The sequence below is a fragment of the Cetorhinus maximus genome, chromosome 9, assembly GCF_964194155.1.
Source record: "Cetorhinus maximus chromosome 9, sCetMax3.hap1.1, whole genome shotgun sequence".
NCBI classification, from domain to species: Eukaryota; Metazoa; Chordata; class Chondrichthyes; order Lamniformes; family Cetorhinidae; genus Cetorhinus; species Cetorhinus maximus.
Window position 1 is genome coordinate 117,740,719 of NC_135887.1, and position 72,089 is coordinate 117,812,807.

Here is a 72,089-nt window from a genome sequence, read left to right on the forward strand (position 1 = left end):
GTGATGCTGGATTTTGTTTTGCTGCACGTTAGAGGAGGTTACACTGTGCATATTATATTACTGCTGAAAGCTATTAATCAGATATGGAAATGATAATTGCTAAGTTTAAAATGATGTTTGTCCTCCTGCCTTACCAAGAGAGTAAAATAATATTTTTCAGCTTTTGTCCCGAGGCAGGTGGTCAAGTGATCTTGGATATCCACTTGTCAAATTGCTGTCCTGCTTTTTTTTTGTAAACAGAAAATGCTTGGAATTTAGACAATAAGAACATGACAGAATGCTTTTATTCAGCACAAGATAAAAATCAATGTTTGGGCAGTAGCATTCTTTCATTTGTGGTGCTTAGGGGAAGCTCAGGAAGATCAAGTATATTCATTGGATTCCCCCACTAATTACAGGCTTGTTCAGGCCTTAGGAAGAGAGTAAAGTACCACATTATTCCACCACTGCCAGGGGGCTCAAACCTGATCAGGTCAATGATTATTTCTTAACCCTTGTAACACATTTTATTATTGCATTCAGTTGGCAGTCTAGGGAGTAAACTTATTGACTTCTTATTCCTTGATGAATATTGTTAGGCAGTTATAAAGAGCATTCTGTGCAGGTGTTGAAGAGTGAAGCAACAGGCACTGCTTTGGCAATTTATTTGAAGCATGGATTTTTTTCTGTAACATTTACATAAGGATATTCTACAGGTACGCATTTGTGTTGGTGGTTATTTAAAGATATAACGACATGAGTTATATCATATTTTACACATCATCCGGAGCCGAGGAAAATTGAATTTTGCCGACATATACTTGCTGTAGGTATTTGATATCAATGGAAACTGACTACCAGATCTGACTTATAATATTGCGGAAGTTTAAAAGCTAGGAACTTCTTCAAGGTTTTTATCAACATGGTTAACTTCAGTAAAGTTTTCAGTAAAGCCTAAATGTTTGAAATTGACTTTTTATGCTGCGTTCATTGTATAAACATATAGAGCTGTCTTCTGGAGAGCATTTGAGTCCTGTATCGCAATGGTGAAGTATTAGTTGTGAAGAGGTAGCAATTTCAATTGATAAATTAATATCACTGAAGGAGAATGTTGGCTCAACTGTGCTATTTTTCTCCCCTATAGTGTGTTGGTACCACAATCTAAATTAAACCTAACAGTATCATGCAAGTTGTTTTAAAATAAGGTGAAGAAACTGAGAAAAAGATAGCCTAAGTGTCAGTGTGACTCAGTTGTGGGAACTCCTGCCTCTGAGTCGAAGGTTGTCAGTTTCCTTCCTCCAGGTTGTGAATAAGATACTTGGCTGATGCTTCAGTGCAAACTGAATACTGAGTGCTGTATTGCTACGGATGGTCTTTAGACTTAAGACATCAAACCAAGGCCGATTTCTGCTAGTCTTAGACATTCTGGTGAACCAAATGATCCCACGGCACTATTCAAAGCTGAGCAGGAACACGTCACATTCTCCTGACCAAAATTCCTTCCTCAACTAACATCAATAAAAGCAGATGAGTCGTTTGGTAGTACAGAACTTTTGTAATGTGTGAGGCTCTAATTAATTGTCATATCTTTCTTTCTGTGGCCATGCAATTCCAGTTTAACTTGGAACATTTTGTCACTGAAATCCTCAATGCATAAAAAGTGGACATCAATGAGGTAGAAGGGTGTTGTGAAATAGTTTGTAAATCATCAAGTACAGGGGATTAACAAGTTGCAAAGATTTTATTGAACTGCCCTAGATAGCTGGGACACATAATATGTTATGAATGACACTCTTGTAATTGACTCCTTATAGTACTGGTAAATGGTTAGCACTACTTGTCCAATATAAGCAGCTGTCTGTGATAAGCATGGTCAGTAAAAGTGGGGCAACTGTAACTCATTCTTTGACTCAATGTCCATTTCTTTCTGATTACACCTCTGAAGCATCTTAGGACTTCTTTTTGTATGTTAAAGGCATTTTGTAAACACAAGTTGTTGTTGTGGCTAGAACTGAGCATCACATCCAAGATTCTTCAAATGTTTTATATCTTTGATTTTCTCTGGAAGTCCAGTTGCCAAATATTTTTTGGGGAAACAGTCAAAAGCAGACTCATGGATCACTATCTTTCTCAGTTCACAGGATTTGAAAAACCTTAACATTGTAGAGCCTGAAGAGTTAATTCTAGGCAGATATACTTTTGGGAAGGAAGATGAAATTCCTGGGTGCAGTACAACCAAGTGTTTTTTTAATATATTCATTTATGGGATGTGAGCATCGTTGGCTAGGCCAACATTTATTTCCTATCCCTAATTGCCCTTGAGAATGTGGTGGTGAGCTGCCTTCTTAGGCAGCTACGATTTCCTTTATGGTGAATTTGTATCTCTCTTATGCCACTGGGGATGAGGAACAGGGAAGATTGATGGAGGACTCACCATGGGTCCCTCCCCTCTCCATCACAACCTACCACTTACAGTGCATTGAAAGAGGCCTGGGACTACGCCAACCGCTAGTTCTCTCAGCCAGGGAATAGAGTGTGGCACAAGGGACTTAAATGAGTGTATGTTATAAATATGAAATGACTTTAATTGCTGCATACACTGTTACACAGCATAAAGTTTTCTTACACATCTGTGAGCAAAGGTTTTAAAATGATTATGACTCTATCATTGATTAATTTAAGACCTGTTAGGGAACAAGATTGCAGTGATGCATTTTGTTGCCTTGACAGATTGTTCAATTGAGTTGCAGGAAGTGTCCTGCAGCTTCATTCACAGGGTCGGCTGCGACTCAGTCAGTAGCACTCTTGCCTCCGACACAGAAGGTTGTGGGTTCATGTTCCTCTCCTGAGACCTGAGCACGTACATTCAGGCTGGGACTCCAGTGCAGTACCGAAGGAGTCTTGCATTGTTGGATAAGAAGTTAAACTGAGGCCCCCTCAGATGGACTTAAAAGATCCCACAGCGCCATCCAAAGAAGAGCAGGGGAGTTCTGAGCATGTCTCAACCACGCCCATTTCATTGCTGTTTGTGGAAGCTTGTTGTGTGCAAAATGGCTGCCACATTTCCTACATTACAACAGTGACTACATTTCAAAAAGTACTTCATTGGTTGCAAAGCACTTTGGGGCATCCTGAGGATGTGAAAGGTGCTATAGAAATGCAAGTCTTCATTAAAATTGAAAGTATGGCAAAAGATCATTTTTTTCAAAAAAAGGCTAAATTAACATACCAAAGTTTACTATTGCTTTTGTAGTCCGAAGTCACAGGAAATAAAATGCTTGTATGCATTTTTCTTTGCATTTTGTATAATTTGTTATTCTGAGTCGTTCTTTGAAATAAAAATAGTAACACATTTTGAATTTTCTTTTCTTTCTCCCTCACCCTCCCCTTAATAGAGACTGCATTTGCCTCCAGACTTGTCAGACACAGTGAGCCGATCAAGCAAACAGGAACTGGCAGAGTCAGCCAAACTGCTGAGCACAGGATGTGGTGGTGCAGCCAGAGGCAAGAAGCACCTGGACTTTTAGTGACTTTTATTTAACCATTTCATTCTGAATTCTCATCATATGCAAAGTGTGATTACAAATCATTGGTGTATCCTTAAATGCAATAAATATTTTTGTCTAGATAATGAGCAAGAGTGTGAATCATTGAGCAAAAATAGAAATAAAGAGATGGTTAATCTTTTGGAATGAGGTTTTCATTGCATTCTATATTGGGACTTATGTTCTGTGATAATAAGTTGACCATATAATAGATTATGTACAGTATAATTCCCTGTTAACCTTTCATTATTTTCAAAAACAAATCAAAATTAGGCCATAAAAATGTTTATCTCTGTCATTGGATTAGAGAAAATAACCAAGGGAGCAAAGTTACATTTGTTGAATTTTTTTTTTACAGGAAATACGTAGCTTTTCCCTCCATTTTGAAGATGCAAAGTTTACCCATGTAGCAATGTAATTCATTCCATTTGGGAGGTTATGAGAAATGTGACAAGGCACAAATCATTCCAAGTTATTCTTCATGAAAAAACACTTTATTTAAAAAACTTAAGGTGTTTAGAAATATTTGTTTATAATGCTAAATTATAATGCAATAAACTGGATCCACTTTGAGCACTTGGATAACTTATACAAACTTTCTGTCTAACATTACATTAGAAAAAGATCAGTGTTCAAAATAACAAATTGCATCTTTATTGTACATTTCATAGGTATATCACAGTCAAAATTTGGCACAGAATCAAGTAAGGAGATGGTAAGAGAGGTGACCAAAAGCTTGGTCAAAGAGGTAGGTTTAAAGAAGCATCTTAATGGAGGAGAGAGAGGCCAAGAGGTTTAAAGAGGGAATTCTTGAGCTTGGGCTTAAGTAGCTTTAAAGGTTTGACTGCCAATGGTAGAACTAAAATAAAATCAAGACTGCGGAAGAGGCTAGAATTGGAGGAATGCCAAGATCTCAGAGGGTTGAAGGAATGCAGAAGGTGATGAACGTAAAGAAAGGTGAGGCCATGAAGCTATAAAGTAGTTACAAAAACAGAAAATGCTGGAAAAACTTAGCAGGTCTAACAGCATCTGTGAAGAAAGAAACAGAGTTAATGTTTCAAGTCTGTATGACCCTTCTTCAGAGCTGAAAAGAAGTGGAAATGTGATGAAATTTATACTGTTAAAGGGGGATGAGGCAGGTGGAGCTGGATGGAAGGCCAGCGATAGGTGGGGACAAAGGAGGGATTGACAAAGATGCCATGAACTGAAGAACAAAGGGAGTGTTAATGGTAGTGGTTAGCGCTAAAAAGGTGCTGATAGTGGCATAAAGGTGAGAAAGCAGAATGTGATAATTGCAGAACAAGGGTAGTATTGTGTGAAAGAACATCATGGAACAAATAACAGATGGCCCTGTAGCGGGTGGGGGGAGGGGGCCGTAATGGGGAAATAAAAGGATAGAAGGGAGGATAAAACCACAGATAAATGAATAAAAATTAAAATGGATAAAAAATAAAAATGAATGTAGAAAAAGGGGACTTAAAAAGGGGGGTGAGGATGGAGGAGAAAGTTCATGGTCTGAAGCTGTTAAACAGTGTTAAGTCCAGAAGGCTGTAAAGTGCCTAATCAGATGATGAGGCGCTGTTCCTCCAGTTTGCGTTGGGCTTCACTGGAACATTGCAGCAGGCCAAGGACGGACGTGTGGGCATGAGAGCAGGATGGCATGTTGAAATGGCAAGCGACCAGAAGGTCTGGGTCATGCTTGCGGACAAACCGGAGGTGTTCCGCAAAGTGGTCACCCAGTCTGTGTTTGGTGTCCCCGATGTAGAGCATACCACATTGGGAGCAGTGGATGCAGTAGACCAAATTGAAGGAGGTGCAAATGAAGCGCTGCTTCACCTGAAAGGAGTGTTTGGCCCTCGGACAGTGAGGAGGGAGGAGGCAAAGGGGCAGGTGTTGCACCTTCTGCAATTCAATCCCTCCTTTGTCCCCACCTATCGCTGGCCTTCTATCTAGCTCCACCTTCCCCACCCCCCTTTAACAGTATAAATTTCATCACATTTCCTCTTCTCTTCAGCTCTGAAGAAGGGTCACGCAGACTCGAAACATTAACTCTGTTTCTCTCTCCACAGATGCTGCTAGACCTGCTGAGTTTTTCCAACATTTTCCGTTTTTGTTTCAAATTTCCAGCATCTGCAGTATTTTGCTTTTATATTAAAATAGTTAAATGTCTTTTTAATGAGAAGACAAACAGTAGAAAACTCACTTGGAAATGAATTTCAAGATGAAGGCAGCAGGCAAGAGAATAAAAGTGAGGAATGACAGACTCCCAGACCTGAGAGTGGCAGATCAGGACAGAGAGGAATAGAATGTGTATAGGATAATCCCTGCTGATGCCTTCTTTATGGGGCTGGCATCTGCTTTGGACCTTCTGAAACCACATGTCATTGTGGTGGCAAACTCCTGCCCACAGCTGATGTCGCCATTTGCATTGGTTGTCAGGTAGAGTTTCCCACTTGTCATGATTGATGTTGAGTACTTCCATGTATCTCTTGACAGCATCCTTTGATCAGAGCTTGGGGCACCCTGCTGGTCTCTTGGCACGGGCTTCCTCCCCATAAAGAAAATGTATTTTTTAAAAACCCAGTTGGTTCACTAATGTACTTTCATGGAAGAAAACCTGCTGCCCTTACACGGTCTGCATTATGTATGATTCTAGACCTACAGCAATGTTATTGACTCTTAGCTGCTCTCTGAAGTAGCCTAGTAGGTCATTCAATTGTATAACCACCTTCTCAGGTTAATTAGGGATGGACAAGAAATACCACCCTGTATACAAAGAGCAGGACAAATCCAATCCAGCCAAATACCTCCCCATTAGCCTACTCTTTACCATCAACAAAGTGGTGCAAGGTGCCAGCAGTTTTATTAAGCCATACTAAACTCATCAATAACCTGTTTACTGATGCTCAGTTTGGATTTCACCATGAATACTTAGCTACAGGCCTCATTGCATCCAGACCGGGTAGGGTGGTAGTGACTGCCCATGACATCAAGGCAGCATCTGATTGTGTATCAAGGAGCCCTAGCAAAATTGAAGTTAGTGGAAATCTGGGAGGGGGAAACTTTCCACTGGCTGGAGTCATACCCAGCACAAAGGCTAATGGTTGTGGTTGTTTGTGATCAATCATCTCAGCTCCTGGACATCACCGCTGGAGTTCCTCAGGGTAGAGTCCTAGATCCAATATATTCAGCTGATTCAGCAATAACCTTTCCTCCACCATAAGATCAGAGTGGAGATGTTCACTGATGATCACAGTGTTCAGTTACATTTTGACTCCTCAAATAATGAAGCAGTCCGTACCCACAGGCAGCAAGACACAGACAACATTCAGGCTTGGGCTGTTAAGGGACAAGTCACATTCATAATACACAAGTGCTAAGTAAAGGCCACCTCCAACAAGAGAGAGTCTTCCCTTGATTTTCAACAGGGTTGCCATCACTGAATCCCTGAATATCAACATCTTGGGGGTCACCACTGATCAGAAACTTAACTGAACCAGGCACATAAATACCCTGGCTGCAAAATCAGGCCAGAATTTGGATATTCTGCGGCAAGTAACTCAACTCCTAATTTTTCAAAGCCTGTCCACCATCTACAAAGTCAGGAGTATAATGGAATGCTCTGCACTTGCCTGAATGAGTGGAGCTCCAACAACTCGAAGATTGACAACATCTAGGACAAAGCACTTCAGCCTTCTCAATATTTAATTGAAGGAAATTCCTGCTCATCCAGTACTATATATTGGATAAGCAGTCTGATCATTTAGCAACAGTGGAGGGTCAAGACAGATGGTGGTGAGATAGAGCAGGGTCTCGACAGCATACGTGTTTTTGGATGATGTCACTGAGGGGCAGCATGTAGATGAGAAATAGAAGGGGGCCAGAGGTAATGGTGTGGGAGTTGTGATTCTCTGGCTACGATTTGCTAATAAGAATGAAACTAGGTGAGACCAGTCCCATCCAGCTGGACAACGGTGGAGAAGTATTGGACCAGGATGGTGTGAACAACTGAGTCAAATGCTGCAGTTGGGCCACGAATGATGAGGAGGGATAGTTTACCTTTGTCACAATCACATAGGATGTCATTTGTGACTTTGATAAGAGTTATTTTGATACTGTGGTACGGGCAGAAACCTGATTGGAGGACTTCAAACATGGACTTCTAGAAAGATGGGCACGGATTTGGAAAGTGGCAACAGGTTCAGGGTCTTAGAGAGCAAAGAGGGGTTGGAGATGCAGTAGTAGTTTGCAAAGATGGTGGGGTCAAGAATGTTTTGAGGAGGGAGTGATGACAGCAGATTTAAAGGAAAGAGGGACAACAGCTGAAGAGGGAAAACCATTAACAATATCAGTTAGCATGGGAACTAGAAGGGGAAATTGGGTGGTGAGTTTAGTGCAAATAAGGTCAAGGAAGCAAGATATGATGAGCAAGTTGAGTGTGGAGATGGCATGAGGAGAGATAGCAAAGAAACTAGAGAAAAATGTGAGTTCAGGGCTAGAGCAGCATCGAGCTTTAGAGAAAGTTTGGCCTGTTGGAAGTGGGGGAGCCTGGCAGATGTATCTGATGGGAAGCTCATAATCTTAGCGGCAAAGAAGTCCTTGAGCCCCTCACACTTATTGCTGGAGGCGCAGGTAGAGGGGAAAGGGGATCATTACAATATGTCAGATATCAGTCCTATTATTTTTCTGATATTCATGCAATTCAATCAGACCTTACAGTAATAAAAATAAGAAATCCACACCAAATCTTAAGCAGATCAGCTTTTCATTTTTTACAATGTTTCTCATGTATTTTGTTTTATCATTTTGAACGAAATTGAGAGTTGAAATATTCATATGTTGACATAATCTAACTAGCCAAGTAGTATTGAATGACTACAACAACTTGCATAAACCGGTATATGACACCTTTAACATAGTAAAACGTTCCAAGGTGCATCAAAGGAGCCTTAGCAAACAGAATTTGTAGTTAATAGCTTGTTAATTCAGAATTGTATCACAAGTATATACATCAATATTTAAACAATCATTCAGGCTTCAATTAGTATTAAGCTATCCCATTTCAATGATTCCAGCTATCTATTCCTGGGCTAAATGTTACAACTTAAGCATGCACATTGTTCATTGCAAGTTTATGAATTCAATACTCTATTGAACCTTAGCTATCTTCAAATGCAGATGACATCATTTTCTAACAATAAAATGCTAAATGTTATGCCAACATCCTTTCATTGTAAGTCACCATATTTGTTATTAGCCGCACTCTGTGGCGGGATGGACATCACTGTCATTCAGAATCCTCTTCAGATTAGTGTGCTAGCTATAACTGTCATTTTTGCTAGCAACCCAAGTCAAAACTGTCCATCATTGCCTGTTATTAGCTGTTTCTGTGTGCCTAGCAGTACAGCATTACTCTTTATTTAACCAGAGATAATGCTTGTAATAAACTAATGCAGCTGTTGTATCTAAGTGCTATTTTAAGAATAGTTTTTTTTTTGTTTTAATTCAGCATTGAAACTATATTATTGCAACTCTTAAGAAATGGTAAGTTCATAGAATCATAGAAAATACAGCTCAGAAGGAGACAATCCAGTCTATTGTGCCTGTGCTGGCTCTTTGAAAGAGCTATCCAATGAGTGTCATTCCCCCGCCCTGCCCCTTAAGCTCTTAAAATGTTTCCCTTCAAGTATTTACCTGAATGTAAAAGTTTCAAAAAAAATAAAATACAGTCCACAAACCACATGTAAATATTCTTATATCAGTTAAGTGCACAATAAAAGAAAAATTTTGAACACAATGGCCAGAATTTTCCTGTTGGCGCGCGGCACCCACCCCTGCACACCGACACGTAAAATGACCCACGGTGACGTCGGGCAAGCATCCCAATGTCACCACGTGCCATCGTGATATTTAGGTGGGCAGGCGCGCGATATTCTCCAATGCGTGCCCGCCATTAATTAATCAAGTTAAGGCCCTTGAGGCAGCAATTGACTGCAATTTTTCAGGGCCCATGCGATCTACAGCAAGTCGCACAGGCACAACGGGCAGGCGGGTAGGAGACATTTGTATAAACCTCATCCACAGGCAGGATAAGGGGGGGTGAGTGGTGTCGCGAATGTAATCTTTCAGGTATTTAAGTATGAAAGTTACTTATACTTGCCCATGCGAGCAGGAATACTTCAAAACTCATACCAGCTGCTTGGACAGGAGTAAAAGCCTTCAGGTCAGGACTTTACAGTAAAGATCATTTTTGGGGCCTGCAGCTTTCAGGAAGCCTTCCCTTAGCCTGGGAATGGGAGTTGTGCTCTCCACTGGAGGCACCTCCTCTGAGTAGGAAGGGAGGACCATAAGGGGGAGGAGGCCAGGAGTCCACATTCAGCCTCCAGGGGAGCCACCTTTGGGAGGACAGGCGCAGGCACAAGGGGCGCAGGGCCAACAGGAAGTCCAAGGCGGAAGGGGCCGCAAAATACGCCACTGTCCTGATGACAGGGTATACAGGCGGTGAAGCAGCTACCTCAATATGCCTGAGGTGCAGTGCCAAAGGAGGCTCCATCTCTCAAGGGAGACAGTCACCTCCATTTGTCAGATGATAGGCCCTGAGATCTCTGCAAACTGTGCGGGTGGGCACCCCATGCCAGTGGTTCTAAAGGTCACTGCTGCCCTCAACTTCTGTGCCTCCGGCACTTTCCAGGGGCCGGTTGGTGATCTCTGCGGAGTCTCCTAATCAGCTGTCCACACTTGTGTCAAGCAGGTGACAGACATTTCGTTCAGGCGTGCATTGACTTTCATCCACTACCGCTGGGATGAGGCCAGCCAGACACAGCGAGCCAGAGGCTTCGCAGCAATTGATGGCTTCCCCTGCATCCAGGGTGCAATAGACTGCACACATATGGCCATCAAGGCGCCAGCGGGTGAGCCCAGTGCCTTCGTCAACAGGAAGGGATTCCACTCCTTGAACCTGCTGATAGTGTGTGATCACAAGCTGCAGATTCTGCAAGTCTGTGCAAGGTACCCAGGCAGCTCCCACAACGCTTACACACTCAGACACTCCCAGGTACCGAGGCTCTTCAGTGCTCCAGCACGGCTGAATGGATGGCTGCTGGGTGACAAGGGCTATCCCCCCAAATGGTGGTTCATGACGCCTCTCTGTCATCCAAGAACAGAGACTGAGCAGCAGTACAATAGGAGCCATGCCTCCACAAGGGCTGTGGTGGAGAGAACCATCCATCTTCTCAAGATGCACTTCAGATACCTGGACCACTCAAGGGGCGCACTCCAATATCCCCCAGATCATGTGTCGCTGATACTGGTTGCATGCTGTCCTCTTCACAATCTGGCGCTGGAAAGGGGTGACGCAGTGGACAAGGAAGACATAGACGCAGTTGCTCCAGATGTACACGATGAGCCCAGCAGTGAGTCCGAGGATGAGCACGCACAGGAGAACGCTGAGGGGATAGACGCTGACCCGGGCATACCCCAGGGAGGCAGGGACACCCGGGAAGCTTTAATCCAAAGAACCTTCAGCTAGCCCAACACAGACTTTCAACACACGCCAGGGCTGCGAGCTCCATACTCGATACCTGAGTGCTAAATCTGCCTGGATAGTAACATTAACTGAGGCCCTTGTCAATAAAGCTCAATGTCAAACAACTCACTCATAACATCATGGCTTCCTGTCCACTTGCAGAAGTAAAGAATCACCCTGAGGCATGGCAACATGTCAAACTTTATTGAGAGAACAAATGTAACTTCATAAACCAAAAAAAAAGTGTTGGACATCACTCCAAGTCTTCAATAAACTACTATGGGCCAACATAAAAGCACCAGTAAGAAACCTTTGGTGTGCCTAAGGTGCCTTAAATTTACGCTTACAGGGGCTACATATAGGATCTGTCCCCTCGCTGGCACTGGCATCTGAGACAGCCTGCTCACAGTGCTGTCCTGTTGGCCTCGATTACCTTGGCGGACGTCCTCTGTCCCGTGGATCCTTTGGCCCTTGGTGCCCAAACCATCTCCAACATGGGCAATGACCAGCTGAGATCAATGCTGCTGTGAGGGCTTGCAAGTCTGAGCGCAACCCCAGGAGGCCCTGATTGTTCCCCTGGAGGATTCTCTCCACAAGAGAAGCCACTCTCTCCATGGAGGAAGCATGGCGCTCGGCTATGAGGTTCAATGCATCAGTGATGCTTCACGTGGACTGCTCAAGCATGGGCATCATGCCACGCATTGCCTCATGTGTCTCCGCCAAATCATCCCGCATACCCTGCTGCACTTTCAGCATTTGCTGCCTCACGGACAGCTCCAGAGCCACCGACAAAGCATTTACCTGGTCCCCAGCAGCCCTCTGACTGCCAACGCCCTGTCTCTGCCCACACCTCAAGCGAGAGTGAAGTGCCTTCACCGCCGTGCCCCAGGACACTAGCCGAAGATCTAATTCCCACCGAGGTGCTAGTATCTGCGCTGGTACCTGCCTGGCAGAGATGGTGTGATGCTGGTGAGTGGATTTCCTCTGGGCCCTCAGGGGTGAGAGGTGGGCCCTCTGCCTCCTCCTCCCAGCCCTGCTCCAGTGATGCTGAAAGGAAGAACAAGGACATTTGATTAGTTACAGTGCAAACAATGTCAATTTGCATGCCACTCCCCCAGATCATTATGCGCTCATCCTCCCATAATCAATGGTCAACCCATGTTGCTAACTTCAATCACTGAGTATTCAGCAGTGCAATGGCTTTTGGGACACACATGGTGACCTGAGTGCTTGCCAAACATACCTCCCTGTGGCACCCCAGCCTCACTGCCACCGGTGGACCTGGGGGCATGGCACCTCTCCAGATCCATGGCCTGCTGCTCATAAGGTGCCAGGATCGCCAACTGGGCCTGGCCTCCGCCAGTTCGCATCCGCTCTGCGGAACTGTGCGCAATCTTCTCCTGAAAAGGAGAGAGGAGCATTGATTAGTTCACCCTGTACCTGGATTCCCATCACATCCCTGCCAACCCAACCAGAGTGGGACATTGCAGGACTCCAGTTCTTTGTCACCCTGCAGCTGCCGCACACTCACCCAAACAAGCCAGGGCGGACCCCTACCATTGGCCAAATGCTGCCTCCTTCACATGTGGCACCACAAGGTGTTCCTTTGCTAAGCAAGGAGGCACTAGCACGTGGAGCGCAAAGACCAGCAGATGGATTGGTGCCCCGCCACCTGGAAGCTCCCCTCCCAGCATGTTAGCACCCTGACTTTGACATGCTTCCCAGTTCCAGCACTCTGCCTCGGATCAGATCCTTGACTTTCACCCCCATTCTATACGCTGGGTGTCAGTGTCACACATGGTACTGATGCAAAATCCATCCTAGCTCAATCCTCTCAGGGTGAACTAGGCATGGGCAATATCTGCTGGCACACTCAGCGAGGAATACTTGCCGTGAAGGATTCAATGCCATTATTGTACTCAGAACTGCAGGGGTTGGGGGGCGGGGGTGGTGTTGGTGCTGGGGGGAAAAGGGTGACGGCTGCATTAAGTGACCTGAGCCAACATGGTACTCACCCTTCCCAAGCGCAGGAGGTCATTGAATCTTTGGCGGCACTGGAACCATGTGCGCTGCACCACATCATGGGAGCTCACAATCTTGGCCACCTCCTCCCACACACGTTTGGTCAGGTGGGGAGACCTCCGCATCCCGTACCTCGGAAGCAGGACCTCCCGCCGCGCTGCCACCTCCTCCAGAAGGGCAGCTAGGCACTCGTCAGAGAAACGAAGGGCACACTGCCCCGCTTCCCTACCCTCCGGCCTGGCCTGCCCCGATGGCCTACCCTCCGGCCTGGCCTGCCCCGCTGGCCTACCCTCCGGCCTGGCCTGCCCCGACGGCCTACCCTCTGGCCTGGCCTGCCCTGATGGCCTACCCTCCGGCCCGGCCTGCCCCGATGGTCTACCCTACGGCCCGGCCTGCCCCGATGGTCTACCCTACGGCCCGGCCTGCGCCGATGGCCTACCCTACGGCCCGGCCTGCCCCGATGGCCTACCCTCCGGCCCGGCCTGCCCCGATGGCCTACCCTCCGGCCTGGCCTGCCCCGATGGCCTACCCTCTGGCCTGGCCTGCCCCGATGGTCTACCCTCCGGCCTGGCCTGCCCCGATAGCCTACCCTCCGGACTTGCATGATGCACATTACTCCTCTGCTGTGCTCTTCTCCCAGCCTTTGTGAGCAGCCTTGCAAAGGCTGCCAGGCCTTCATTTAAGCAGGCCGCTGTGTCGCCATTGGACCCGGCTGTCTGCGCATACCGCCGCCACCCAAACATTTCCCCTATCTTCAGGAGTCGTGAAACACACTGGGCGGGCCCACCCACATACAATGGTGGCGCGGACCCGACCGTGGGTGGCAATCAGGTCTGCGCCCACCCCCGACATGGGAAAAATTCTCCCCCATAAAAAATAACATCAAACAATAATGTAAATTAAAGATTACAAAAATGTTTGCACCAATCACTAAAACATTAATTGAAGAAACCAGTTCCAGTCCTTTGTGTTTTAGGTGAGAAATAATCACAGAATCACACAGTGCTGAAGAGGCCTTTCGGCCCATCGAGTCTGCACCGACACGTGAGAAACACCTGACCTACCTACCTAACCCCATATTTACCAACACTTGGCCCATAGCCTTGAATGTTATGACGTGCCAAGTGCTCATCCAGGTACTTTTTAAAGGATGTGAGGCAACCCGCCTCCACCACCCTCCCAGGCAGTGCATTCCAGACCATCACCAACCTCTGGGTCAAAAAGTTTTTCCTCACATCCCCCCCTAAACCTCCTGCCCTTCACCTTGAACTTATGCCCCCTTGTGACTGACCCTTCAACTAAGGGGAGCAGCTGCTCCCTATCCATCCTGTCCCTGCCCCTCATAATCTGGTACACCTCGATCAGGTCGCCCCTCAATCTTTTCTGCTCCAACGAAAATAATCCAAGTCTATCCAACCTCTCTTCATAACTTAAATGTTTCATCCCAGGCAACATCATGGTGAATCTCCTCTGCACCCCCTCCAGTGCAATCACATCCTTCCTATAATGTGGCGACCAGAACTGCACACAGTACTCCAGCTGTGGCCTCACCAAGGTTCTATACAACTCCAATAATATTTCTAGGATTGTGAGAATGCTCCATATTTTAGTAGATAATACTGTAAAAATTGATTTGCTTTATCTACAGAAAGTTTGTTTATGCAAAACAATCCTTATAACAAATTTTGCATAGTTTGTATATCTTAAAGCACAGTGTAACTTTGATATCTCTATATTTAAAGCTCAGCTATGGATTGCTTCCAACTGACAAGATGACCTGAAATACAAAGTTGGGCAAGTAGATTCTAATCATTTCGGTAATGAATTAAATAATCAGAATTCAGGTAGGGTCTTTCTAAATTAACGGAATTCTCCTGTCCTTACTACATATACATATATATAGATTATGTACATATATATATATATAAACAATTCATATCAGGTTCCCATTTCAAAGCATCAGAAGTGATTATGATTCTAAATAGTTTTGTCATAGAGAAGCTCAGAATTTGTACAGCATCGAGGCTAGGTCGGTTTAAAAATAAAATGACTGTAAAGCACATAGACTGACAAGCATTCTCTTATCTTCCAACTATTTTTATCACATGTGTGACACAAGACAAAGGCTATATTGTTAAACTAGTACAGAGAAGGAAGCATCAGGAGAAATACAATTAGGAGTATCATTGTTTTTACATATAAATGATGCATTAATGAGGAAGTGATAAAATTTAAAGTTTACATGTTAAACTGGACAAAAATGTTGTATAAAGGCACAAACCAGTATTAGATAGCACAGATGGGAACCTTGTTGAAAACATTAATCTATTATTATTGATTACTGAACCAGGGATTGCGCAAGTAACATGATACCTTGTCTGTAAGAAGATCAAATTGAGGACAGACTCCAGGAAGTATTTTTTACAAGTTAATCAACAGCTGGCAAGGGTTGATGGGCAGGGTGGTTAAGGCAATAGCACTGAACTTATTTAGGAAACAATTGAATACTGATTTGTAAAGGGAAGATGGCTGGTATTCTTGTGCACCCCCCACTTTTTTTGCTTCACCATTAGTGACTGTGCCTTCAGCTGCCTAGGCCCAAGCTCTGGAATTCCCTCCATAAAAGTCTCTGCCTTTCTGTTCTGCTTTAAGATGCTCCTTAAAACAAACCTTAAACGCAAATGCAAATAGTTGGCGTATTCTGGAGGGATAAGATCGAGTGTGCCAAAGGGCTTCTTCATCTGGCGAGATGAGGTGAAATGTCTTTTTAGAAGTGTTCAGTGATGGTCTGACGCTCACATTAACATTCCTGCCATGTTTGGCTTTCCTCAAGTCAGTAGCTTGCAATATGGATAATAAGGTTAGAAAAAAAGGTTGTAAGTGCCATATTATTTGCTATCCTTTTAAAACGAATATGACAATGTTGTAATTATATAACACAGATGCTTTTTCAGGGAAATGAGCCGAGAAAAAGCACAACCAACAGTTGAGGTGCCACATTTTTATTGAGAGAAACACAAATGCAGTTTGTCATATGACCTTTTGTAAAGAAAAGTTAGTGCGACAAAAGCTTTGCTATAGCAAACCTAACCACCTGTCTTGGGGACATAGTAAAATTTATTGCTGCCTCCAATGTGTATTTAATACATTTTACACTGCTCCCTAGCAACCAGCTCACCAGATAGATAAAGCACACTTTTTTTATTTTATTTAATGGCAATAGTCTCCAAATTCTCCTCAAGACAGCACTTAGCATCCAAACAGGCAAATACGAGTTTTAGGAGTTGATAATTTTAAAACTTTCCATTGAATTTTACAACCATTCCATTTATTGGATATAGTCCGAACAGAAAATTATATCCGCCATTTTCCATAGTTTAAATTTGTTACACTAGTTTCACCTTTGACATATTTCAGAATCTTATTGTTAATTAAGGCTAAAGAGGAAATTCAGCATTGTAGGAGTGACGTACTCGTTTTCTGTGCTTGTGGTACTCAGTTCCAATCTAGCTAACTTGCCATAGGATGATAGATTTGGTCACTTATCAGCAGTTCTAACTGGAGAAAGAGACATTCCCCTCCCCAATCCTTCGAAGTGACAGAATCCTTGCTTACTCATATTACTGTTGAATGATGGATTTCCCTTTGTGTCTAGTCTGCAGAAGTCAAGTGGGGTGCTTATCAATAGGGGTTGATGTATTTTAGCTGTGGCTCTGTTGGTAGTACTTTTGCCTTTGACTCACAAGGTTCTGGCTCAAGTCCCACTCCAGAGCTTGAGTGCAAAAATCAATGCTCCAGTGCAGCACTAAGGAAGTTCTATACTGTTGGAGGTGCTGTCTTTCTGATGAAATGTAAAACCAAGGCCCCATATGCCTGCTCGGGTGGATGTAAAAGATCTCATGGCACTCTTTTGAAACAAAAGCAGAGAAGTTATCGTGGTGTCCTGGCCAATGTTTATCCCTCAATCAACATCACAAAATACAGTCATTTTCACATTGCTGTTTGTGGGGGTTTGCTGAGTGCAAATTAGCTGCCATAGTTCCACATTACAACAGTGACTGCACTTATAAAAGTACTTTATTAGTAAAGCACGTTAAGGTTTCTGGTGGTCATGAAAAGTGCTATATAAATGCAAGTCTTTCTTTATTTCCCTACTAATATTTAAATCAGATACTTTCAGTTGTCTGTGCCAAATAACGCATTCTGTATATTGAATCAAACTGCACAAGACCAGCCAACAACCATTATGCTTGACATTCAAACTGTTTCAACAAAAGATTAGTCAGGTCGTTTCAAGTTAAAACTTTCATGTATACAGCAGTGTAAAATTATCCGATGGTAGGGATGTTTTGTAAACAAAATGCAACAAATAAATATCAGTAACTTAAAAGTAAAGATGCATGAGCGAACTGCACTGGATTTGATCTGCTCTTAAACTAATTAACTAAGACCAAAATTGATGTTTTGAAATTATTCCCAATCAATTCATTGAGGAATATATTCACCTGTTACATAATGCATCTGTGATAATGTAATCTTAACAACTTGAATCGTGTAAAAGCAAAACTCTTTATTGTTACACATGAAATATTAACCTATTTTTTTTTTCAGATGCTTACCACCATAGGAACAGGAATAGCCCATTCAGCCCTTTATGCCAGCACCACCCCTCAATTAGATTGTGGCTGATCTGTATTTTAACTCCACCTACCCTCTTAGTTATGTAACCCCCTAATTCCCTTGCCTAACAAAAATCTATCAATCTCAGTTTTGAAATTTTCAGTTGACCCCCAGCATCAACCTGTTGTGCATTTTAACCATTTTCTATTTCTATTATGTAAGAATAATTATCTTTAAATTGAAAATAAATAGCAACTACTTGTTCCGTGACAAAGTAGCTCTTTCCTACTTTTCAACAGTAATCTGTCCATGCTGTCAACATTTATCAACATTTAAAGCATTAACCTGTCCTGATTTAATATTCTCCCTTCTTAATTTCCCAAGAATGCTAATAACAAGTGACATTGTGATACTGAAATTAAATAATGCTTGTCTGGAGAATATCACTGGATTAAATAATGCTTGTCTGGAGAACATCACTCAGTCACTTCATCATACAGCTCCAATGGGCTGCAGCTATCCGTCTGCAAGGTTTACCTTCATACTAAATGTAATGCACCCACTACTCAAAACACAAAGTAGGAACTCTAATCAAGCACTTTATCCTGATATTGTAACGGTTAACTTAAGTTTCTTGATAACTACAGCTAGGAAACTGCACTGCCTTTTGTAATAAATTATTTTTGGTCAGGCATCGTAAAAACAACCCAAATGCATCATAGGAACAGAAGTTAAATTTTGGGTTATATTCTCTCTAACTAATTTTGGGGACATAGTGCGAGATATTGCCAAATTAAGATGAGAAACAAGATAAAAATCAAAAAAAGTTTTGTCTGAATTTGCAGTGAACATGTAAAGAAAGTGAATATGATGGCAGTATTTCCTCAGATATGTGTGGATATGTTTCAGGGAAAGATAAAGATTTATTCTCCCTGGTCATGTAACCAATAGAATTTAAGTTTATATAGATAAATATAGATGTGATAGATAAAATATTTGAAGCATCTGTCTAGTTCAATTCAAGACAGCTGAAAGAAGATTTTCTTCCTGTGTTGCGAAAACTTAGTTCATAATTCACATGTTTTGAAATATAACTTTTAAGAATATAACTTGTAGGTTGATAGTTAAAGTGTTAGCTGTACATTAAATAGAAACACCTGATTGAGAGACTGATAGCAACCCTGACATGAGTGCAATTCAATAGACCTGGGGTCAGTTCAAATTGTTTGTTTAATGAGGTCATACTTAGAAGAGAGAGGACACATCTTTAGACCTCTTGGTAGAGCCAAGGTGTCTATTGTTATCTCAATAAAAGAAGCCAAAAGCAGATTTGTTAACATGGGGGTTTCTTTGTGGACCTAGGGAGTCTGGAGAGAGGGCAGTTACACTCATTAGAAGTAAAAATTATTCATATGGGTTACAGAATTAAAAAGTTGTGTTGAAAGTAAAATAATTCATTTACATTTCTGTTTGAGCACATCCCAAAGCATGCCACGTTGTCATAGAGATGGGCCATGGGGGTAGAAGGTTCTTTTGTTTAAGCTATCTGGGTATTTGCTCAGAAAGAAGTTTTTCTTTGGTGTGGACTGCAACCCACTGGATTGTGAGAACCAACAGCCTGCACTTTAAGCAGAGAAAATACTAACATAATCATTCACCGCATGGAATGCGGGTGGAGCTCGAGCTCAGTTTTGATTTACTGAAGGAAAAAGCAGCTGCAAGATTTGCCTAGTTTGCAGCTAGAGGAAGAAATCTGCAGTGATTCTCACAGAACCTTGTGGCAGAAAGCAGTCAGCAGAGGTAGCTTGGAAGCTGTGAGAAGGCAGTTGGGTATCTGCAGGCATACAAAACAAGGAGCTTGGGCATCCACAGTCATGAGGTATTAAGTAAAAGTTGGAGGGTCGCTTATCCAAGCTAATAGAAGGATCCCCATAAAATATAACCTCAGAGAATAGCTGGAACATTGAGGAGATTTCGAGCGAATTGTGGAGGGCTGTGGCTTACCCTATGGGTTGGTCCCTAAAGAAATGAAAAAATCTTCTAGATTCTTGGAATGTATATGGGAACTCTTGGGGGTGAAGTAAAAGGTAGAACTTAGTTCATAGCATAACTAGTTATAAACTATAGTGTTATCTTAATATTGCTTGCTTTGGTCATTTTTTTATATACAGTAAAGCTTTTTTCTGTTTAAAAAGTGAAATCTTGTGGTTAATTACTGGGTGTTTGGATTTCTCTTTAAACATTAATGATCTCTAACAGGATTGTAATACCTGTTCTTGAAACTCAGAACAAGGTGTAGTAAAATCGTATAACTGTTAGATTTTGTTAAGTTCCAATGGCTGCTTGACAATAAAGACAGAGACCAAGACTGACTCCTTCAAACACATTTTTATTCCAGTGTATAAAACTTGACCCAGGACTTGTATCACCTGTTTTACCTTTTTATACATACCAAGTGGATACTTAGCTTGTTAACTAATAATTAACATTTAAACTCCTTGAGAGTTAACTGTTTCCTTCCCCAACAGATTTTACAACATCAACTGAGGACATTTGGCCTATTATGTTTGTGCTGGTTCTGTGCTAGTGAAATCCTAAACTAATCCTACTGCCTTAAATTCTCACCTTGAAATAAAAGTAATCACTAACATTGAGCTAATAGAGTGATTAATTTGGCATCTTAAATTTTGCAGGCTTATTTCTACCTAAATTACCTTTTAACAATTTGATTGGCAATTGATTTATTTGCTATGAATCAAATTACCTCAAATGAATTTGAAAAAAGGTCAAGGTACTTAAGTTTGAATATTGTTCACCTGAATTATAGATGAAGATTAAGATGAAGAGGAATAAAAACCAAAGAAAAAAATTATTTTAAAAAATGACTTGATGAAACTTACCCAGAAATGGTCACTAGCATTTTTTGTATTATTTTGCATCATTTAAAATGGATTGAAACTTTGACACTCCAGTTAACCTGCTACTGCTTGAAAGGTATACCATTTGCTATCAAGAACCAAGGTCACATGCATCATCTCAAAGTATATCATTGCTACCCTGAACTCTGACAAGTACCTGCTGTCACCTTGAAAACTGAAGTTTAATGCTAGTTTCAGTGGAACCCAGGTAAGAGAAAATGTCTTTGGACACAAGAACAGGAATAAACCATTTGGCTCATTACTTTCTTGGCATCTTTTTAATTACAATCCTCTCATTCTTCATATCTCTTAATTACCAAGTAAGCATCCAGATCAATTTTAAGCACATTGATAGACTCTGCATCTATGATGTTATGGGACAGAATGAATTCCACATTGTCACAAAATTCTGTGGGAAGATTTTTTTCCCAATGCATTTTGACACTTAGCTTGGATTGTCAATGATGTTTTTAATATGATTCTGAAAAGGAGCTAGAAATGGTCACTAGAATTTTTGTAGTTGTTTTATGTGATCATCTAACTCACCTATTCTTCAGCATCCATATAAGCATTTAAGCTATTGTTGCTGGCTTGTCCCATACCTATTAATAAATACAAAACCATCTCCAAATATAAGGGATGCACTATATTTTTGTAACCAAGAAATTTAAGACAAAAACATCTCAGCAGTAACTTGCATTTATAGCACCTTTAGCGTACAATAACAAAAACTTACATTTATACAGCACTTTTAACATAGTATGAATGTCCAAAGTGCAACACAGGAGCGTTATAGGCCAGAATTTAACACCGAGCCACATAAAGAGATATTAGAGTTGTGACTGAAAGCTTAGCCAAAGACATAGCTGTTAAGGAACATTTTCAAGGAGGAGAGGGGGGTGGAGATGGGGAGAGGTGTAAGGAAGGATTTCCAGAGCTTCAGAACTAGACAGTTAAGGATACAGCCATCAATATGGAGCAAAGGCACTTTACAGAGGCGTACGAAAAAGCAGTAGCAAAATGGTTCAGATGGAAAAAAGAAATTGTGTTTCAGCCACATTACTTTATAATTGATTTTTTAAAATCTTACATTTGCACATATCTTATCATAATTTTCCTAATGTACATCCTGCCTCCACATGTATAGTGAACGCTACCTTTGTGGAGGCACTGGCTTAAAAATGGGGACTGAATTATGTCTGTACAACCTAATCTAATTATTTACATTCCCACTCCAACCATACTTCACCTGAAGTTTACCCTTGGCCTTAGCTCCCATAAGCAATTAATGGGTGATCATGTAGTGTCTAATATTAAGCCTTTCTTGCACCTTCTCCCCATGCACTTTCATCTATGTTCTGAAATGTATTTGGTGACAATGCAAAAGCTGGGAACAGTCGGATAAAGCTTGCTATTATGAATATAAAATGAATTAAGCTTCAACATCATCCAATTATGATAATTGTCACACATTTCTACCAACCAAGGCATAATAGCAGCATTATGGAGAATAACCTTCGAAACTGGGGTTTAATACTGGTTAAAATGTGCCCTTTTCGATATTAAAGGGTTTATCCTTGGTACAATTCAACTCTGGTGCCCACATACCAATCCTTAGAGTGATACAATATTAGAATATTGTTGGATAACATTCTAAAGTTTGTTAGCATAATAAATATCGCTATATAGTAGGGAAAATAGCCGTAAACCAAATATCCAAGTTAAAGGGTAGCTTGTCCCTTATTCCAATTGTTCAGCATTTAAGCCAATTTTTTACGTCGTATCGTGAATATAAATTTCACATTTTGTTTGAAACCCTTTGTTCCAAATGTTATTTGTATAATTTTAGTGGAATTCACTCCGAATCATAATTCGCAAATGAACTATTATCTAGGTTGTACCAAACTGTATGTGAAATTAAAGAATAAACATTGCTGCTTAAATAAAATTTGTTTTTTTAACATCTTATACGAGGCGAAATGAGGTGTTGGAGAGCAGAGGACCAATTTAATCACCCTTTGTCTGAATATTGATCCTTATAGTGCGCATTTAATTTTAATTTCCGTATGAAAATATATAATCGTTCCTTTGGTTTTCAAATAGTACCTAACAGGTTCAAGTACCATCTGATCAAAGAATTTGATGCTGAGACCACTAAGTTGCCTGTGGTGTTTGAATGGCCTTCCTTTCTGTTTGTCTATCTCTCTGTTTCTCTCCACAGTCCAATTGTGCTTGTGTTCTCTTGCTTTAACTTCAAAACAACCTAGTATTTCGGTCGCTTTAATCCAGTGGATGTCAGTGCCGTTAAGTTTTTCTTAAAATTTAAGATACGAAGTTCCTTGCATGCGATGTGTTTCTGAAAATAATAGTTACCTATGAATTCTCCCCAAGTGTACTGGGTAATATTTATCCCTCCCCATGTCGCTGAAAGAGGTTATCTGGCCGTTATCTTGTAGCTGTTTCTGGGTTCCTTGCTGTGGGACTACACTTCAAAAGCACTCCATTAGCTGGAAAGCGCTTTGGGATGCTACGTAAATTCAAGTCTTTGTTTTTGTATTGAAGGCAGCATCGACTGCTTGTAAGGAACACTCAACAATTAATGCAGTTCAACAATGGGGCAGAACTCTGCTCCCCCGGAGGTGTTTTTTTTTTAAATGGTGGGCGAGCGGATTATTTACCTTTTTCTGAATTTAAAACGTCTCATTAAAAGGTATCAAGAGCTCCATCCGCCCCAACACGGACATTTTTGAAATGCAATTTGCTCTGGCTGAAGTTTCACTATTAATTGGAGTGAAACTGAAGTGGAAGAGGGATTGACCTAATGCTTGTTTTTTTTTACTGTCTGTATCATTTATTGAATTATGGTGCTGCATTGTTTAAATCACAGCCAATAAAAATGAAGGGGCACTTCACTTCTACAATACAGATTACAAAAAGTTAAACTGAAATCTACCAAGATTTAAAAAACTGGAGTAAGTGTCATTAGTGCGCTGACGTGTCTCCACTGTGTACACTCTTAAACCACTTAGCATTCACGCGAAACTGGCAGTATTTCTGCACTCTCGTTTCCTAGCCACATTCTACCATCATACTTTTAATATAGGATGTGGTATCAAGAAATGAAGAGCGTACTCGCGAGAGTTCAAAACAGGCAGAATTGAAGATTAAGTGCCCTTGTAGATTCAAGGTCCAACCTGACAACTAGACTCCCTCCTCCTCCTCCAAGAAACCCTATTCCGTTTGGACCCAATTAAGTCTTCGCTCTGGATCTTTAAATGCTTCATACTTCCAATACAGCCAAAATGTAAATGCATGCCAAGGAACAATCGTATGTCAACAGCAGCACCATGATGCAGTAATTATATAACATGAACTAACCTGGGGAGCAAAATGGTATCTATCAGGATCAGTAGTTGTGCTTGTATTGGTATTCAAGGGGTTCTATGAATTTTAAAATGGCCTGTTTCCTAATGTTCAATAGGCCCTTTTGTATAAACTAAGTATAATCTGATCGAAAGCGGGCCACAGAAAGGTGACATTCAGTTGCCGGAGAGCTTCCTGTTCAAGGAAGAATCAAACTTATTACAGGTCGAAAAGAAAACTGGAATTGCTGGAGACAGACAGGTTGGGTAGCATCTGTTGCAAGAGAAGCGAGTTAATGATTCAGCTGATGATCTTTCTGAAAAGTTAAAAAGCTGTTCCTCCACAGACTCTGCCTGACCAGCTGAGCGCTTCCAACATTTTCTGTTTTTATTTCGGATTTCTATTTTCCGCAATATTTTGGATTTTTTTTTAAATTAAAGGTCGAGGCGTGTTTAAGCCTAACACCTTCAATCGGACAGGAATTTTTAGATTTGCAAACACTTAGGGATTAGTTTTCTTCTGTGTAATTTGACCCAATTAATGGAGGCTCCATTATGATATAGAAACAGAGTAAAGGAATAAGCCTTGGCTGGACTGTACTAATTTGGAGCTTAAGTACAGGTGCTTGGACAGTGCTTGGAGAAGCAAGCTTTGTCTAAGTGAGGATGGGGGCATCCAATTTGTCCTAAAATATGCTGTTTTAAAAAAATGCTTATAAAATGCGCAGGGCGCTCAAACTTGAGCACTTTTTGAACTTTATTTGCACTGATTTGAGTTATACTGCTCCTGGTGCAAAATCAAATTGGTGCAAGATGCTCTGTTGGATGGATTTTCATAGCACTTGGTTTCTGTACATCCAAGAATCAGAACAACACCGGACTCCTGAACTACACTGGCTCTTCCACAGAACTTCCGAACTGTTTTGCATGCCTAAAAGCATGGCGGTAGAATTGTGCCTTAATCTGTAATAACCCCACTAATTTCGCCTCTGTTTCTTTGCTGAGTAAATTATGACCGACATGTACCATCTATTATAAGCAAAAGTTTTCCCTGATAAAAAATTTTAAATTTACTCGACACAAATTCCTATTGATGCCTTCCAGTTCTGGAACAGGAGTAAGCCATTCAGCCCCTCGAGTCTGTCCCTCCATTTAATTAGATCATGGCTGACCTGTATCTTAATTAAATCTACCCGTCTTCGTTCTCTCACGCTTAATACCTCTGCCTAACAGGAATCTATCGATCTCAGTTTTGAAATTTTCAGCTGAATTAGCCTCAATGGCTTTTTTGGCGAAAGGAGGTTTCAGATATCTTTACATCCTTGGAAATAATAACTAGATTTACTTAATTGCAAACGTGAGCATTGATACTTACCTGCCCTCTCCCTCAGAGTTTTGGTTCATTATTTACAGGTAAATGAAGAGTAAGAAGGGAAAACTTTTTTTTATATATATAAGTTTGAAGCTTTAGTGCTTGTTCCGCCTATTTTCCTTCGTTTAAATAACTTGGCTCTGTTTCTATCCAATATTATGTGGGATATTGAAGCAACAGCAAGCGACTCGACCTCAGGCTACAAGAATAGATGAATTTAGCTAATGCGTAAAGAACGACATTATTCGTCATTGATAATTTAGGGGTGTCACCCTTCAATCGACATTTTAATACTTGTACAAAATATGTACATTTTTACAAGTTTGCTTTGTTTCTGCTAGTAGCTGTATTCTGTGTAAACAACAAAAAAAATTACAGTGTTTAAGCCAGAACTTAAAAAATGCTACTGCATCTATAACGTGAATATCACCAGTTACATTTATCAATTCACCCATCCAAGAATGATTAAAAGTCTAATGTTGACATGTAAGATCATTTTAGGAACTCCATAATACGTCCATTAACATAGCGTTTATTTTACTTCTTCACTTAAAAATTAAGTCGCTTAAACAGGTAAAGGTAGTTTTTTTTGAAAGTAAGCGATTGGTTCACCATAAATTCCCTCTGAATTTATTGACAAAAAGAAATTAACACAATACTGTGTTTAAAAACAGGCAGGTAGTAACTGAAAAGTATGCTTTGGTATATCTTGACTGAAGCTTTGATATGCAATCGAACATAACCGAAACACTTAATGTTTTAAAACTCTTGATAACCAGTTTAATTTTGTATGAAACATCGTTTTACTTTCACGAGAAATAAAAGTTTGAACGTGACAGCTACCTATATACAAATATCAGAACAATTAGCTTGCACGGAGTAAACGAAGAAAAATAAGAGAGTTGTTGGCTATAATGATGCATGGGTGGATATAAATCATCTCTAGCGTATTCGGGTGAATATAAATGAAATTAACTTTATTATAGAAATCATTCTGGGAGATTTCTAGGGAAGACAAATACTTACATTTCGACATAACAAATTGGATTATATCGATGACACAATCTACCTTTATCTACCAAATTGTCCATTTCCTTGAAGTTCTGTTACCTTTGCACATAAACTTATCTGTCAACGACCTTGGGCGAACCCAAACAGATACAGCTCGCTTATACACAACTAAATTGGCTTCCCTTCCCCCACCCCCACCCCCTCCCCCCGACCCCTCCCACCCCCAAAATAAAATTTAGAGTCATGTAATGGTACGAGTTGGTAACATCAAAGTCCATAAAATCTAGAAATGTAGCGGTAGATGCACTCGATATTGGCCTAACTGGTGGCCGCTATGTTGACCATGACGTCTTGTAATCATTCCATGACCAAAGTGTGTCAAATATCCATCGAGTCTAGTTGTTCTTGGTTTAAACATACAGAAATGCCCATTTACAAGTAATACACCGAGTGAAGAATTTCAGTGGGGGAGGGGGGAAAGAACGTTTTGTTCCGTTGACTTCACACGCCTGGCACCACACAAAGTCCACGTGAGTCTTCTCAAAGTGAGTGTAACGGGCGCAGTCCCAGAACAAAGATACCTTCAGAGTCTCCTCTCAGGAACAAATACTGCTGGGCATCCGACTCTCCAATGTCTCTTTCCGCTCTCCCTTTTACTGCAATCGGGGCCAGTACTGAGACATGTCCGGTTCGCTTCCTGGCACTTGAACAGGTACAGACACTCCAGGGGAAATAAGTCCTGGGAAATCAAATCAAAACCATCATTAAAAAACACACCTACAAAAAAAAAATCATCTTAACCTAACTGCTTTTATTTTGCACGCGATGATTGTTATTTTTCAATCTAATTTTACATCAATAACAATGATGTTGTTCAATGAGATAAATTTGAAATCCTACAAAACAAAATCAGAAGAAAAACAGAAGTATTTATTTATTGCCGGTGAGTGACAATTCCCCAAACAATTTTTAAAAAAAACTTGTTTATTATATGACTTGAGTGCTCCGGTCCTCAGAGGCTTTGGGGATCTTTAATAATGTTTGCTACACTTGTGTTAAAGTTCTGCTATTTTAAGCAGCAGACTCACAACTGACTCCGGCTATTGCAGTTTATTTTGACTCGTCGTTTGACCAGGAATACAGAAACCAAGCAGTCCTGCCTCCCCCCCCCTCGCCTTAACCTCAAGTGCTTATGAAACACATTTTGAGAACTGATGATCCAATTGTCACATTTTGTTCATAAAACGAATTTTTTTTGCAATCCCCAAATTCAAACGACCGCTTAATAAGTTCACAAATGCGTCAAGCACGAAATCTATTAATATTCATTGATGATTAAATATTAATACTTGTTTATGCGTGTTTTTCAAAAAATATTCATTAAGGGAAAAAACTGAGATTTTAAATGGGTTGTAATAAGTGGTTAATAGGAATAATCTTCTTAACAGGGATTGGATCAGTGAGAACTGGGGTGTGCAAAATATTAGTTCACACAAGTGGCCCACTCAAATATGACTGGCGCCGGTATATAAGGCGCTGAAGAATTTTCGATGGGTCTTCTCAGTAGTCTTACCTGTGGATGTGGCCCCCGAGGTGCCCATGGACTGGGGGTTCATATGTGACTGCATATGAGGCGGCGTGTACGTGTCATAACTGCGTCCATTAACTGACGGGCTGTTGGGCAGCATACAGGAGTAAGACGGCGTTTGGCTGGACACTGGCGACTTTTCGAAAAACAAATGGAAAACACAAGATCCGTTTGTGCATGCCGTAGAGAAAGCATTTAATGGCTGTTGATTCTGTTTGCTCTGCTCCATACTTACTTGCATAGACAGGTTGTTTGCCATGCTGAAACTGGGCATCGGTGGCAGTGCGCTGTAAGTGTTTGTAAGGGATGTGTCTGCCCGACCCAGCATTGCACCTGTGGCAAAAGAGGAAACTGGAAACAGAAGAAGCGATACTACGTTAGAGGCAATAATTTGGGACATTGTATCATAATGACAAACCTGTGCATGGATGTAATTTGATTTCACACTGATGGTTTGGTCATTTGGCCATTCCCCGCCAATCGGTTGTCTCTACACCTCCCCCACTGAATGTGGCCAATCCCAGATACATGAGAATGGCCATTCAATCCCTCGAGCCTGTTTTGCCATTCAATCAAATTATGACTGACCTGCTACTTAACTCGGTTTACCAGTCTTTGTCCCAAAACTCGTAATACCCTTACCTAGCAAAGATCTAACAACTTATCAATTTCAATTTTAAAATTGTCAATTGCCCCCCAACCTAGAGCGTGGATGGCTTTCAGGGGATGAATTCCAGATTTCCACGACCCTTTGTGTCAAATCACCCCTGAATTGCCTTGTTCGAATTTTAAGGCTTTATCCTTTTGTTTTGAACATCCCCACCAGGGGAAATAGCGCCTCTCTGTCTGCCATACCAACTGCTTCCATCGTCTTCGTGCTGAAATTTGAACCCATAGTTTCCGTTCCTCCAGTGCTTGACCACCTTTCAGCCACCGGGGCTCTGTGGTTTAACGTGGGGTCTGTCACAGCTTGGTCAGCCTGACCTCACCATCTAAGTGCACCCCAACTGGTGCAGTTGGGCAGTGGTGTGGTCGCAGGAAACGATGGACGATGCTTGTCATCTCCTGACCAGCGATTTTGAAACACCGCCGGATTGGGGAATCACCCGGTTCAACATAGATTAGTAATGCGACTAGGCACTTATCTGACCTGTGGAATTCAGTGTTATAATACCCAAAGGATTTAGCTATTGAACTACGTTGTGGTGGTGGTGGTGGTGGGGGGTGGGGGGAGGGGGGCGGGGGGTTAGTGGCTGGGGAATTGTGGGCAGTGGTTGATCGACTCTCTGACGCATTGACAGTGACACGGTGGATTTAAGCAACATAATTAATTGCATAGAATTTCATTATTCAATATTTATTAATAATCCATCTTCTCCACGTTACACGACCTGATTGTCCGTTCATATTGTCACCCAGACGCAACTGAAGCCAATTACCTTGATAAAAATAAATAAAAATGCCTCTTTTATCAGATAGTCTCTATATTAAGGTAACCCCATCAGTCGCTGTTAAAACAAACTGGGAAAATTCCGGCTGCAAAGGAATGCATCCTATTAGCCCTGACCCAATTAAGACTTCAATTCCACGTAGAACATATTTCTATTCTGATGATGCCCTCGGGGGTCTGGGGACAAATGGGCCTCAAAAGCAGATAACGTTTTTACATGTTCTCTTATTGTAATCACTGCACTTTTCGGTTCTCGGGAAATCATAATTACTAAGTCTCAACACTCAATTTATTACAAATGTGTACATGTCATTCTGTTCATGACGGACATTCAACCTTCACATTAAACGTGCGTTGATTTGCCAATTAATAAAACATTAGCGACAATATATCTGGAAAAAATGCTGGTGGTGTTGAACTTTCCTTCTCTCTTAACTCATTTCTTGCTTTAATGATTTTGCACTACTCTTTCCGGGTTTGTTTTGTAATTGAGTGATTGATCATGTGCTTGTTCCAGTAAGCACCGCTCCCCACCACCACCACCACCACCCCCTCCCCCCCCTCCCCCCACCAGGCCCACCACCCGCCCCCCTCCTCCTCCCCACCCACCCCCTCCTGCCCCACCAACCCAGAGGCAGTTTTGACCGTATTTCTGTTGTGCAATTTGGAATAACCCATGGATATAACCTGGCACATTGTCCTCACCGGGAGTCGTGGGCTGTGGAATGGGTTGATAAACACTGGTGCTGAAGCTGCTGCTGATGGGGATATGACTCGGGGTGTTGCTGGCTTGTCGTCTTTGATTCCTCAGCTTTTCCTCCCGCCTCCATTTTGCTCTTCTGTTGGAAAACCAAACCTGCAAAAAAAAAAGTGGAGTGGGAGACAGGGATAGGTGAATTCATGGCAAACTCGAGGAAAGAAAAGAAAGATTTGCTTTACATAGAGCCTTTCATCATCTCACGGCGTCCCAAAGCCTTTGTAGCCAATGAAGTGTTTATTGAAGTTTAGTCGCTGTTGTAATATAGGAAAAGCGGCAGCCAATTTCCGCACAGAAACCTCCCACACACAGCAAGGTGATGATGAGCAGATAATCTGCTTTGTGGTGTTGGTTTAGGTATAAATATTGGCCAGAACATCGGGATAACCGCCCTGCTCTTCTTTGAAATAGTGCAGGGGGATCTCTTTACAACTGCCTGAAAGGCATTTAAGTTTAAGGTCTCATCCGCAAGACAGCACCTCTGACAGTGTAGCACTTCCTCAGACTGCACTGGAATTTTGGACTCAAATCCGGAGCAGGGCGTGGATCACTTGACTCAGGCCTGACTGCGACCAACTGAGCCACAGCTGACAGAACCAATGTAGCGCTTTTGAAGCGTAGTCACTATCCTAATTTTTTCTTTATTCCTTCACCAGTCATAGGCGTCAGTGGCAAGGCCAGCATTTGTTACCTATCCCTATACTTACTAACTTGCTAGACTATTCAGAGTGTAGTTAAAATTCAGCCACATTGCTATTGCCTTGGCGGGATTTGAACCATTCCAGAGTATTAGCTTGGGCCAATTAATTACTAACCAAGCGACATTACGACTACAGCATCATCGCTGCTGCTACATTGTAATGTAGGAAACACCAATTTGCACACAACATCCCACAAATAGCAATATGATACTTACCATATAATTTTTTTTTGTGATAGTGTTTGAGGGTAATTATTGATCAGGACACCTGGCAAAACTCCCCTACTTATCTTTGAAATAATACCATGGAATATTTTACATCCACCAGAGGGGTCAGACGGGGCTTCGGTTTATTATTGCATCCAACAGATGGTACCGCAGACACTGCACTCACTGCTGCACTGAAGTATGGGCCTAACTTTTGTGCTCAAGTCACTTGTGGACGATTTGAATCCATAGCATTCAGTCTCAGAGTGACTCAACTCCTCTGAATGTGATTTGTGGCACGGTTGCTCTTGCTTTTGAGTCACAAGTTTATAGATTCAAGTACCACTCCAGAGACCTGAACACAAAGATGCAAGACGTCCCATGACACTATTTTGAAGAAGATCAGTGGAGCTACCCCCAGTGTCCTGGCCAATATTTATCCCTCAAGCAACACGACAAAAACAGATAATCTGGTCATTATTTCACTACTGTCTGCCAGACTTTGCTGTGTGCAATTGGCTGCAGTGTTTCCAACATTACAACAACGACTGACTTCAAAAGTGCTACATTGGCTGTAAAGTACTTTGGGACGTCCTGTGATCATGAGAGGTGTTATCTATGGGAAATGCAAGGTTTTGCATCGGCGACTGTACTACCAACTGAGCTGCGCCTGCCTCAAATGCAACAAAACGAAAAGAATATAAAAATCGGTGGAAAGCATTGTGCTTGAAACAATAAAGTAAAAGCAGGGTGTTTCTATGTTTACAAATTTGAGGTCGGATTTCTGCCTTTGCAATATACCTTAATAGGCATTCCAGCTTTGGACGGTATGGGATTGATTGAAATTTCCACTCTATATTCTGGCTCAAGCAGAGAGAAATTCCATTCCTTTGCGCAAATCACCGACAGAAATTGACACGCAGTTCAAAAGTTATTGAAGTCTTAGCCTCAAAAAGTTACCAAATAAAGTCTCGCATTCATCTACCTTATCACCTTGTCTCAGAAACATTCCAAAGAGCTTCAAGTGTTCTTTTTTTTTTCGCAATGCAGCCAGGTTGAGTCACATTCAGAAACACGGCATTGGTTTACCTGTATCCTAGCTTCCGGGAGATCTATTTTGGCCGCTAATCGTTCTCTGGCAAACACGTCAGGATAATGAGTTCTTTCGAATTCTGGAAGAAGAAAGTTCTTTTGTTTGTTTACGGATCTTAACCAAATAAGAAATAGAGAGCTTTTCCAGCAGCTGGAATGCAAGAAGGTGGCATTTCTCTCGTGTCCTTTCTCTTACTTCACTATCTCAGCCTCGCGCACCCATCCTTGCCCTTTCTCGTCCCCTTCCATGCACCCGCCCCTACTCCCTCCCTCCCAATCGCTGGTCCAGTTATTGTTACCTTTCTCCAGGGCCTCGATCTGCTCCTGGGTGAAAGATGTTCTGTTTCTCTGCAGTTTCCTTTTGAGCTGGAGTCTCATTTGTGCTTCGTCTGAATCGTCGCTGTTTGAGTTGATGGAGTTTGTATTTTCACCACCTCCTTCCTGTTGCTGACAGCCATCTGGAGTAATAGCGGAGGAAGCAACAACAAATTAAAGGCATTCGGCTTCTTATACCGACTATAGCGCGAGGTCAATGGGAATGTTAGCCTCAATAACGACTCACAACATAAGTAGCAAATTCTTTCGTAAGTGTGCTCGAATTTCTCAAATGGTTTATATCGAACTAGGCCCAGCCATCTTCAGCTGCTACATCAATGACCTTCCTTCCAACATAAGGTCAGAAGTTCGCTGATGATTGCACAACGTTCAGCACCATTCGCGACTCCTCAGATACTGGAGCAGTCCATGTCCAAATGCAGCAAGACCTGGACAACATCCAGGCTTGGAATGACAAGTAACATTTGCGCCACACAAGTGCCAGGCAATGACCATCTCCAACAAGAGAGAATTTAACCATTTCCCCATGACATTCAATGGCATTACCATCACTGAATCGCCTACTATCAACATCCTGGGGGTTACCATTGACCAGAAACTGAACTTGACCAGTCATATAAATACTGTGGCTACAAGAGCAGGTCAGAGGCTAGGAAGCCTGCAGTGAGTAACTCACTTCCTGACTCCCCAAAGCCTGTACACCATCTACAAGGCACAGGTCAGGAGTGTGATGGAATACTCTCCACTTGCCTGGATGAGTGCAGCTCCAACAACACTCAAGTAGCTTGACACCATCCAGGACAAAGCAGCCTGCTTGATTGGCACCACATCCACAAACATTCACTCTCTCTACCACTGATGCATAGTAGCAGCAGTGTGTACCATCTACAAGATGAACTGCAGGAATTCACCAGGACTCCTTAGGCAGCACCTTCCAAACCCATGGCTGCTACCATCTAGAAGGACAAGGGCAACAGATACATGGGAACACCACCACCTGGAAGTTGCCTTCCAAGCCACTCATCATCCTGACTTGGAAAGATATCGCTGTTCTTTCACTGTCACTGGGTCAAAATCCTGGAACTCCATCCCTAACAGCACTGTGAGTGCAACTACACAACATGGACTGCAGTGGTTCAAGATGACAGCTCACCACCACCTTCCCAAGGGCAACTATGGCTGGGCAATAAATGCCAGCCTAGCCAGCGACACCCACATCCTGTAAATAAATAAAAAAACTGAGTAGCCTGTTCAAGATACAACCGTCCAACCTTAATAGACAATCTTTTCTCCTGTGGTTCCTTGGGTCTACGTTTAAATGTTCAAAAATATCAAAATATTTCAATTTCTTGAAATAATTCATCCCCATTAATTGATTTTGTTATTTCTTTTAATTGTATTTGATTATAATAACCCCCAACACAGGCATTTCTCTCTACCAGCATGGTCTAGTTGGGCCGAATGGCATGTTTCTCTGTGATATATCTATACCATTTTCAGCTAACTAACAAACAAATCGCTGATTGAATTTTCCTTAATGAAAATGACCTGAAATTGAAAGAAAGTAAAGGGTAAATGAAACTTCAATCATCCACAAAGAATACGCCATGTTTCTCGGGCACCAGTATCTTTGTATCAGCGAGTAAACCAGGCGGTATTCTCGCGGGTCAAGAAGCCACCTGATTGCTGAAGTCAGGTGTGAAACCACTTGAAGCAGATAGGTTCGCACCACTTTGTTTGGCACTGGGTGTAGTATCACTGCACATTCAGTGCAAAGTCACCCTTCAAAAATAGCCAAACCATATTGGGCCTTCTAATAGCTAACTAAATTTGGCATAAAATCCTCGTTGATGTTGGGAGGAAGCTGATCTGCATTACATTAAGCGTTCGTGCTGGTTTACTGTTGATCTCAATGGGGGAGGGATAACCACCAATCCAACTCCGTTCTGACCATTGCGTTGTTCAGATACGATGCAAGCAACGACTTGAAAGTGCATCTATAGTCGAAGCGTGAGGCTAGAATTTCCTCTTCACTCCTAGTTATTCCTGGTAATTGGTCTGCTATTCTTATCCAAAGTTTCCTGCCAAGTTACTGTCTAACTTTTTAGGCTGTACATTCCAGAAGTTCGAACTCCAGAATTTCTCCATTCGTTGATTTAACTAGAAGCTCATAATCTTGGCCTCTAGTTGCTAAGCACGGGTGCAATTATATCATCAGTAATAACAGCCTATAATTTTCTTATATTTAGAAGAAACCACTGTTCACTACTTGTGATACATAAGTACTTAAAAAAAAGGAACAGAATTTGTGACGACTGCTGTAATAAATTCAGAGCTGATGCCTTAACACTTTGGTTAACCGAGGCAGACCCGATTCTCCAGATACATGTCTGCTACCAACAGGGCAAAGCTATATCGAATGGCTAAACAGAAGACTAACTGTCAGCACGCACTCCACATTATTAAACTCTTGCAACAATGCAAGTACAATCCTGTAAACATCTGTCAATATTACTGTTCGGTGACATTTTTTGCAAGGTTTATGAGATAACAATTTTCATATGATTCATGGTTGGTCGAATCCTTTTAAAGCGCGATTCGGGTTGAAACCCAACGAGAATTATTGTATCATGTGTCCCTCGAATCAATGGTTTACGATATTCACCCGATTTCTTTATCCAGAATGTTGTAAATTACTATAAGTGATCTAGTTTTATCCTGCTCCTGTTTAAAACGTGGCTCATTCGGAATTTACAGAAATCTGTTTGTCAGCTGTATTGTACCACTCTGAAGATTAAGGAATTTCCCTTAAAATGGAGATTTTTGTCCATCTTTCTAATCACCATATGGGCGTTTTTTTTTCATGTCTATTGCAGTGGCCGCCAACACTTGAATAGCCTTTCAGGCGTACAATGCCAGTAGAGGACGGAAACTATTAAAGTCCCAGGCCAGAAGGTTGGCAAATTTTCGTGGGCAGAATTTTGAGAATACAATCGCTGGTTATCGCGGGAAGACAACAAAAGGATTCTCTTCAGGCAGGCAGTGCTCCACATTGTCGCACAACGATCACAGTCAACAGACTTTTCAGTGAAGTATGTTAACCTTTGTGCGACGCTATCATTAATCACTGTCCCTGTGAGTTGGACTGTTCAACGCCATTTAGGCTTAAACATTCTGTAGGAGGAGAATGGGCCAAAGCATTTGGAGGGGCAGTGTGAATGGGACTCTATGCAATGACCTGTTTATTCAACGTAAAAAGAAAATCTCACTCAGCTAAGATTAGAAAATAAAATCTTCACACGCACTGCTGTTGCACTGTTTCCCCTTTAGAACGTTTTTTTTGCCGTGTTATGACCACTTTCGCTGCACCTAATTACAGAGCTAATCTATGGCATGTTGTGGCTTTTGACGGCGTCAACTAATATCTGTAGTTAAATTTGTTTCCATCTTTTCACGTGTTTGCTCTCCAGTGTATATACCCTTTCGGTGAATTTGGAGCCCATACGTGTTTCCCCTCCATCATCCAAGATCCGATTTAAATGATTTCATCACCAATTCTTCCCTTTGCCTGTTGAATTGACTACAAGAATTCAGACGCAGTTCTGTTCTTCAAACGAATTTCTAACCACTTTCCCCAAATGGCCGATTCCCTATACCTCGTTCGTGGAGCATTCGCTGTTCTTAAACCATGCCATGTCTAACATTCCCAATCGCTTCTTTTCCTTTCATTTCTAACCGCAATCGGACTATCAGTTCTGTTCGGTATAAACGAACATTGTCGATTTGCAATCGGGAATGAAGGAGAATTCTTCCCCCAAAAAAAAACTGCCATTAAACGAAAGAACCTTTCAGTACAAATTGAACACGATAACGAATCTTGCGTCTTTATACTATATTTAACAACGCCATAAGTACGTGTACAGTTCAGTTCTGAAGCATTCCTTTTTTTAATATTATATTTGAATACAGGTGAACGGGGACCTAGCAATATTGTCAATCGCTTCAGATATAATTATTCCTGGTTGTCTTTGATATAAAGGGTGTACAGGAATTTAAAACACACACACACACACACACAAACCAAACGACAGACAATTAAGTTATCTTTCTTTTATGTCTATTTTAGGGGAGGGCGGTTTGAAATCTCCTAAAGAACCAATTGAATACCCCGGTCCCTGGTGCTGTTACTCCTAATCCGTAAAAAGAAGGATAAATGTGTGTCCTATTATCCCACAGCCAGACCAACTGACGCTGGGGTTAGGATTTGTTTTCTACAATAAGGCGCTGGGAAATAAAATCATTCCTTAGTTTCTTAGTGTCTTAATCATTCACGCGGAAAACAAGCAAGGAGATAGCAAACGAATTGCGGCACTTTTCAGCGTTGGAGCTCAGATGAGAAACGCTTTGCCCTTCACCATAAACCTTCTGAAAGGGAAAGTGTCTAAATCCTATAGAAGGCTTTAGCCATATAAGAGAGAAAAAAGATAGAGAGAAAAAAAACTGTCACAGCGATCCTTAAAACCCTAATTCGCTGGAGAATGCCCCACTCCCCTGATTGAAGGGTAGGGCTGATAGAGATGTCTCTCTTAGACTATTGTCAGGTTTGATACTGGTATTATTTTTTCCACAGCTGTCTGACATGAATCAGCTTGAAACCATATTCTCCCTATGAGACCTAACCCTGACTTGTGCATCGAGTAATGGACTTTTAAAAATCTGCTCAAACATCGCGGCACGAGGTTGGGGGTGGGAGTGGGGGTGGGGGTGGTTGGGAAGAATTAAGACGCTGTATGGATATTGGGAAAAGATTCCCGCTAATCATTTGGGGGCTATATCTGTTCAATGCCGTTTTATTGGTCAAAAACACAAAGGCTGTAGACCAGTTAGATAGAGTTCGTTCGGACTTAGATTTTAAAGCAATTATTGCCTCCTTGTGTTATTCCTTATGTTTTAAAAGAGATATAGAATTAAGTCAGAGTTTCTACTATTTTCATTAATATCAAGTTGCATGATTTATTTAGCCAATTGGAATAAAGCTTTAAGGAATGCTCCTGAACTAATTGTGGCTTATTTTAAAAGTTCGTTGGCGTTTTATTTACGGAAATTTGCAGCGAAAAAAAGCCCTTTAATGCATTTTATTTTTACTGCCTGGGTCTTAACGGGCTCTGCATTACTGATTGGCACAGCGTCAGTCATTCAAACATCATAGATTTTATTTCCACCCAAGTGTTATATTAATTCGGATAACTTCAAAATGCAGGCAGTCAGCTGCTCAGAGGGGCAATGTACAATATATTTAATAAATATGCTTGAGAAAATGAAACGACGTTACTTTTCGTATTTTTCATTGGCTAAAATATTTACAAGTTTGTACACTTCGATTATTTCAGTGTCATTGTGACGCAGGTAATGGGTCAGATTATAACTTTCGGCGTCAGCTTTCTCAGACCATTTAACAGAGGCAATTACTGTTTGGGGAATGTGCGATTACACGTTTGCTATCGCTGTTACAATCACACAATGCATCAGGAAAGTCAATGGTCAAAATTGATAATGAGATTAAGATTGAGATTTTTAAAATTGTATGACTTTAGGTTCTCTACAACCCCGCCTAAATGATACCTTATGTTTCGATTTAGAAATGACTTCAAAACAGGTGATATAATGTTATTTCTGCTTAAAACTGTCCAGTTGCAATGCAGCTATCACTGGTAACACAGTCCCTCTGTTTCATGCTAAAAAAAAATTACAACATTTCGTGAATCCGATAAAACAAAGACTCGCACTAACACTGCGCCTTTCCCGGCCACAGGATGTCCCAAAGCTCTTTATGGCCAATGAAGTGCTTTAGAAGTGTGGTCCACTGTTACAATGTTGGACACGTGGCAGCCAATTTGCGCACAGTAAGATCCCACAAACAGCAATGTGATAATAACGGGATAATCTGTTTGGAACGATGCTGATTGTAACAGGATATTGCATAAGAGTTAGTGTTCAAGATAGAGCTATCAAGAAACACATCTGAAAAGGAAACATTTACAGGGCTATGGAGAAACAGTAGGAGAATGGGACCAGTCGGATTTCTCGTTCAAAGAGCACAGAGCCAGGCAGGATGGGCTGAATGGCGTCCTTCTGTGCTGTTTGATTCTATGGTTCTAACTATGTTGTGCCTGCAAAAAAAAAATGTTGTTCTGAATTTTATTTGGATCCCAAACAGTATACAGTATTTTGTGTGGCTCGAATTGACAGTCGCTCATTAAGGCCTGTCAGAGACTGTGCATTTATTAAACAACAATCATGGGTCCGAATGTAGAGCAGTCAAACTCGACATGATTCCGCCCGCGGCCTACACGGTCCTAACCACTCAAAGCAACTGTCAAGAACATCCCACCTCCACCAACATCATTACCGTATAATTGCAGTAAACAAGTTTGGATTTCCCCTGCTATCCCTAGGGATTCCAATCTACACAATTCACCTAAAATATCTAGACAGCCTTAACAGTCACTTCGAGTTAAGAGCCAAACAAAACAGGCCCAAACCAGGCTCAAAAACACAGCGTGAAATGAAATGACATATCGAAATGATTTTTGTCCGTTATTTAGATATTGACCAATAGAATAATTGCAGCTTGGCACGTCTCTTGCATCGAGAAATTATGGTAACTTAAAACATAATTTTTAATCCCCTTATCCAGCAATATATTCAAATTACACCAGAGCAGTAACTCCTGTATTCCCACATTTAATTCTTTCGGTTATACATTAAGTATAATGCATTCACAAGATTAAAAAATACAAGCTTTTGAAATAAAAATGTATTGGGTGTAAGTCTCAGTTATTTAGTTAATATTGGTGCCTCCCTACCCCCTACATTCAATATATAGGACTATTCAAGTCATCGAGAAAGGTATGACTTTACTTTTACATTGCCACACGGCTATCCAGTCTCTCAGCAATGGTTGCATTCCCAGGTTTGTTTGTACTCTTACTGTGATGAGTGGAGAGTTAAAGTTGTTTAGAAGTTTGGACTTTTAAAGCGCCCTTGTGTTCCAATACACTCGTTGTTAGTTGTGTCGATGGCTTCATTAAGAGTGCTATAACAAGCTGCGGATATCTTACAGAAAGCAATGCGCTGCTGTGTATCTTTCTTGTGCCCTTCTTATATTGTTTGCTTCTCAGAAAGCTGACATGTCTAATTGGCAAGTGGTGCGATATGGTGTCCAGGGGTCTCATGTGTAACATTTCTACAGCTGTCTCCTAGAACTAGACGCTTATTCATGTTGCTTAATGAGAAACAAAACGCTCTCTAATGAGCAATTACATAGCGACAGAATTGTTCCCATAACAAATTCTTGCGTGTGGCTGAAACATCCTTTGTACAATATATTCCGCACACTGTTGCTGATTCTGCGAACAAAAAGCAGGTTGTGGACGGGACACCTCCTCCCTCGGCTGATGACTGTCACGGACAGGCTCACTAATGACACACAGGATACAGAAAATGATTCACTTGTCGGTCTCTCTACACCAACCACCACCCCCCACCCACCCCCCCATCCCCATCCCCATCCCCAGCCAGTAACATCACATCCAATTACACTGCAAATTATCTCGCTGCTATCGCGATAATAAACATGAGCTAACCTTAAACATGAACGACGTCAGCTCCTCGGTTGACTTCAAGTGAAGGAAGTTATATATAATAATGCAAGGTCTCAGAACCACGTCCACTTGTATTCTTGCAACATTGGAATATAGTTTACAAAAAAGGTCTATTATTATATCAAGCATTTTTTTTAACTAGATAGGAATATACATTTATTTCCAAAGTGACTGACCCGGGCATTATTTGTTCTGAGTTGTATGGCTTTCGTGCTGTCAACGTAGTGGTTGTGTAGTTAACAGAAAGGGTTACTTTAAATAGATTAATATGCACCAGGCCCCCTTTCTCTTGCGCTCTCTAACCATACTTGCGACCTCCTCTACCTTCAGCCAAAGTGTTCAAGCTAAAAGTCATTGACCAATGATCAAAATATATTTTTCAAGAAAAAAAATGCTTTCTGCACACTTCCCCGGACTTCCCAACTGAGTGTTTCACTGCGCAGTTTAACTGGTTTACATTCACTGATGACTAAAGGCCGCGCCTATTTACAGCAATCATGAGTTGTTGTGACTCACATTCTGCGCTGCCGCATAGTTCAAGCTTGATTTTAATTGCAGGTGATGTTTTTTTTCCCCCCATTGATATATAAAAAGATGGAACTTAAGATACTCATGTAATTAACTAGATCTTTCATGATTAAGCTTCATTCTAAATTTGGAGGTATGTACAGTGGATTATATAGTCATATTTAACAATCTGGGCAGTGGAAGCAATGGTTTATCCAATTGAATGAAAGGCAGTTTGAACAGTGGCCTTACACCCGCTCTGTTTGTGGATGTTCCGGAGGAATGTTACAATCACGCACATGAACCTCCACAGTTCTTGTCTGAACTGGAAGGATGCGACAGGGCAGCATGAGTGAGATGGTTTGAACAATTCGCCTAAAACGAATCGATTGTTAAAATGCTGAGCACCTGGGGGCGGGCTTTCCGTTAAGGGCGAAATACAAATGCAAGGTGTTGTTGGTCTTCATAGCCTTACAGTTCCTACCGCTTATAGCGGGCACGTTGGTGACTTGCCCGCTATACGCGTTGGACGGTTTCAATGTTCAAACATTTTAACACGAAATAAACCTTGACACGGGCAAAATACATTCCTTCATGCATTGCCTTGCATAGCGCCTTTAATTCATCTCTACTGCTCGATGTTCTGACTTCCTCCTCTCACAGTGATTGTCTGCAACAGTTTTGCTGCTTTTTAGATATTAGAATGAACATGATTACGCAATTGTCGAATGCAATACATTGGCCTCATGAACGAAAAAACAGCAGAGGATAAGTTAGCGGAGGAATCTGGACGCCGCTGATCCTTGACAGTTAGAGCAGGTGACCAACAAATAGCAAAGATACAAATGACCCATTTTTTAAAAAAAAAGCTTATTGGATAAAGTATACCTGAACTGCTTGGTTGATCTTTATCCTTTCATTGACTGAGAGATATTCACCTTAACCCAGTGTGGGCCACTTGCTGAACAACTGCCCGAAATAGCCGTATATCTGAGTATCTAACTACACATCCAGGAAAGCTGTAGATTGGATTTGTCGGCCAGTGAACGGCTGGCCCTTGTAAATGTAGCCACGCAGTATCCCTTACCTTGGTTGGGTTGCCCTGGCACCGAACTGCCCGGATACCAGCCTGGCCGGGTACCCCATGCACCTGTCTGACCGTTCAGCATCCTTAGCTTATCATACATCCCATCTGCTCCCATCTGTTGCTTTTCGCTAGCCAGGTTGCGAAGGACTCGGTTAATCGATGACACCTGAAAGCCAATTAGCCATTCTTCTTAAATACCTTTCCGCTCTTTAAATGAACAATTTGAATGTTGAAATTCACAAATGTGCGCAATTAGTCCACGCAGTTGTCTAACTGAAATAAAATCTAACTAAATACACAAGAATTATAATCATCTAATCGATAGTAATTTGATCTCTGAAATTTATTTCGCATGACAATTCAGTCTCTATACCAATATACGGTGCATATACGTAAAGATTTGACAAGTTTGCGTTCATCTGCATTTATATCAATAAACAGCACAAAATAAAATTAATCGCAAATGTAAATAATCACGCTTAATTAATATATATATATAAATTGGCACAACCTTAGGACTGGATCTGCACCAACTGATTTCGTGCGTTGCACTAAGTTAAATGGTGAACGCTTACATCAATCATTACCGAATTCAAGAGTAACGGTAAAAATAATCACTGCAATCAGGATTACCAAATCTTCACATTGTCGCTGGGTTTAAATAGTCCCACTTCCTATCGTTGTATTTTATCTATCGAATAAGATGGCAAGATTTCTTTAAATTCCATTTTTAGTGGCCAGGATAAATGAGTTAAAATCCGCAGGAAATGTTAATTTGATGAACAATCGATGTCTGAGGGAGATAGTTTTTTGTCTCCATCGCTGCGGTTTCTTGATAATGAAATCACACATATGGTTTTTTTTGTGTGAAAAAAATGTTTGAGCAAATAGGGCGTTCTTTCTGTGTGCAGTTGTTAGTGACAATAAATAAAACCTTCCCTCCGTTAAAAGTTAATTAAATGTTTTACTCACACTTGGTATATTGTCGTTAGTACAGACCCCCTCAGAGAGCAATCTGTCTCGAATTTCCCATGCAAAAATCGACGGGCACTCGCGTTTATACTGAGCGATTTTGGACACAACTTCAGGAGTTGCTACCCTTGGTTTACTCCCTCCGATTGCCCTGGGTCTGATGGATCCAGTTTCATAATACCTGCCCAGGATTTTACTGACACAGCCGTTGGAAACCTATAATAATAAAAAAAAATAAAGCAATTCTATCAAAAAAAAGGTTTTACAAATAAAATGGCTCTTTTTGTTTGATAATATGTATTTATATAGGTATATAAATATAGTTAAACAATGTTGAGCTTACTTTTCGATTATCCACTACTTGGACTTTTGCATCAGCATGGGTCTACAATACAAAAATATACCTTAAATGGCAATGGGAAACGTACCAATATTGCATCGATTCAAAGAGAATTTCTGGCGCGTGCCAAAGTTATTTAAAAAAAAGTTTCAAACTTAATTTTTTTTGCATCAACATTGGGTCTACAATACAAAAATAAACCCTTAAATGGCAGGGGGAAATCTTACCATTTCTCAATCATTTCAAGATAATTTCTTGCTTTTTTTTTTGCCAATTTTGAAAGAAATTACTTTGAAGGTACGAATGCAATTTTCAGGAAGCATTTTTGGATTGTAGAAAACCCCTTCTAGAAAATGATTCAATAAGCTGATTGCATATGCAACTGTAACACTGACATCTTGCATGCGTTTTTTTTTGGTCAATTTGGAATGATATAAAGATAGACTTATTAACTGAGATATTGTTACCTGGAGGATCCTTGAAATATCGCAGGGTCTGGCTCCACTGTGAGCAAGTTCCACTATTTTTTGTCTGGTCGAATCGGGCAATGGTCGACCATTAACAAACACACCGCCGAGCTGGTTCACTCCACTGTGACCTAGGGACAAAGTAACAGCGAACATATTCAGCGGCCGAGACGAGGAGGTACGGTCAGTGAAGTCCGCTGCTCACAGTGCCCGACGTTAATCCCGCCGGCGATCCCAATTGTAAAACACGCACACACAAAAAAAAACCTGACCCATGAACGCGCTCTCTAGCTCGCAAAACCAATCAAACCGGAATAGCTTACGAGCAACGAGCAGCGTCGGTGCGCCCACAAATTACCAAACCGAAATAAGTGCAATAAACCACTCGAGCCAGACACTGCATGAAAGCAAAGAAAGCCAACAGAAACAACATTTTTGCTTCGCTAAACCGAACGAGAGGGCGCCCAATCGAGCAAATAACAATTCCTCTTAAACTGACAATGCAAGATCAACTGAATCCAATATTGCAAATAACACACGTTATCTTCCCGAAATTACAACAGTTGTCTAATAGACCAAAACAATTCTTTCCCTTCGCTTGTTAAAAAAAAAACAGGAAAAGGTCAGTCATTGTGGAGCTTATGGAGATCCCGAACCTGAAACTCTGGCTGTTAACCGTGTCCCTGGAGGAAGCTCCCGCCTTATAAAGAACCTGTTCTCCTCTCCCTAGGAGCGCCTGCTAAATTGGCTCCAAAAAGCCCAGCCACTTAGCCATAAATAAGCTCCGAATATAGGAGGGAAAATGATGAGCTTTGCTGACATTTGTCTCGAAAATCAAGCTAGCTGCTCGTCAACTTTGAGCTTAATTTCTAGAAATAAGCGGAAGTCTCCCTGGATAGTGCACGGAAGGATAATTGAAAAGATCAGCCCCAAACACTTGTGGCAGGCATGTCACTTTATGACACTGTTCTACTTTGAAAATCCTATCGTCACGACAAATAGTAGCATGATAAAACGTCCCTTTCTGTCCGCATTTGTATATCATTCATAGTGTCTTGCACTATACTCATTACCCTTAAAGGAAGGCTTCATTTTAAGGTTGCCTGGGGGTTAGGCGCGATCACGACATCGGGAACGCGCGCCCTACTTAAATCAACACTGTTTAAAGATGCAAAAAAGCCAACCATTTAATGTACTTTTTCTAAAAAAAAATTAAATCTGAGGCCATTTCACGTTTTAAACAGCATATGCAGTACATATTTATAGTCCATTATCTTCTGTCTGCTTTAAAACTTATCTGTTGATTAGAACCACGGGTACACAGCTCCACTAAAACTCTTTATCCCAATCTTACACCTGGGTATTTATTTTTAAAAATAAATCAAGCCAATGACAAATAATGCATTCTTTCCTTTGGAAAATCTATTAAAGTCAAAAAGACACTTCGGTGCCAGTTTCCCACAAATTTGAAATATGATAGTTGCAAGTATGAATTTTTTCTTTAAAAAAAAGCATGAATTCACATATCACACACTCAAACAGGACATCAATTCTGAAACAAGCCTGACATTCTCAAACAACAGCAATAGGTGTGAACCTCTTGAAACAAAACCGTCAGCCCAGGTACCTAGAGCACTGACGCCCAGTTATGTGTGAGAGTATCGAGTTCCCTATCAAAAGACACGGTGCACATTAAGCAGTATACCTTACACTGGCTAACAAATGCTAAGGCCTTTACTGCACCTCAACTCGCCCCTCCCCCACACTTCCACGTGCAAGTTTCCGGGTTTAATTTTTTTTAAAAAGAGAAGGGCATGTACAAGCAGCACCTTTTTAAAAAAAAATAGATATATCTTAATCACTGCACTAGTCTCTGTACTGGGGCGTGGAGGAATCGCCCAGTGGCGATGATTATGCGCCCCGTATTCTATTGCGAGTCATCTAATACGAAAACATATGGTGGCAATTTGGATGTTATGCAGCATATACACCCAGGAGTTATTAGCACAAAGCCCGCAGAGCCCGCCGCGACCTTTAAACAAACTAAAGGCTTCACCCGAATGATATCTCTTCAGCAATTCGCACAACAGCTTACTCGATCATACACACACACACACACACAACCCATTTCAATTAATCCCATTAAGATTGAGTACACGTATCCGAACTTTTATTTATATTTTTCGTTCTCAGTAATGCTACTTTGGGGAGGTTTTAATTTACTTTAGCAACTAAATGCATTTTTCTTTAAAACGTAAACAATTAAGAGTTTTCTTTAATTTTGGGAGTGTGAAATTTGCATCAAATGCCTGCGATTCATAATCAGATATAAAGCAACCATGGTGGAAAATGAACAAAGAACGTGCGCGTTTGTAAAGCTCCAGGTTCAGTTTTGTAGTGGAGTTCGGGAACATGGGAGATGCTTACATGCAGTGTTCTTGCAAAATAAGGGTCCATAGGTAATCGAGGTGATCGTATCTTCTTTTATTTTTAAGTAAATTGGTAAATTCAGGTGGTCATTTTACTTGGCGCTTAGCATACATTTATTGGCAATAAATAGCTGGTAACCCTTCTTAACATGGTCCATGTCTGACACTCACAACGCTTACATCCCAGCAATTCTAATGCTCCATACAAACGCTGAAAATTGCCAGCGAAGGTCTGGCTGGTCAGCTAAAGCAGACGTGTTTTTATTATTAATTATGGAACCTACATTATTCGGCCTTAACACTTGAAGTGTGTGTGTATGTGTGTGTGTGGCGAGGGGGAGGGGGGTGGTGGGGGGGCGGGGGCGACCTATTCCTGACACACGTTAATATTTGGCATTTCTCGGTGATTCACATAAGTACACGAAGCATCACTTACTGTTCTGCATGTTGAATTGTTACACCAGAGTCCCACGTGGCTTGTTTATTGTGTTCTGATAGTAATAAAACTATGCGTTAATCAGGGCAAAGTCACAGGCAGTCAAGGAAACATCTACAATCTCTGAGAAATCTGACTCTAACATATTCTTCAAAGGGAACAATTTTAAAATAATTGGTTAAAAACAAAACATATACGGTACGCAGAAGCCGCGGGCAATTATACTCTATATACCTTTAATGCAAAGCCATGATCTTTTGGGATTAAGGGCTGTTTTGAATTTTCGATATTTAACTCCTGTCCGAATGCAATAATAATTGAAACTTGCCTGAACCCTGTGTTGACAGTCTGTGACCACAGGCATCTGTTTGATACTAGTTAAAGTCTTCCCTCTATGGAAAAAGAAAACCAAAAAAAAAAGTTTATTATGGCAACTTGGCGGGCGTTTTAAATAAATATTGGTGTAGTTTCCTGAAACTCCCTATTTAGACCAGGAATAGTATGAGATCGTTCAGTAACCATCTGACCGTTTAAAGGTATTTGGCCTTGGATTGCGGGTCGCGTAAAGGCTGCACAAATATTACAACCGGGACCGGTCCCTTTAAGCCAGTGTGCAAAGTGATCTTTCCCCCTCCGTCAAGACACTTTGTAGAAGCGTTAAGAATTTTCGCTCGAATTCTATCTCACATCGCCCACAGTGAAAAACACCCATTTGATTCAACTCAGGGACTCTGGCATATGCCCGCCCCAGGAGTGTTTTGCCTACTTGCACGGGTGTCTGATTTCTCGTTTTTATAAGGTGATTGTACTGTACACTGGTCTCATCACTTCGGACTCTCACTGGTGAATGCGTCCACTGTCTCATAATGCATGCGCGGAAAGTGATCTCATTTTTCATATTTTATAAATATATATATTAAACGTAGATATTTCGTGTCTGGTTTAGGTGGACGCGCCTTATTGCAAACCTGTGATGAAAATACTGTATGTTATTCTGCATTGTTTACTTTGGATGGCTCAAGAATTCAGTGGGGTTTTTTTTGGGGGGTGGGGGCTCATCATCACACTAGGTTTTCTTTTTAAAAAAAAAAACTCCTTAAGGTAGTGTACTCCATAACGTACTTTTGAACTTAGTTACTCTTGATTAACTTTCTTCCTGGTCTTTAGATCTTCTTTTGTACTTAGGTACTCTGACACACGCTGTCTACCTCGCCTCAGTGCTTAAAAAGTAGTAACGGGAGGGGGTCAGCACTGATCGACAAAGGCTACAGAAAGTGAACAATGCTTTCTATTCTACTTACAGCCCAAACCCAGAGAGCAGCCCCCACTCCCGCACCCCCCCCCCGCCCCCCCGCCACCCCGCTAACTAGGCTCCCCAGCCAGCAACGCAGCGTCCAGCTAAAAGTAGCGCACTCTTCAACTCACACTCATTCAAGGTGGGGAGGGGTGAGGGGGGGGGGGGGAGAGGGAACTTTCTTCAACATCGAACAGTGTGTAGAATTTTTTTTTTTGGGGGGGGGAGTTTGTTTTGCTATTCCTCCCCCCCACCCCCTTCATCCCCTTTCCCCACCCGCGAAATAAAACAAGTAATTTCTGTTATGAGTATCTGGAGGTAATTATGTTGCTGGTATTGGGTTGTTAAGGGTTGTAAAAAGACACAACAGCTCCGTGGGGCGCTCAATTGCGAGGAGACAATTACAATAAAGGGTCTATTCACGGGGTTTGCTAAAAAAGGGGTACAATAACGAAATGGACCAGCTTTCATTTTCTTTTTACCTCTTTCTCGAAATACTTCATTCTGTTTCCTTTTGCCACCATAAGTATAACGCATATTGTCCCCCCCCCCCACCCCAACCCCCACAACCCCCCCTCCCACCCACCCATCCCACTATTACATCTGAACCTAAATTCCTTGACGCCCGCTTTTCCTCCCTCCCTCCCCTTATTCTTTCTATTCATCACACACCACCGGAAAATAATTTATAGACTAGCTTTGTTATCTATTCCTGCACACACAAAAAATAAACTTCAAACAAACACTTTCTCCCAGCATGCAGACTTCCCTGCGTAAATATTTACAACAGCCAGGGGTGACTACCTGATTATCCACAGAACTGAGCGAGCAGGAGAAGCCCGGGCGTTTTAACTTCTCGTAACTGCAGCCAGCGGAAACCATCTCTGCTCGCCAGACTTCAAGAAAGACCCGCTTGTGCTTTCTCACTTTAAGAAAGGTGCCCGCAGCATTTGCAATTTAAAAAGGAAAATTTTTAAAAAATGCTTTCTTTTGACTATGGGCTTTTCGGCGGCAGTCGAGATGTTTTCCTTTAGTCCTCGGACTGCAAAGGGCAATTCATCAATCTCTGCAAAGTTCGCACGCCGTTTTACTGCTTTATTAAAATCTCCTTTTTTTCCTAAACATGCAGGGAAACCAGCAGCTGATAGCGTCCTGATAGATTTCAGGGCTAGAATTTTAAGCCCACTGTTTACTATTGTCCCCCGGTTACAGAGATGAAAACAAGTGCTGAACAAGCAGTTGTGTCTCAAAGGCCTAGCCTGAGGGACGATACTGTATCGCCCTTTATATATGTGCTAATTATATATGTGTATATAGATATATATATACACACACACATATGTATATATTAATGTGTAAATCTAACCACAGACGTCAAGTATACCGAATGCGATCTTATTGTATTTTAGTGCCGATTTCCAGCCAAGCTGTCACCCTTTTTTCACGGCCCAGCTTTCGTTCATCGCTGGCCGAGACTACATGATATGAAGTATTGGATTATATATAAAAACACACCCGTAAATCTCACAAGAACGCCGCTGTTCCATATTTTATTTTCAGCCTTTATTCCCCCCTCTCTCTCCCTCCCCACCCATTATACTCCACGTTCGGAATTTCTACAAAAATAAAACGCAGCAAACTTCTGTGCATTTAAACAAACGTGGAAATGATATATTCTCCCTACCTGCGCCGATATTTCCTAGTTTCTAACCGTTAGGATGCGAGCAGTCTGTGATAGGAACACTCATAGCCATAATAGGGAGAAATCTGCAGGGTTTTTTTTACGGCCAGAAATTCGAAGATGTATTTATAATTAAGGTGAGACACGGAACAGTTTGGCACAGCGCTCAATAATTTATTAAAATATCGAGCAGTTAAGGCAGTTTAGATCTTATAGGGACAGATCCGTCTAGGTCTGTACTTAAATGTTAAATATCTTATTAATTCTTGTCGTTGAAAAAATTTTGATGCAATATTTCGCTCTAAATTCCGAGGGCGTATTAATGTCGCACCCCCACCACCAAATTTATATATCACAAACTGAGATGCTTCGTCAGTTCATGCTCATTTTAAATGGTTATAAATTTGTGTTTTTTTGTAAAATTATAAGAAACAAAGTTTGGAATACAGAAGGGTCTAGTTTGAAACGGAGGGGAATATATTGATCGATTGACTGCATGGAACCCGAGCCGAGGAAGGAGCTCTCGTTTCAATTAATTTGCGTTTTAACATTCAGTTTGGTGCTAACTCGCTGAGCCCATTAGTTCTCGAGAATGTAAAGTACTTCAATACATAGATATTAAAAAAATAAAGCCCTAACGCTTGTACAGAGCAGAGTCCTGATGAGTTTGAAACACTCAGTACAAACGGCACTAATGAATCGGCTGATTGCTTAATTCAAACTGACACTATGCATCATCGGGTCATTGCATCTTCATCAAACAGCAAGCTTTGGCCTAAAGTGACTTATTTTACTCTTTCTTATCATTAATAAACATCAGCTACTTATAAACATGCAGAAAAAATGACATTAGACAAGCCCACATTACAGCATCTCAAACATATTTCGCGTCGCCTCCCAGAAACGCCAGTTACGTTTGCCTGGAGGGGAAATAAGGGGATTTTACTAAATTCTCTGGTGCATCGTTGAGAAAATTATTTATTTAAATGTTAAAGTCAAGGGATGCATGGCCGCCGAATCCGATTAAAATTAATCTGTGGTCATTAATAGAAGTCAAACAGAGAGTAAACGGCTTGATAGGAATAAAAAAAAAGCAATCCACAAGTTAAAACGAGCGAATGCTTTAATGTAACGACGGAGAATTGGCTGAATTTCCACTGAGTTTCCTAAGGATTGTCCATCTATATATGTGCCTCTTTAGAATTACTCGTTTGCTCACTGCAATATTTCAAAATAACTCTCAAATGATAAAAAATCTCGTTAAAATTTATAATCATGTTGCACTAAATCTGAGTTAGGCAATAAATCATAGATGGAAGCTAAAGGAAACTTACATTTCCCTTGCGATTAAGAAATGTTAAATAAGATGCCCAAAAATGCACTAAATTAAATGTAAGGAAAGCAAATAAACTCACCTTTATGGGGCATTCTGCGTGTCAACACGTCCAGCAAACAGTTAAGATGGGATATGATGGGCGACTTTTTTAGACTTGCCAGTGAATTATAGTTTCTCCACACAGAGAGAGAGACAGGGCAAATTCCTGCGAAGGAGACAGAGATTGACAATAAAATCTGCTGTCACTAAAGAGAGAGGGAGTTGTTGAAGCACGCGGAGATGGAGAGACAAGGGAGAGGGGAGAAAGACGAGAGAGGAGAGACAGAGAGAGAGAGAGCACACCTAGCTGATTGCTGATGGTGCTAGTTGTATTAATGCATGTCTGAATTCAGGAGGTGCGCTCGCCTCGCCTCGCCTCGCCTCCACTTCACTTCACTGGCCCATTAGCAGAGGGTGACCTTTGTCATCATCCGCAAGCAAAACACTTCCTCCCTGCGCCTCACCAGAGCGGGAAATGCACTCTTTCAAACCCACTAATCACTCCACACGGTTTTATGCACCACATGCAAATGCACACAAATAAATATTTCCTTATGCAAAGTAAGGGGTTAGCGAGCATGCCGGGCAACCGGGCACAAGAGAGGGTCCTCACCACTGCATTCGCCCCCCCCAACCCCCCCGCCCCCTGTACACAAAAAACAAACTTTATCACAGGATTCGGTGAAACAACACCAGTGTAATATGCGTGACCATATGGAGTATATGTACATAGCAGAAAGTGCTCCCAAATTTCGAACATTTTAACAACTTTATCGTGCTCATTCAGGAGAAGGTTTTGTAAGAGCTGATAGCTAAAATATTAAAATGTGAGGAATCGATTGTTTCGATTATCACAGATATTAGACGGATGAATCCAAATTAATTTTTTTTCATCTCTACATTAAGATGACATTTGTGAAGTAGTCACTTTAAATAGCTATGGACATATATATATATATATGTATATTCCATCTTTAAAACTGTTATGGAAAAAAAATCACAGACATTTCGGCCCAATGATGAATTAACACAAATTACCTATCTCTGGTAATGTTGTTCGGAGTAAAGAGGAGAGATCCCTTCCCATTGACAGCGCCGATTAAATACACATTTACTTTGTGGATTCGAGGCTCTGGTAAATAGGTCTGAAGTGTCTGTACAGAAAACATTCACAAACCTCTCCCACGCGCCCTTTGTTTGCCCGATGTCTGTTATTAGCTTTTTTTTCTTGTGGAAGTAATAAGTTAAACCTCAACTTTTTTGAAGGAGATGCTCGGACGTTTTGGAGAGAGAGAACAGAGAAAGCATATTTAACATCCTCCACAGAAAGCCTGTGCGTCTGATTTACAGCAGCTTAGTGCAAGCTCTATTAATTTTAATTGATCATTTCCAATAGGCTGTGCCACTTCACTGGATGCCAGAAAATCACAGGGAAAGTAAGAAAATGAACTCACAGCTGACCACACACCAGAACTACATTTGTTGAATGCCCGACTATTAATGCACACCTCAGTAAACTCCAAAGCAACCCCTCAGCGCCTGGTTTGAGGTTACATAGGTAGCACCAGTCTCGGCTCAGGGTGTCTCCATTATTTATCCCATTGGAATAGACCATGTGTGTGTGTGTGAGTGTGTGTGAGAGAGAGAGAGAAAGAAAGAGAGAGAGAGAGAGAGAAAGCAACCAGAAGGGGAAAATGGGCGGCGGGGGTGGGGCGGGGGTTGGGGGCTGGGGGTTCACAGAAACGGCAAAGCATGAAATGAAGTCGTGGCTGCATACACTTGACTTCTCTTGACATGTGAAAAGTGCTAAAAGTCAGAGCTCATCAATAAAGTATCTTGAAAGTGAATAAGAGCCACTGACAACCATTGCATTCCTAACTAAAGTACAATGCGGAGACAAACGACTCTGCCAAATACTTTGCATCAGAGTGAAAAGGACGCCTCAATAGGAGCTGGATAATGAGCTGCCCAGACCGTCATGCACTGTCATCTCGAGTCCTGGCGAGAGCTGCCACTCTCTTAATGCCGATCCAACTCACTTCTATCCTTTCCCTTCAGCTAACGTCAATATTCCCGGATTCTACTGGTACTTTTGGGGGTTTTTTTTTTCTGAACGTCTATCTTTACATGTTCGAGGAGATGGCCAATTCTGGAGGGGGAGGGGGTTGGGAAATTAGAAAAAAAGGGATGCATGCTTTTTTTTTTAAGGGGAGTTACAGGTCACGCTGTGACCGAGTACAGAGTTTGCATGGGAACGTGGCCCTGTTACAACAAATGTGAAGAGGGAGATGGCGGTGGGTGGGGGTCGCTTATACTGCTTAAAATCGAGAGGTCTGTCCGCTCTCTTATGGCGAAGAAACACCGCTCGCCTTAGATTCCACACACACACACACACACACACACACAAGTGAAATGTTCATTTTGATGTTTTTGGGGTTACACGGCGCGGAGTGGGACCTCCAGGAGATTGTGCGGCTTTAACCCACCAACAGCAACTAAAACACAAGATGGAAGGTATAGGTGCAGGCGAATATATCAAAGCTTGCAATCAGATTCGGTAAACTACAGGGGTTAAAGGAAAAGTTGGTCCTGCATTAAAATGAACTTTCGCAATTGAAATGTTGCAACTATTTCTTCGCTAACCGTGAACACTGATGGGACCGAAAGGACAAGGCCTGAGCTGCAGGGCCAAGGAAAGTTGTCGAGTTGGTAATTTATTCCAAACGAGCAGAGAAACACACACACACACACACAATAAACTCTTCTAAGTTTCGCACCGAACTTCAAGCAGAAACTCCACAGTCGCAACCAAATTAATGTACATTATTTTTTTTCTCTTTTTTTAAAAAAAAAATGTACAAACCAGTTTCCTTGTCCTTTGGCTGACGGAAGGTGTGGCCTCCAAAAAGCTTTTCAAATTAACTGGAAACAATTGTGCGTTAGTCAGAGTCTGATTATTTGTAAGAGAGAATCCGCCCCGCCGTTCTTTATTTTTAAAGAAGGCAATTTAAAATCAATCTCCACTTTTTTTTTTGTGTGGGGGCGTTTCCAAGTATACTCGGCTCTTCGGATTAATTCTTTCTGAAACTATTTGGACTGTAGTTGCTTTTTTTTTGTTGGAAATTAAAGCGCCTCTTCTCAACAAACAAAGTTTGAAGAAGTGAAGTCGGTGCCTTCATAAATCCGCAGGCGGCGATGGTGATTTTCTCTCTCTCTCTCTCTCTCTCTTTCGTTGCAAACTCAATTAGCGCATTTCGGATTAGCACCCACTAATACGGGCCAGAAGACCTTAATCTTGTCGCTATTTCCCCCCGGGGCAAAGTGTTCTTTGTGGGCCCCGCGCAAAAAAAAAAGTTTTAAACACACACACAAAAAAAATCATGCGAAGGGAGGGAAATACTGAATTCAACTGACGTCATGCTCCGAGAGAAAGGGGTTTATTAAAGCGCATCGCCAAATAGAGCCTTGGATACATTGGTTACCATTGATTTACCAAGGGGTTAGTAATAGGCGCTGGCAGCCAATGGGGAAGCACAGCAGCCAAGGTTTATCATTACAATAATTGTTCGGAGTCGAGAATTCCTCATCGAAGTTTAAGACTTGACTAAGATATATATATATATATATATGGTATATTAAAACAAAACAGCCAAGTCTACTTGAGAGTTACTGTCTCTCAACACCTTCACCCTCTAAAGTATTTACAGAAAAAAGTTACCAGGGGTTCACCTGATCGACAGCCTTCCCTTTCGGGGGAGGGGTGGTGTGGGGTGGGGGCGGTGGGTCACTCTAAAAGAGAGAGAGAAAAATCCCTCCCTCTTTGAGTTTGGTAAGAGGAACGGAGTGACGCCATTTTTATTGAACCTAGCTATCCCCAAAGAGAGAAAATGAGTTTTAACCAGTCTTTTAATTTGTACTTTACAGGGTTAGCCTGCTGCCGGATTGCATTGAGCAAAATGACATTCTTTTAAAAAATAGAATGATGGGCACCAGTATGATCCGATTGCGGATTCAATAATGTGCAAAACACGGGAGATTTTTTTATTTAAAAAAATAAAATAAAATGGGAATCTCGTGCAGAAGTTTTGTTTTATTTTCCACGGTCACAGACTCCGAAGGAGGAAGGGTTTATTTGGCGATTGCTGTTGTGGGTTTTTTTTTTCCCAGGGCGGGAGGGTCGAATTAGTTGATGCACTTTTAAATTTGAATATCAAAAGTGTTGTGGAAAAAGAGAATAACTCGGAGGAGAAAAAAAATGGGCAATGAACTTGTCAAAAGTTCCTCATGTTGTTGTGAGCGAAAGGGTTCAAACCTCCATCTGCAGAATACAAAATGAAGGGGAGATGAACATGAAGAAAGTTGATTTTGGGCTGGGGTGGGGAGGGGGGCTACAAAAACCAACAAAACCCATTACGGAAACCCGGAAGCAGGGGGGAAAAAAATCTTCATCCAAAATTTCAAATGAAAAGTGTTTGAACAGAAGTTTGTGGATGAAAAATGAAGCAATATGATGAAAGGATATTTCGGGCTCATGGTTGATATTACGGTGATGATTATGGACGCACAATTAACTAACGCGGGGATTGCATTGTATTGCGGGGTCACACTAGGTTTTGAAACTTTTTCTATCCTTTTAACGGAAGGCAAAATAAAACGGTGCTTCTTCCTTTGCCAAGACTGAGAATAATACCAGGTCTTAAAATCCTGTCCTTCCCCAAGCGGAGAATAAACCCCAAAATTCGATTGTGCACATTTTCATATTTACATTGTCCACAAGGAACATAAAATAATATCTAAATGAAAGTGTGTGCCCTGCTTAAAACCACTCGCTCCTGTTCTTTCTATAAACTTAATCAACTGAACTTTGTTTAACTGTGGCAGTTGAGATTAGTTTCTGTTTTTTAAAATCAATAAGGAATTAGATGACAGGAACCAATGACTCCACTCCAGGAAGCTCTTGGCTGTGGCTTAATGACATTAATCGTTACCGTTAACACAGGTTGGTGCAGTACAGTACCATTTAAACACTTGCTGCCTGGAAAATAACGTGCAAAAAAAAATCACCCAATTAAAGCAATTATTATAAAACATGCTTCGTTTATTTGTACAGGCATAATGGCAGAGGTTGTGTTCGCTCATAGAGGCTATACAAAACCCGAGAATTACCTTGTCCAAAAGCATATAAAACCATCTGTGCAATCCGTTTGAACAGGTCTTATTACAATAACAGTTTACGTCTCTCTCGGGTTCTGTATCATTGCTGAGCATTGTAAAGTTGCTTGATTTAGAGGACTTGCTCTCCCAAGGCCGAGGCGAAGATATTCGGCTTCAGAAGGGCTAATAAGTTGGTAAATTAATGTTTAAACCTCCCCCCTACCCCCACCCCCACCCCAACACACACGCGCACGCACCACATCCTTCTCAACTCAAGGAGTCTAAATCACTAGTGCAGAAACGGACCTCGTCTCCCTGTATTAGCAAACCAAACTACCAAGTACCTTTCACAATCCACAGAACACTTAAGTCCTCTTGTCTAGTCCAGTCGATAGATTGTGGAGATGCACGATTTCTGACAACTTATCCCAGCGTCCGTGCCTTGCGGATACTTTATGCCTATCTGTGTACTGAACACAAAATGTATTTTGAACTATCACACCGACACAAACTGAGATAATATCTCATATTGTCCGTCTGCACTCTGGGAGAATCTTCGCCGCATCTCCGTTAATATTCTAGTGTCACTCATGCTCGGCTACAAAAAAAACTAAGAGCAGAATCTATATAACGCAGAAGACCATCGTTTAATCACTCCTTTCATCTTAGCACACGTGGAGGATACATGTATTTTACTAACGCCTAGAGAATGCTGCAAGACCAGGAAATGGCTCAAAAGGTAAATGAGAGAATAATCAAGGCAAACTGCATTCGATTTAAATGTACACTGGTCTGCGTTGAGAGGAGTGGGGGTTATTCAGGCAAAGGGCTTCTAGTCAGGGCAATTATGTTACAGGCCTATTTCGACATGACAGCTGGATAAACAGTAACTCTGATAAACATCTCTAATTAGGGAGGAGGGTCTGTATTGCAAGACGCTTGATTTATTACCGAGGTATGGTCCACTACCGGTGAGACCGATGTACAGTAGTACCTTCACCTAATCCCCAGCGCCAACCCTAACCAGAATAGCTAGCTTGGAATCTCACGTCGAATGATTTATGATCCTTAGACTGGGAGGGGGAAATTGGAATTCACACAGCAAACAACCGGGAGCCACTTAAGGTGAGTTGGGCTGTGTTTTTACTCCATTTTTTTTTAAAAAAAGCATATTTTCAACAAGACTCCTAAAACGGTTGCCAATTTCTAACCTTGGTTCTTAAACAGGTAGTGTTGGGTTGATGTCTACGGTACAACTACTGAAAATTGAGCTATCCTCCCTTAACATGTCTGCAGATATTTCACCTTCATAGAAGTTTCTTTTAAATTTTCCTTTTCGTTTTGCATTCTTAATGTGACACGACCCTGCTTGATGCCCACGAGTACACTGCTAGTGACTAAGCTCCCCTAAATTCGCGGCCTCCTGACATGCACAAGGGCGTGACAGGGATTGGTGTAATATGAAGCTTCACCTCGATGAATAGCGTTAATTAGACCCCGTTCAAACTGCGAGCAGAAATCAAACAAGTTCCCGGACTTCAAAACTGCGGCAAGGCTGCGTGAAGCACATTCTTGAGGCTTGACACATTTTTTTTTAATAAGCGGGTCAGCTTAAATGCAGGCAACTTCCAAAGACAGGGGATACCCGTCTCACACCTTCCTCGCACCAATATAAACACCTCACAGAGGAGTTGGGGGCGAACGCTAAATTACCAACCTTTTAATTTTCCCCCCCTACCCCAGATAGACAGCTGACAACTGTAAAAGACCTGTTCCCGCGCCACCTGTTACCAGATGTTGAAGAGCAACTTTGCCGAAATCCCACAGACCCTCTCCCCACCACACACACACACACACAAAAAAATGAACAGTTGTGGCTTCCTGTAGCAATCCATTTTAAAATCGTGTTCACCTTACATCGTTAAAATTGGCGTGCCGCCCGTCGGAATACGAACGCGAGTTAGTACAATCCGGAGAAGCGACCTCAGAAGACAGATTCTCCCAAAAGGGAAATTACATGAGACCACGCAGGCAAACCACCGAAACTGTACAGCAAAAATGTTAAGAGAGGAAAGGAAAGCAAAGGATGCAAGGACAAAACACAAACTGGCGGCCAAAGCTGACGTCCTGCACACACAAAGTGAATAAGGAAAACAGATAGAGAAGGTGCTTGTAAGAAACCACATCAGACAGCAGCGGTAAGGTAAGGGCGAAGCAGGAAGCACAGTACCTGAATCAAGTCGCACTGTGTTGCACGCCAGTGATTCAACACGTTTATTTTGGTCTCCCAGACCGGTCGGTGGGAAAAGAACCGTGGGAGGTTTTGGTCGCCTTATTTTCACATTGGGCTCTCGCTCAGAGTTTAAATGTCACCGGGACTATGGGACGGCTTTTCGTTGAAACACAAACTTTCCCCCTTAATATCAGTGTCAGCTCGCCGCTGATTGGACCAGGCGCCTGCGTGACGCAACAACACCCTGTGCAAACACAAGGGCTGCACTTAACGCCGGGCCTAACACCGCTCTCGTTTCAAGTGGAGATTTCCTTATGTTTCGAAATATTCCCCACACACTGCACCCCCCCCACCCCCACCACCCCCGCAACCCCCCTACCACAGCCTCCTCCCGTTAAAGAATCTCCGTGTTGTGAAATATAGAAAGGCCGGAAGCACTCAGTGAATGTTGAATATTCTTTTATGCCAAACTTATAATGCCCCTTTAAGAAAAAGAGTGGCCCTCGTTGTTTCCCTTATATGGCAATTTATCCTAAAGCAATATCGCAAGTAATGAGTCCATAAAGTTTTCATAGTTCTGACTCAGATTGGTGTTGATGGCAGCATAATGGATTCAGTCATCATTATATAAATATATGAATATGCAAATATGTTCCAAAGTCTATATCTGATATATCATAGAAATGGGAACAGCTAATTCTGCAAAATTACACAGTGGCGATATTTTAATGATAGACACTTGCATGCACTGAATGTTGCCTTTATTCTGTAAGAATGGTACATTTTTACTGCAATTCTCCAAAATTCTTTTCTCTCGGTGTATGGTCCCGCTTGATATTTCTGAGGGTGTTTTGTGGTACACATGTACAACAGGGTAAAGAAAGTGATGTTTATCTGGTGTGAAGTATTAGACACCAGACCTCATATAACAATTATTCACGCAATTAAGTCCCACTGCCTGACATTAAGTGGGAAAACATTGGCCAGGACTAATAATTGCTTGATATAATTTATCATTCACCTCAAGTCTACGGCCCGTCTCTCCGTGATTTAGTCCAAAGTCACCAATAAAGTAAACATTGATCCATTGGTTCTCGGTTCTGTTTATTGAATGGGTTCAGTCAGGTAGAAAAATCAACTTTCTGCTTCTGGCTGGATACCTTCATTAAAACGGTAACTAGCCTCAGCATAGGGAAAACAGATCGAAAGTGCAACCCCTCCAACCGCCTTACCTGACCCTTCATCTTTCAAAAGAACACCGTTGCACCCACAGTTTATGAAAATGTCTTAAATACTTGTCAAGAAAAATAAAATCAAGGTTTACATTCCCGTGTAATGTAACGCGCTGTAATAAAGATACACATTTCTCTTTATTCTTCAGAATATCACGAAATGCAGGGACACTGGAGAGCGAGCTATGAGAATCGTTGCACTTTTGTCATCCCATATTTCACTACAGTTAAACGTATGCATTTGGACCTTATTAATTGTTAAAGGAACATCTGAGGTCACTCAGCTTGAATGTGTAAAATTACAGACACACATTTGTCTATATGCTCGGGTCCTGTGTGTCCAGAAGGTGTCTGCACGCAAATACACATATTCACACATGTACTTGTATCTATTGATGGCTATATTCTAATAGGTTTGTATGCGTGCATTTGCACATTTTACGATTTTCGTCAGCCTGTTTGGGCATTTAATTTATCACACTATCATGCTTCCTGAACAGTGCCAGTACAGTGTTGTTGGTTTTCAGATAGACCATTATTTACACACATTTTGCAGAGTAAATAATTTATTAGGATCTTCCCTCACACAGCCCATTCTCAGCAACGGTTTACGGTTTATAATGAAACATTCCAGGAAAATGATCTTCACGCGTGTTGCACTGTCCTGATTCTTCAACTGTGTGTTCCCAGCGAGTCGGAGTTTCTGTGAAAGTTGCATTGAAGGACTAATGAACAAACCTGACCCATTTGGGCAACTTATTGTGAAAACACGCTCGGTTCCTGACTTTTAAATATATATATATTATATATATATATAAATTACTTATTCATTGAAGAATTATGCAACAGTTACCATGTTTTGCTACAGTGATGAGTCCATTGTTCCAAATTCAACTCTAAGAAGTATTTGCTCCGCGCTTGTCCACGTTCTTATTAAAGGTAGGATCTACTCTGTCACTTTTTGAGTTGGCATAAATGAAGCAATGGCTGTTTAAAATAAATGTGTGTGTGTGTTTACAATGTTAGGAAGGAAACAGAAGCAAGTGGTGTTTGCTCCCACTATGGATCTGGTGGAACAATAATGTTGGCAAGTATGGCAGGAAGTGAGCGGATAATGTTTCAACAGATTTTTATAGAGGAGAACTGTCAACGAAAGGTGTTTCGCTAATGATTACAACCCGTTGCTATTAGAGGCTGGGAGCTCTGAAACCGTGCAACCGGCCAGGGTTCTCCAAGGAAGCGCTGGGAAAGTCGCGGCGGCCCCCTTATCTGTCTCTCAGCAAAGGCGAGCGCAGCTAAAACAGAGCCAGGTGTTACCTTGCTCTCTTCAAGCTGCACAACTCTCCAAAAGGAGCTCATCCGTGAATCAATCTGTGCCGCCAGACCCGTCGCCAGAGCGCAAGATTGTTTAAACGGCCCACATCATGGGCATTTGATGAGTTTATTTTTTGTTTTAACCATGAATAGGTGTCAGAGGGAGCGGATGCTAACTGATTGTTAATGCGGGTGTTACAAACACGAGGCTGCTTCATCCGTTTTCTCTCTCTCTCTCTCTCTGTGTGTGTGTCGAAAGTCCTGCGCTGTGATTGCGTTTGGAAAGAAAGCAATAGATATAACGTGGGTCAGTTTTTAGTTAAGATGACATCAATGAGATACTACTACAGTTATATGCCTATCCAGATCCTTAGCTGCCTCAGATGCTATTAGGACCCTTATCCAAACTGAAATGGCAGAAATATTGTGACTGTGTGATTTACAGCGTCAATCCTGTCGTTACTTTGTGTATTAAAAATGATTTATATCAAATAACCACCCACCTTTTGGTCGCTGTTGTGATTATTTTTAATAAGCTCGTTACAGTACATTGAGCCATAAAGTAAACAAAACGCTTTAAGACAAGCTTTTGTCTTCCCGATAAAATGAACAATTATATTCCTGCATATTTTGTCCATAAAGGATGCAATTCTTGTACATCGCTTTACGGTGGGAATAAAAGATGTCAAGTCAGAACCCCATTGTACATTTCACAGTCCCTGTGGGTGCAATGAATAGTGTGTTATGTCGGGTGGAAATTGATTGCCTTCATTTGGTGGAAATTTACATGGCAGCATCAAAACTGTATTACAAGTGTGGAGTGTTTCGACACAATTAAATGTCATTGATTCTATGGAGATTAGCATTCCCAATCAAAAAAGATGTTCGCTAAAAGATGTTCGTTATGTACACACTGCTGATTTTGTGAAGGTTCGTCTAAATAAGTAGAAGGTAGCCCCTTAGCTGGCAAAACATGCCCAACACAGCAGCAAATAGGCAACGAGTTTAAGATGTTTTCTCCATTTTTGAAGTGTCCTTATCTGACAAGCAAACCAATTGTTTACTCGATTTGCAGTTTGCACGGCGGCCCCATATTGCTCTTTTAAAGAGCATTTTAAAGTCGTCTTTCGCCTTCATTTGGCAACGATAAAAGAAAATCGTATCTCCCCACCCAATGCTTTCAAATGCCCCAAATCTCCACTTCCTGCTAAAAAAAACAACGAGCATGGCAAAATATCTCCAAAGCATCATTAATGTGCCGATTCTTAAGGTGAGTTCAAGAAAAGGAAAAGTGACATTCATAGGGTGCCCCTTCTGAACGTGACCATCTACATGGTTCGTGCATTCAGGCCAGCAAAATGAGGAGCTGCTGTCTCTTTAATGGTGGCATTCCGAACATGAGGTGCAGGACTCCCCACAGAAATTTAAATAATTAACCTGCCTACTCACGCAGTTTAAGTAACATCATGAACCTGGCCCACTCGCACTAAAATTCATTGCGGAACAAAAAAAAAGCCTAACCCGTGTGGGTGGGTTGGACACAAGTCCAGAAGGTTTCTTTTTTGTTTTATGCAGTTTGTCTGGAGTGGCTAGGGGAAGGTGGAATTGTTGCGACAAGGTGTCGCTTGCAAAGCGACACAGGTAGCAACGAAATTTGGAAGCGAGTGGCCGACAAGTTGAGGTAAAGTAGACTCAATCCATTTTAAGTTTTAGTGCTATTGCACCTTTACATGCTGCAACAGCGGTGTCAACGCGCAACTCAATAAAACAACCGTTCGTCTTGCACGCAATAATTAACTCTATCAGCACAGTAATCCGTATGTTTTTCTATCCCAGCCCCCAGCTCGGTCCCCGAATTTGACTCGACTCTTCCTCATTTCCTCGGGCATTCTCGAACCCTCCCCTCCCCGCCCTGGCCTGGCCACACTACAAGTCTTCCCCCTTTTCCAAACAAATCGGACATTAGTCAGTGATGTTAACTCGAAGTATATTCTGAGCAGCAGTAATAGGTGCACACGAGCTGATCACTATTGCTCGGTGGATCTAGAAGGACCGGTAGTCCGCTTAGCCGGGCGGTAAAAGAGAACGAGGCGATATTAATTTAAAGTTTTTTTTAAAACAAAAATGCCTGACTCGTTTTGTTTTGCGCCTTAATTTTTTTTCCCCAAAACGAGCTGCAAACACAAAGTGTTTGTTTAAGTCCATCTGCTTTCTTTAGACTGTCCGTGGAGGAAGTACACAGTCGATATTTTAAACAGAGGGGGGATGAGAGGCTTCAGTTCAGTAGTAAACCTATAGAAAGCAACAGTGAGAATCAGTACACTTCCTGCGAGGCTGCGCTCCTTCAGTGAAAAATAACGAAAACAAAACACGGAGAATCGAATGAAACAATCCTAACATGACCCCGGGCCCCCCTTCAGTCCGATTTGTGATATCGGCTTAATTCGGACATTGAACATGCTTTACAGTGGAAGGGCTCGATCAGCATTCACTGTTAATCGCCTTGTCACCGCCGGACTCGACTCTCACTTAAACCCGTCATTTGCCAAGATTTTGTTCCCTCAATATTGGAGTTTATTCCCGCAGCTTCACAAGAAACAGTTGTTTGTTGTCGTCACCTCAAGGAGATCGGCAGAAACCGGGGAACTGTGCAACAATAGTTGGTTTAATAGCAGCAACCCGCTTGTGGTTTGGAGACATGTGTGTCAGTTAACGTGATACACGCTGCAGGAGAGGATCAGAGACAGTGCTAAAAGCCGGTGTCCGGTTACAAAATGCTGCTCCCGGTTAACATACAAATCCCCTACCTCCTTGCGTTATCTCTGCCAAACGCAGGGTATATTTAAATCATTCGTTTTAAGTTGGGACACCGAAGCAGACTGTTGCCCAGCTCTAGAGTGAAATTAAAATGTGGCCGTTTATCATGTCCTGGTTATTTAATTTATAGCAAACGCCAGGTACCAACGCTTGCTTTTAAAATTGCATTGCTTGTTGACGTGCGTTAAATCAAGTGCACATTGCTTAACATGCATTTTCAAAAGGCAAGGTTGCTTTGCGTCACTTAGACAATCTCAGTCAATTCTAAGTTCAGATTTGGTGCAGGGCTCCGATATCGCAATGCTGCGAGTATGGCTATGAGTCTAATATCGTTCTGCACGAGCTGTTGCAATATTAGATGATTCCCTTTAGTAACCAGACACTGACAAGCAATTGCAAAATGACTGACATCTGTCAATCCTAATGACAAGGGTGCTTGCTCTAAACAAACATCAAGTCGCGAAATAGAATCTTATCGATGTCCAGGTACATGCCATGTTCATTTCTGTTTAAACGTCCATTCAGATTCCCCCCGCCCTCGCCCCCTCCCCACACACTATTATATGTAAAATCACATGATAAATTCCCAAATACTATCTGCGTGGCTATCGCATTACTTATATTTTCCTTCATATGCATTTTTGTTGCTTCTAGGGACTAACGCGCTTTTAATTTGCCTACAAACTGCGTTTCACGTGGCAGTCTGGTATTAATAGTTACTTGTCTGCATTTTTTTTTAAAGCTAAACCAGCCTACAGTCTCTGATCTACTTTTTTTCTCCCCATGCCGGTTTTTGGACTCAAGCATTAGCCGAATTCCCCGGGGCTGATTGAATGCAATTTGCTGTATGTCGACAGGCACGTCCTGTATGTTATAGATTCACTGTTTCCCGACGTGACAAGGGCTGAGTTCGATCTACAATTGTAGTCGAAAGCGCAGTGAGCCGAGACACAGCCTCCATCATTAAAGCCTCCCTCTCCTTTAGGAAATAACAAGATGATTCATTTACACATAAACACTCATAAATATTCCATTAACAAGCAAAGAGCACCTGTTTAATGAATGGCACCGCGGCGCTCTCTGTACGTTCAGATCAGAAATTATTGCGCCCAAACTCAAATATGATCATGTTTAACTTTTACCATAAATCGGGGATAACAACTGAGCTGTAACAAGGGGATTTGCACTTACTCCTTGACCCTTGTAATTGGATTAAATATAGACGGAGACCCAAAAATATATATACCAAGATTGACACCTGCCAACTGGACTTCCTTGTGATTGATTATAATTCTTGGTGCTGGAAACAATAATGAAATAAATTGTATGGATAAAGCAGCACATTTGTCATTTCTATGTCAGGAGAGAGAGAGCGAGGGAAAGAGAGTTAGCATGTTTGGCAAGCTGTTAGTTGACAAGACACCAACTAAACGGAAACATTACAAGCAGGTCGTTCAGAATGTGTCGCAGAATCAACCATTCATCCTGATTATACATTTAAGGCAAATAACTTCGCATATTTTAAGGCATTAATTAATAAGATAGCTATTAAAACTTACAACCCCACCCCCACGCGTAGTGTCAGCCAGCTCGGGTGAACCGGAGAACTCCTGTGAATGGTAAAGTAGTTGCGAATGACATGTCTCCAGATCAGGATTCTTTAGAGCTGTATCTTTCCTTACAATGTTTTGTACACCTATCAACATTTCTGCCCGTCCAGCACCAGTGACTGGGCTAACCCTTGTATATAATAAAATAAATAGTAACATTATATAGGTGGGTATCTTCAGTTCTACTGTTTAACTCTTGCAGGAATCCGTACGGTTTCCCCCTTCTACCCAGTCATGCATCTAAAACGCCCGTTATAGTTCCCAGGACCTTTGCACGCGTCTTTCATAATCTCCATTACCCTGTTCTTATCGTCAATATCAAAATAAGGTAAAGAGTTGGCATATTTCCCTTTCCCTGTGTACAAACGACTACAGGTGGGTTAGCATATTGGAGAGGTACAAGAATGGAAGGTGGCTAATGGCCATGTGAGGTTCAATTGCACTGCGCGGATTATTATGATAACTAAATCAAGCAGTACAGCATTTTTTAAACCAGCTAATGAGGTCATTGTTAGTGCCTGGCCTTCAGATCACCTGGAAAATAACCAGGCGGTTATTGGATTCAACTTCACACTCGATATGGTGGGGTTTGAACGCCCAACCTTTGAGGTTAGCGCCAGTAGCATAATAATCACATGACCGCTGCTGTAACTGTTACGAAGCATCAGGCAACCTGGAGACTAACTAACCCAATGTACTATTGACCTCAGGGCCATTTCGAGAATGTAGTGGACTTCAGTTGATGTCCCTGTCATGTCAGAGGTGTCCAATAGGAGATTCATGCCCAACAATCTAAAGAGCAAAGAGTAACAGTACTTCGTCCCTCAGAATATTCTGTCATTTTCCCTGCATTTTTGAAGGTTACGTAAACAAGATGCAACTTGAAATGATAGTTGGATTTGAAGAAAAGTCTTAACATCCTTTTGGAATAAGTTTTAAAACATGGAACCATGTTAGATGTAGCATTCCTATGCACACCTGGGCACAAACACACTCTTGTTTCCTTTTGGTTTCTGTACATGGACAAGTAGACAGCCAGTGCTGAAACTGTAACTGTGACCACCAAATCAAGAAAATAAAATTAATTGAACTTATCCTAAACTTCTATGGGAAGAACATACTAGATTGACTGTAAAAACAATAAGTGTTGGAAAGACTCAGCAGGTCTGGCAGCAACTTTTTTAAAATTCATTCACGGGATGTGGGCTTTGCTGGCTGGACCATCCCTAGAGAAGGTGGTGGTGAGCTGCCTTCTTGAACCGCTGCAGTCCATGTGGTGTAGATACACCCACAGTGCTGTTAGGAAGGGAGTTCCAGGATTTTTGACCCAGTGACAGTGAAGGAACGGTGATATATTTCTAATTCAGGATGTTGAATGACTTGAACGGGAAAGCCTAGGCGGTGGTGTTCCCATCTGTCTGCTGCCATTGTCCTTCTAGATGGTGGTGGTCGTGGGGTTGGAAGGTGCTGTCTAAGGAGCCTTGGTGAATTCCTGTAGTGCATCTTGTAGATGGTGCACACTGTGGAGAGAGAAACAGAGTTACGCTTTTGAGTCTAATTTCGAGACTCGAAATGTTAACTCTGTTTCTCTCTCCACAGGTGCTGCCAGACCTGCTAAGTTTTTCTGGCATATTTTGTTTTTATTTCAGATCTCCAGCATCTGCAGTATTTTGCTTTTATTCTAGACCGTCTATTTGGAAATTGTGTTGTGGTTAAAACTATATCACTGATGCAGGTATGTAGTGGAGCGTTGGTAAATACAATGACTTCATATTAGAAAAGAGATGGGAAATGGCATTGGAAGTGCAAAAAAGATTTACAAGAATGATCCAAGAACTGGGAGCATAGAACTAGCAGAAAAGCTGAACAGGGTGGAGCTCTGTTCTCCAAAGAGGAAACTGAGAAACGATCTGATAGAAGTCTTTAAAATTATGAAGATGGTCCATAGGGTAGAAGTAGAGACCAAAACTAGGGGCCAAATGTATGAAATTGTCACTAATAAATCCAATAATGAATTCAGGAGAAAGTTTTTTTACTTAGAGAGTGGTGAGAATATGGAACTCGCGATCACAGTGAATAACACAGATGCCTGTAAGGGGAGGCTGGATATATACATGAGGGGAAAAGGAATGAAATATATGTCAATAGAATGAGATGAAGAAAAAAAATGGGAGGAGGATGGTGGGGAGCACAAACACCAACATAGACCTGTTGGGACGAATGACCTGTTTCTGTGTTGCAAATTCTATGCATTTGGTTCTCAGGGAGGCTTGTAGGATAGATGCATCACTTAATTGAATTGGGAATGTTAGAACGGAAAAGAAATGCTTAGATCAGGAAATCCCTGCATCAGAATTTCATACAATTCGGACTCAATGTCAATTTCATTATGAAATGTAAGTTTATATTTTAAGTTGTGTTCTTAAAGCTCTTAAATATTGAAATAAAAATACTCAGGGAAGTTTGTAAATCAGCCTCTCTGAAAATTAACAACATTTATTTCATAATAGCCCTGAGAAGGGGTTACAATACAAAAAACACAGAAAGATGTAAATGAAGTTAGTTTGCAGCAATGAGTTGTGGAGACTAGTTACACATTTGTATCATTTCAAATGGTAGGAACTATATATATAAAAATGCCAGATTTGAAATTAGCCAGCAGATAATTGTCACTGATAGAAATGAACTTACGTCTGACTTGCGATGGGTTAATGACCCTTATTAATGCATCAAGCGAGCAACAGTAGCTGGAGGATGTCATAACATTAAAACTTGGAAGTAGTGTGAACTCTGAGGAGGGTAGTATTGAACTTCAAAGGACATAGGTTGGTGGAATGGGCATACATTTGGCCGATAAAATTTAATGCAGTGTGTGGGGTGATTCATTTTGGTAGGAAGAACAGTGAGAAGCAATGTAAAATAAAAGGTACAATTCAAATGCAGCAGAGGGACCTGGGGCATATGCGCACAAATCATTGAAGGTTGGCAGGGCAGTTTGAGAGCACAGTTAATAAAGCATTGCCTGAGAGTATGGCTGAGGCAGATTTAGTCATGGCTTTCAAACGAAAATTGAATCATTATCATAAGGGGAAAAATTTGCAGGGCTACGGAGAAAAGGCAGGGGACTAGGAGTAGGTGAATTGGTCTTGCAACGAGCCAGCACACATATGATGGGCTAAATGGCCTCCCTCTGTGCTGTAATTATTCTATGATTTTATGAATTGATCAGAATCCCCTGACAGTTGTGCTAACCTTTTGAACCCTGGGCTACAACAAGAAAACACTCTAGCGTATAATAGTAGCACTTAGTGATCATATTTCCAGTCACCCCAGTACTCTCATAAAATGGGGCATACCCATAAGACGAGTATGTTTTCAAAATTGGAGTTAATATTGTTATCCAACATGAAATGATTGTCATCAATATGGAGCCACTTCCTGCACTAGATTTAACGTTTTTGTAAAATGCGGCCAATGGTGAACCACTGTAATCCAATGCAATTCTATTGCCTAGATCATTGGAATTCCTTTGGGGATATGGCAACAAGAAATGACAATCATTGAGCTGCAATGTCTGAAATAACAGCCTGATGAGCAATAATGTGCTTAACTATATTTTTTCTGTTTTGTCAGCTAATTCACCTCCATTCGAGATACATCTTTAAGTGGGTGTATGTCGAGGTAATAGAACTAAACACAATTGCCCTCTTCCTCACACAGCTGCCTGGCGACAAGCTCACAGCAAGAGATGCAGAAGTAAGTGGCTCTGGTCCAATAGCATTTTATACACTCAGTATAATAATAGATGGCTATCAGGCAAGTACAAGACAGTTACACAATGTCACCCTGAACCTGGTATATAAATGTAGTTGCCTTTTGTTCCCTCCTTGACATTTGTCATTTCATAAAATAGGCACTATACATGGGATTGCATGACAGTTAACAAATGCCTTCCTGCCACATGATTTTTCTACAGGCTTTCGAATCACCACATTTAAATTCTAGATTATGAGATTGGTGATTTGTCATCACACATTGAACAAAAGGCAGGGAGGACTTAATGAAACAATAAAAGGCCAACTGGTTTATGCACCATATCTAGCTGTGGTACTTTTTAATTCCCCCTATGCCTCATGACATCATGTGGCTCAATGGTTAACACTCTTATCTGGAGGGTCTGGGTCCAAGTCTCACTCCAGAGTACACATTCTAGACTGATGCTTCAGTACTGAAGGAATGCATGCTCAATCAAACATGCTGTTAAAACAAGATCCTGTCTAACATTTCAGGTGGATGCAAAAGAACCCATGGCATTCTTTCAAAGAAGAGCAGCAGAAGTTTGTCCTTTGCCCTGGTCAATATTTATCCCTTTGCAAGCATCACTAACAGACTATCTGGTCATCCCTCTCATTGCTGTTTGTGGGGCCTTGCTGTGTGCAAAATTAGCGGCCATGTTTCCTACACTACACAGTGACTATTCCTCTTTGGGATGTCCTGAGATTGTGAAGGGTATTATTTAAGTGCAGGTCTTCCTTTCTAACCTATCAATTCCTTCAATAGTTTGAATAATTTTAGTGGGTGGAAGTTATTAATTCCCATTGACTTATTGGCATTCAGACTTTCCTCAGACTCAGGTAGCATGAGGCCATTGAATGAACATCACAAACTTCTGTGATCCATGTAAACTGTATTGTACTATTGTAGTATAGCAATAGATTTATTCTGCTATTCTTTTGTAGCAATATTTAGTATCTCATTTACATTGTTTAGTTGCATGGGAGAGACGTAGACTTTCATCCTCTGTTACGAGCAGATGTGCTTCAGTTGTTGGCATAGTAGGCTGCAGTTGTGCTGCGGACACTAATTTTAGACAGGCCTTTGTATAACAAAGCAAAATCAGAAAAAGCTGCAAATACTCAGCAGGTCAGGCACCATCTGTGGAGAGAGAAACAGAGTTAATATTGTAGGTCAATGCTCTTTCTTCTGAACTGGAAGAAGCTAGAGATTTAGCAGTTTATTGGCGAGAAGAGCAGATTTTCTTCAAGGTGGATATTTCTGAATAACAATGCTCATTTAGTGGATCTCAGCCATACTGCTGACCGTGCCTCATGCTCAGCAAATTGACAATGTAGCTCCATTAATGTGTCTTTGGATACATAGCTCGTCTCTCCAAATGGCTCAGACATTTTAAGCAGGCAGGAGAAGTACTTCTTTACTAGTTTAAAAAAATTAAATGAACCAACTGAACACTTTTAAAATATAATCAGTCAACTAGGTTGTAGTATCCTGCACCATGTGCAAACTTGAGGCCATTAAGCCTGTCTGCTGGACAGAAGCCCATGTTTCTTGCTTTACAATCTGGTTAGACTATGGTAGAAAGATAGAAGGAACTTGCATTTATATTTCATGACCTCCATATATTGCAAAACACTTTACAACCAATGAAGTACTTTAGTAGCAAAAACAGAAAATGCTGGAAAAACTCAGCAGGTCTAACAGCATCTGCGGAGAGAAAAATAGAGTTAACGTTTCCAGTCCGTATGACTCTTCTTCAGAGCCCTGAAGAAGAGTCATAAGGACTCGAAACATTAACTCTGTTTTTCTCTCCACGGATGCTGTTAGGCCTGCTGAGTTTTTCCAGCATTTTCTGTTTTTGTTCCAGATTCCCAGCATCCGCAGTATTTTGCTTTTATCTAAGTACTTAAGTAGTGTGGTCACTACTGTAAAGTAGGGAGCACATCAACCACTTTGCATTAAGCGAGGTCCTGCAAATGGCAATGAGATATTGACCACATAATGGGCAGGATCTTCGGTTTGGCGAGCGAAGGCGGGGCCCGCTTGCCGAGGCGTAAAATGAAGCGCGATGATGTTGGACATGCATCCCAATGTCACCGCGCCTCATTCAGGTTTTCAGTTCAACAGGCACGCACCCGAGTCCGCTGCATGCCCGCTGAACTGTCAAAAGCCTATTAAGGCCAGTTAACCAAGAGCCTGGGCTCTTTGCCTGTCCACCAGTTGTGAGCCCGACGGGGAGAAAATTCTCCCCAATATGATCATTGTGGTGGTGGTTGGCGGATAAGCATTGGACAGGACGCTGAGGGTAACTGCCCTGGTCTTCTTCAAAATAGCATCGTGGGATCCTTTATGTCCACCTGAGATTAACATCTCATCCTCCAACAGTGCAGCACTTCCTCAGAACTGCATTAGAGCATACAGCGTGGAATTAATGTTCAAGGCCCTGGACGGGACTTGAGCCCGCACCTACTTATGTAGCAACAAGAGCGCTGCCCACTGCTGACAGCTGGTACTGGACTGAAATTAGTTGGACCAAAGTGCAAGTTACAATCAGAATCGCCCAATTCATGCTCTGGGTTGATAATTATACTTGATACCAAAAGGTATCATGCATTCACAGAGTTCTTCTCCTGGCTGAACATTCATACACAAATATATGCAAAATATCCTCAGCTTGAATATATAAAGGAATTTCAATAGACCATCTCAACAATTTTTAAACACAGCTCGGCCGCATACAGGCAATATATCCTGGCCAGTGACAAGTCTAAGGCAACGTATGTGGAGTCTCTAATAGAGCATCAGAATGCTGCATTTTGGAGCTAGAATGAGATCTGACTCTGGCATGACCTGAGTTATACTGTAACTCCTAGTGGTGAAGAAGAGGCCTCTTTGTAATGTTGCAAAACTGTCATCATAACTGCACTCCTCATGGCTTTTGGAATTAGATTGCCAACCCCACCAAACAAGAGCCACTTTCATATCAAGGGGCACTCAAACCACTTTGTATCATTGCAAACATAGTAATATAACTGCAGCCTAAGATACAATAGTGGATAATAAGGAAAGCATGGTGACAATCATAATTGTGGGTTGTGAATTCCAAATATTAGTAATTATATTCTATACTAGCAGATCACCTATGGCATTGCCGATAGTGAGTCTGTAGTTACAGTGTTGCAAGGAAAGGGTATTGCG

General features: G+C 41.6%; 2 protein-coding genes across 11 annotated transcripts in view; one reads left to right on the forward strand and one right to left on the reverse strand.

The window, feature by feature from the left end:
- Nucleotides 1-3,666, forward strand: part of elp4 (elongator acetyltransferase complex subunit 4) — a 307,678-nt gene extending 304,012 nt beyond the window's left edge. For both annotated transcript variants that reach the window (XM_078549418.1, XM_078549421.1), the window contains exon 10: nucleotides 3,375-3,666. In XM_078549418.1, the coding sequence (XP_078405544.1) occupies nucleotides 3,375-3,506 (132 nt within the window). In that variant the 3' untranslated portion in view covers nucleotides 3,507-3,666. The remainder of the gene's footprint in view (nucleotides 1-3,374) is intronic.
- Nucleotides 3,667-25,594: 21,928 nt separating this feature from the next.
- LOC144684960 (paired box protein Pax-6) lies at nucleotides 25,595-58,326 on the reverse strand. Of its 9 annotated transcripts, XM_078549423.1 has the most exons (15): nucleotides 58,121-58,326; nucleotides 56,235-56,360; nucleotides 50,777-50,902; nucleotides 46,715-46,778; nucleotides 46,387-46,441; nucleotides 43,522-43,652; nucleotides 43,058-43,099; nucleotides 42,715-42,930; nucleotides 41,743-41,908; nucleotides 32,448-32,606; nucleotides 32,146-32,228; nucleotides 30,098-30,248; nucleotides 28,178-28,293; nucleotides 27,928-28,078; nucleotides 25,595-27,093 (listed from the first exon to the last, which is right to left on the reverse strand). In XM_078549423.1, the coding sequence occupies exons 5-15, from the start codon at nucleotides 46,394-46,396 to the stop codon at nucleotides 27,008-27,010; spliced, it is 1,311 nt and encodes a 436-aa protein (XP_078405549.1). In that variant the 5' UTR covers nucleotides 46,397-46,441; nucleotides 46,715-46,778; nucleotides 50,777-50,902; nucleotides 56,235-56,360; nucleotides 58,121-58,326; the 3' UTR covers nucleotides 25,595-27,007. The 9 variants fall into 9 exon arrangements, with proteins under 9 accessions (XP_078405549.1, XP_078405548.1, XP_078405551.1 ...); XM_078549422.1 differs by lacking the exon at nucleotides 56,235-56,360; XM_078549425.1 differs by lacking the exons at nucleotides 56,235-56,360; nucleotides 58,121-58,326 and adding an exon at nucleotides 53,600-54,147.
- Nucleotides 58,327-72,089: the final 13,763 nt, after the last annotated feature.

What these genes read in the sequence shown, in the direction of transcription:
- LOC144684960 (XM_078549427.1), bottom strand. An exon ending in GATCGAGGCCCTGGAGAAAG is followed by an intron (nt 32,229 to 32,447) that starts GTAACAATAACT and finishes TTCTTCTTCCAG; the next exon opens with AATTCGAAAGAACTCATTAT. An exon ending in CTCGGGGGCCACATCCACAG is followed by an intron (nt 27,094 to 27,927) that starts GTAAGACTACTG and finishes TTGATTTCCCAG; the next exon opens with GACTTATTTCCCCTGGAGTG.